The sequence below is a fragment of the Triticum aestivum genome, chromosome 7D (genome assembly GCF_018294505.1).
Source record: "Triticum aestivum cultivar Chinese Spring chromosome 7D, IWGSC CS RefSeq v2.1, whole genome shotgun sequence".
NCBI lineage: Eukaryota > Viridiplantae > Streptophyta > Magnoliopsida > Poales > Poaceae > Triticum > Triticum aestivum.
Window position 1 is genome coordinate 506,164,525 of NC_057814.1, and position 72,089 is coordinate 506,236,613.

General features: G+C 45.5%; 2 long non-coding RNA genes across 7 annotated transcripts in view; both read right to left on the bottom strand.

The window, feature by feature from the left end:
* Positions 1-29,471: 29,471 nt before the first annotated feature.
* Positions 29,472-33,373, bottom strand: LOC123166870 (uncharacterized). 4 transcript variants are annotated; one of them, XR_006483718.1, is made up of 4 exons: positions 32,859-33,373; positions 31,740-32,656; positions 31,507-31,644; positions 29,472-30,864 (listed from the first exon to the last, which is right to left on the bottom strand). It is a non-coding gene; the product is annotated as an uncharacterized lncRNA (long non-coding RNA). The 4 variants fall into 4 exon arrangements; XR_006483720.1 differs by having other exon boundaries at positions 31,740-32,250; positions 32,538-33,373; XR_006483719.1 differs by having other exon boundaries at positions 29,472-30,334; positions 30,421-30,864; positions 31,740-33,356.
* Positions 33,374-71,177: 37,804 nt separating this feature from the next.
* Positions 71,178-72,089, bottom strand: part of LOC123166315 (uncharacterized) — a 3,302-nt gene continuing 2,390 nt past the window's right edge. For 2 of the 3 annotated variants that reach the window (XR_006483438.1, XR_006483436.1), the window contains 2 exons: positions 71,652-71,741; positions 71,178-71,408 (listed from right to left, as the gene is read on the bottom strand). This is a non-coding gene — a long non-coding RNA (uncharacterized lncRNA). The remainder of the gene's footprint in view (positions 71,409-71,651; positions 71,742-72,089) is intronic. The other variant, XR_006483437.1, reaches the window with a different exon arrangement.

Genomic DNA, 72,089 nt, shown 5'->3' on the forward strand with positions numbered 1-72,089 from the left:
AACAACACCAAATTGTATTAGACAACCATGCTTTCGTAACATCAATACAAACATTTGTCACACACAGAGTATGTACAGTATGAATTCACACCTGTCAAAATGGTTTTTGGTGCACTTCCGCCCATCATCCTAACAAATTCTGTGAAAACCCACTCAAATGTCTCAACTTTCTCATCACGGACCAAAACCCCAGCTAGGATGATGCTCTGGAAATGATTATTGACACCTACAAACAGACCAAATGGCATGTTGTACAAGTTTGCTCTATATGTCGTATCGAAGGTAACAACATCTCCGAAGAATGTGTACTGCAGCCTGCTACTCCCATTTTCCCACATAAGAGTCGTTTTCCACCCATCCTGGTCCGCCTGGACACGATACGTGAAGTGTGGATCTCTTGAACCCAGATCTACAAAAACCTCCATCGTTTTCCTCACATCATCCTCTGCTTGCTCTCTGCTGATTTTACCACACAAATTTTTCAGAGCCCTTTTTGTGAAAGGAACCTTTTCCATTGAACCAAAAAAGCTCCCAATTATACTGTGTACTTTGCCTAAATTCACATTGTTCTACCGTAATTGCTCCACCAAGTCTCTTCTATAGGCATCAATGTGCTTGTGGGACGGCCAGTGAATCGTCTGCCCATATGTTGGAGATAGCGAATGATTGTGTTATTCATGATGTTCATATAGTATCAACCATTGTCCTTCGAACAAAGCAACCTTATTAATGCTGGGCATTCGCATCGGCACGGTCTAGTGTTCTCCACCCCTGCTTTGCCCTGCAAAACACCAATCATCAAGAACATGCAAAAATCAGGTTTCACAGACTCAAGAAGCAGACCAAATTTATGAAATAATCCAGGAGGGTACAAATACATACCGCACATCCACAAACGATTTCCTGCATGCATTTTTTTCTCTCCACATCCAGCCTACTCTTCCCGTACCTTAGTCCAAATCCCTTCTCCCATGAGTAGAGATTGTAAAAATCATAGGCCTCCCCAAGTGTATCGAAGCTTGTCCCCAGTGCTGGCACGATTACAATGCTGCCTGGCTTGTCAGCAAAACCCCTTATTGCCTTCTCAAGGGCGCTGGGTTGCCGAGGGCAAGGCGCCCTCCTAGGAGCAGCAGCTCCAATTCTAACCCTGCATTTTTCATAGATCAATATGTCACAGCTTGTATGTGTACTGGAATGAAATCACTAATATCCTGCTTATGCCTAGATCCAGAGTTTTCAACATTTCGATCTCATACTAATTCGCTTTATCCATAATCCACAACCCCTAGCATTTTTGTGTCCCCCTCAAGCTGCATATCAGAAACCTTCCCAACGAAATTGTGGTATCCTGATCCAGGACTGCTTAGCCTTTTTGTTATCCTAGTACACCTACTGGTAGGCACTCATGTTAAGGCTGCCATCATGACATGTTTACCAAATTCAAATTATATTTGTGTTTCATGAATGACCAATTTTTATTTATCATGTCAAACAAGCCTGCCTTTTAGTCCACGCTCTAATTTATATTCTTACTTTCCCTGTATTCCATGATCCAATTTTTGAACTGCTAGTTCCCAGCTCAATTCCGCTATCTATCCCCTACTATCAGAATCCAGTATCCATAAACAAATACCAACACTGCTATGCTTTATATTAACCATCTGTGCCTGCTAGTTTGCAAAGTACTGCCTATGAGGGAAGAACACAAGCATTTTCCATAATGTTGTATACAGCTATTCCAATTTTCAGAGAATCTTCTTTATACAAAAAATTCATATACAGCCTACTGCTAAACCGGTCTGACTACACACAAGTCAGAATGTGGCATTTGCATAGTATACTTCAAAGTGGACAAACACCATTAGCCAATAGATTACCTGCGAGTCCAGCCAGGAGTTTTTGGATCAATTTGACCTATGGATTGCTCAGATGCTTGCGGTTCATCACCCCCCTCTGCCACGACTGTCACATCCGCCGCACAAATCTACCCGTCAATGCTACCTATGGCCATTGGGGGCAGCTCTTCGGCTCCTGCCGCCACAGCTGGGTAGAGCAGATGCTCCATTGGTAGCTCGTTGTCGTTCACCTCCTCCATCACCGCGGTCTTGCAGTCCACCAAATCCATGGATGAGAGGCACATATCCACCAACAGGAACTCTCTTGAGACGGGGAGGGGCGGGGGTGTGATGACCCACAAGTATAGGGGATCAATTGTAGCTCTTTTCGATAAGTAAGAGTGTCGAACCCAACGAGGAGCAGAAGGAATGACAAGTAGTTTTCAGTAAGGTAATGTCTGCAAGTGCTGAAATTGTAAGTAGCGGAGTAGTTTGATAGCAAAATAATTTGTAACGAGCAAGTAACGATAGTAGTAAAAAATATGCAGCAAGGTAGCCCAATCCTTTTGAGGCAAAGGACAGGCCAAAACGATCTCTTATGATAAGCAAAGTGTTCTTGAGGGTACACGGGATTTTCATCTAGTGCACTTTCATCATGTTGGTTTAATTCGTGTTCGCTACTTTGATAATTTGATATGTGGGTGGACCGGTGCTTAGGTCCTGTTCTTACTTGAACAAACCTCCTACTTATGATTAACCCTCCCGCAAGCATCCGCAACTACGAAAAAATTATTAAGAATAAATTCTAACCATAGCATTAAACTTTTGGATCCAATCGCTCCCTTACGGAATAGCGCATAAATTGGGGTTAAGCTTCTGTCACTCTCGCAACCCATCATCTAATTGCTACTCCACAATGCATTCCCTAAGGCCCAAATATGGTGAAGTTTCATGTAGTCGTCGTTCACATGACACCACTAAGGGAATCACAACATACATACTATCAAAATATCGAACACATATCAAATTCACATGATTACTTGCAAAATGATTTCTCCCATGACCTCAAGAACAAAAGTAACTACTCACAAATAATAAACATGTTCATGATCAGAGGAGTATTAAATAGCATAATGGATCTGAACATATAATCTTCCACCAAATAAACCATATAGTAATTAACTACAAGATGTAATCAACACTAAGCACCAATCTATAGTTCTGTTAACAAGATTGAACACAACAGATGAACTAGGGTTTGAGATGAGATGGTGCTGTTGAAGATGTTGATGGAGATTGCCCTCCCCAAGATGGGAGAGTTGTTGGTGATGATGAGGACGATGATTTCCCCCTTCGGGGGGGAAGTTCCCCCGGCGGAATCGCTCCGCCGGAGGGCAAAAGTGCTCCAGCCCAAGTTCCGCCTCGAGACGGCGGCGCTCCGTCCCGAAAGTCCTCTCCTTATTTTTTCTAGGTCAAAATGTCCTATATACCAGAAGTTGGGCACCGGAGGTGGGCCGAGGAGGGCACAACCCACCAGGGCGCCCATGGCCTCCCTGGCGCGCCCAGGTGGGTTGTGCCCACCTGGTGGCCCCCCTCTGGTAGTTATTTGCTCCAATAATTCTTATATATTTCATAAAAAATCTCCGTCAAGTTACAGCTTATTTGGAGTTGTGCGAAATAGGTGGTCTGGCATAGCTTTTCTAGGTCTAGGTTTTCAGCTGTCGGAATTCTCCCTCTTTGTGTGTAACTTGTAAATTATGAGAGAAAAGGCATTACAATTACTCCAAAAAACATTATTATGAATAAAAACATTATAAATAACAGTAAGAAAACATGATGCAAAATGGACGTATCAGGGTGGTGGTGGGGGGTGGAACGGGGCTGAGGGATTTCGTTTACCTTCTAATCGATTGCATGAGGAACTCCATCCGGGAATCGCCGCCGAGTTTTCCTTCGGCCACAGACCTCGGCGGGCATCAATGGCGCTGCAGGATAACGTTGCCACGGGTGGGAGAGAGCTCCTTCCATCTGACTTGTCAATTACTACGCTGCCCACCGCCCCCTACCGGAGATCCATTATCTGAGCCACAGATCGGGAGTAGAACATAGACCCGAGCCACGGCTCAGGGAATCTCCCGTCACGGCCCCAACCACAACCTCCGTCACCAGCGGTTCGTACGCCGCAGACCCATTCGGTATTCTTTCCTCCCATGAATTAAAAAGGAAGGAACAGCTGGTGAGAGACAAATCTTGAAGCCCTATCGAGTCGTCCTGATAACACGAGCACATGTGCTCGTGACTAGAACAACCGCGTCCCACATATTTCCAATAAGTTTCTCACTACTAGACATCTGAACACCATTGACACTGACCAGTGGAAGCACATTAGTGATGAGGGTCAATGCTGATCGGCCAGTGGAAGCACATTAGTGATATGTATCCCTGGTCTTGGTTTGAAAGTTATCATTGACTGATATAAAAATGACCGGTATGTGATATGTTGTACCGATGAGCACAAATGAGCAATTATAATCACTGAATGGCGTCTCCACCTCACCCATCTGTATAGTCAACTTAAATCTGACCCTTTTGTTTTTCCACTGGTCAATGTTGTTCTGTAGATAGCATGTTATAATCATCAGGCACTCCCTGTTTCCATTCCTTACCTTCATCGCCACCGTCCAGTCCCTTCCTCCCATTGGCTTCCCTATTACCCCTCCTCTCCGTCTGGCCGCTTATTGGTGGAGGGCTCTCCAACGGCCCTGCGGCCTTCCTTCAAGGCCACATCGTCATGACGCAGGCACTGCAAGTCCTCTGAGCCTCGTGGCAGCGCTCTCTCGTTGGATCGTTGCCGCATTCTCGGACACCCCTTGCTTTGCCCCTGCGATCTTCCTTGCTGCTAGCTATGTCTCCCGCGCCTCGATGCATGGTGGTAGACCCGACATGTACTGCACTATTCTTCGGTTGCGGCGCCGGCCACGATGGTGAACTCCATCCCTTCACAACTATGTTGCAATTCAATTATGCTATGGATGTCATGGATGTGCTACAATTCTATGATGCATGTAATTGTCTTGTTATGAATCCTACAATTTCTATGTGTTTCACGTACCTACGAATATGTCAGAAATATAATCTGCCATATATATGTTAGGAAATGATCTTGCCGGGGTTGCTCTGCCCTGGAGTATATATTATGCATGTTATATGTGACAATATAGTGATGAATATTTCATTGAAAATAGTACAAATGCAACCAACTCTCTCATTAGGAGATATAGTGCAATATTGTTCAATGACATACTTGGTGCATATTATTTGACTCATCCATGTCTAATGAAACTCAACTAGGTCTAAATAAAATAATACTATTGCAGCTGCCATATATTTTAGTTGCACTGCACAAATTGAAAGAAGAGATGAGAAAGTCTTAGGGGTAGTAGGCCCGAGCAACTTCGGAATCCTCACTTTGGATACGGGTGTGCACAAGTGGTAGAAGAGGTAAATAGTTTCTAAGGATCTGAAACAAGTGTCGGAAGATTCTGCCATCTCCAGACACACAACAAATATCCACTTGCTGCTTCTTGGAGAAACCGAGGGAGTCCTCGAGTGGAGTCTATTAAACTTAGATATTATATTCTTAACTACATCTGTATTAAATGAACCAATGAATATTTTAATTTAATTGCCTTGGAAATTTCGTGTGCGTGGACTTGCATTTTAGTGGCACTGCACAATAGAAGATGACCGAGGGGTTTATGAAGTAGGAGAGAGATCGGTGAGAAAATATATGACCTCCCTCTAGTTTGTTAAGAGGCTCAAAGTGCGTAACTTTGGCTAGTATTCTTGATTTGTTGGTTCACAATCTTGTATGTTAAGAGGCTCAACAATGAAGCGTGTATCTTTGGCTAGTATTCTTGAATTGTTGGATGTAAGCCGTGTAAATGTACATGTGAATTTTGTTACAAAAGAAAAACAATGTGCAAATGAATGATTATGCCTATGTATTATGTTCCTATCTTTCTGTAAATTTTGTTTGCATTGCTAGTCACATAGATAAATAAAATGCACACATGAAAATGGTTAACAATATCAGTATCACTGACCAGCTCGCGTTCAGAACTAGTACCACGTCACTGACCGGCCGTTGGCCGGTCTCTAATGAGCAAGTTATCACTGACCCCAAGGCACTAACTGTCGGATTCTGGGTTCCGGCAAACCCTTGAGGTTTGAACTCTGGGGTGCGCACGAAGAACTCTCTCTCCCTAGATCGCTCTCGCAACGATCTCAAGGCCTAGCTCGCCAAACCCAAGGAACAAGAGATATGAGAGTTTATACTGGTTCGGGCCACCACTGTGGTGTAATACCCTCACTACAAAAAAAAGACACATCCATGACATTTTGGGCCGAACGAATTTTTTTCTATCATACTTATGAGACTTCTATGACGATAATTGTGACAAAACCCGGTATCATCATAGATGTGGTGGGGTCCTACTTCTATGACAAAAAATCATGACAGAAAATGGGCTTTTCGTCCTGGGCGGGCCAGAGACGCAGCTGCATGACATTCTTTGGGCCGTCCATGACGGAAAAAACAGTGGTAGAAGCGAAGGCGAGGAAAATATCAGGGAGTTCCCATTTACGGTGCTGGTCAGGGGCTGAGCGATGTGCGTTTCTCTCGTACGTACGCGCGTGTGTGCGAGGCGTTGCACTCTAACTGAACCCGAGCGAGGCGTTGGGCTCTAACTGAACCGGAGCGATTGCACTGCAGGCTACACGTTACTGAACCCGAGCGATCGATCGATGGCTGTTTACTGAACTCGATCGAGCGATTCCTTCGTTCGCTACTGCTGCTAACTGAAGCCGATCGAACCTGCTGCCTCCTTCCCTTGATGAACAATGAGCGTTGTTGGGGGGTTTGGATGAATACTTCCCGGTGGGGGGTTGGATGAACAGGAGCCCGTGGTAGTAGAGGTCATTGCCGCTGGATGAACAGGACCCCAATCGATCGAGCCGGTGGAGGGGTGGATGAACAGGACCCCGTGGAGGGCTGGATGAACAGGACGACCCTGTGGAGGGCTGGTTGAACAATAGCCGGTGGAGGGCTGGATGAACAGTAGCCCGTGGAGGGGTGGTTGAACTGGACCCCGTGGAGAGGGCTGGTTGAACAATAGCCGGTGGAGGAGCGCGCGGTGGAGGCTGGATGAACAGGAGCCCGTGGATGAACAGTCGCAGGTGGAGGCTGGAGGAGCTCGACGGTGGATGAATAGTAACCCGTGGAGGCTGGAGGAGGTCAACGGTGGAGATGAACAGTATCCCGTGGAGTCCCGTTATGCGGTACGCCACACCCCTCCCGATGAGCAGGACCCCCGTTTCGACCGTAGCGCTCCAACACAAGTCCGTTTCCTCCGTTTTGCGGTACGCCACACCCCTCCCGATCAACAGGACCCCGTTTCCACCGTAGGAGGTCCAACAGAAGTCCGTTTCCTCCGTTTTGCGGTACGCCAGACCCCTCCCAATGAACAGGATCCCGTTTTGTCCGTGGCCGTTCGAACACAAGGCCGTTTCCTCCGTTCTGCGGTATGCTAGGCCTTGTTTCCATCGGCTGTTCCGTCCAAGCCAGGTGGCTCCCGATGAACAGCACGCGTTCCGTTGCCTCCCGATGAACACGACGCATTCCGTTGCCTCCCCATGAACACGACGACGATGCAGTTTCTCCGTTCCGACCCAGCCATGTACACGAGCCCTAGCCGTACGTATGCGCGAGTAGGCGTTCGAGCCCCCGCCCGTATGTACGTACGTGTCCGTATTTACTTTCTTGTACCCTGGCCACTGTACGTACGTGTACACGCTACGTGCGTGCCTCTACTACGACACGTGTGCGCCTCTACTTCGACCAGTATGTACATACACGATCGCGACTAGAATGACAACGCTACGTACGCTTCGACCAGGTGGGTCCAGACTGTTAGGCACTTCCTTGCGTGCGAAGATGTAGCTGGTGGGTCCCAGCAGTCAGGGGATGAATCATTTTTTTCCGTAATATGGATGCACTTCCTTGTGTGTGAAGATGTAGCTTGTGGGTCCCAGCAGTCAGGGGGGAAACATTTTTTTCATGAAATATGATGGCCCGTCCGGTGGGTCCCTGCTGTCAGGTGGAGGAATCATTATTTTCCGCATAATAAGGAGGCACTTCCTTGCTGCGGCTGTGGACCCAGCTGTCAGCGTCTCCACGTACAGCACTCTTCCGATGGAAGTCGATCATTGACCACATTGACCATGCCGCGCCGAGAGCACGAAGGCGGTGGACGACGGCGAGGCCTAGGAAGGGGACGACGCGGAGCTGGGGAAGACGCGACAGTGGATGCCCACGCGGAGAGGAGTACGAGGGTTCACTGGTTTGGCTGCGGTGTGAGGCTGCCGTCGCCGCATAATAGCAGGGGGTGTGGGTGAGTGGAGGGATGGCCTGGCCAACGGTGGGAGTAGTAGGGGGTGGTGAGGCCTCCGCGGCAGCACAGCTGGCCACGAGAGGCAGGAGCAGGCGATATGACCGGCGCTGCTTGGGGCGGCTAGAGCAAGAAGACCAGAGGTTGAAGAAGCACGACGGCCGTTGGATGGATATCATACTGTAACTGCAGCTAGAATCGTTTATATTGACTAAGTTGACAAAGCCCTTGATACACGTCAACTTAGTAGGCCCACAGGACAACTTCCGAAACGGTGCGCCCCAGATGTCAAGGGGAGGAATCATTTTTTGGGCGGGTGAAGCTAGAATATCCGAGATTGGAGAAGAAGCACGACATCCGTTGGATGGACATCCAACGGCCACTTCTGCTAGAACCGTATGTTGACTATAAGTTGACAAAGCCTTGCATACGTGTCAACTATTTTTTTAGGGGACGTGTCAACTTAGTAGGCCCACAAGTGTGTGTGGCAGATAACTTATAGCCCATTTTGAGATTTGTAAGAATGTACAACCCATTTATGAATTCTAATGGAATTTACTACAGCCCATTTACAGTTTGTTAAAAGTATAGCCCATTTTCTAGCTAGGACAACGATTAATAATTTCAACCAACCGTTCAAAACAGAATTCAATAAAATTTCCCACATTTTGATGGGATCCGAAATATTTTGATCCTGAAATTTCTAGTCAGATTAAATACAATTTCAATATAAATTTGTATTACGTAAAAATCCAACGAAACATTGCGCGCGCAACAATTAATGAAATTAAAATTTTCAAAATCCAGAAATAATTTTTTATAAAGTAATTACGTGTTTGGTGCATTTTTTATAGTTACTGCCCAGTTTTTATAATTACATCCCATTTATTATTTCTTAAAGCCCATTTTCTTGTTAAGCCTAATGCATCCCTCCTAGGAAAGATTTGCAGCCCAGCGGCGTGGAGAATAACAAGTTGACCTTGCCTGGGTATTCCTACAAAAAAAGTATAGCTGGGCTAGCCATTTTCAGCTTGAAAAAAATTAATATCTGGGCTGGATATCTGGCCTGGGCTAGACGGGCCATAGCCGGCCCAGTTAATACCCTTCTCTCCTCTAAACAACAACGAAAACATCGCTCAAGAACAACTCTGTAGTGCTCACACGTCAAAAAGACAAATAGTGCTCGAGCTGCTTGGTCCCAGCTGTCGGCCGCTCCTTGTGCAATTCTCTCGTTTATTGACTACATAGGTTGACAATGGTGTGGGACCGTGATGTCAGAAACCAGAAGGAAGCAAAAAATATTACAGTTGTATATAATAAGGAGGCACTTGCGTACGTGCGGCTATGGCCCTGGTGGGTCCCCACTGTCATCCTCTCCAAGTAAAGTCATCTCCTCATTCCTCATGCCGTTGACTATGTTGACAACACGAGACGGCGGTGCCACGGCGAGGGCCACAACTCGAAGGACGACAGAGAGGGCCTCGCGGGCCCTATGGATGGTCTGATACAGCGCCCGCTGCTCCTTCGGGAAGCCAGGATCATAGTGCCACATGTCCGCGACGACATTGTCGTTCGCTTGTTCACCGGTGCTCGTTGAGGAGTCGGAGGTTACAGCACCGGTCATCCTGCACTGGTAGCTCTTCCGCCATTAGGGCGTCGAAGTGGGCCACACCTGCTCTATGGTGAACACGTCATGAACTGGCTTGGACAGTGGCGCCGGCTCCTGGTCGGAAGCTACATCCATCGTCTGATTGTCGTCGCTCAGCTCGGTGAGCTAGTTGGCGAGCCAGCATGTCCGGCTGCTGGACCGACCCGCCGTCAAGCATGAGTCTGACTGCCCTGGCCCACCCAGACTGCCTCCCTCGCCCGCGCGCGCTTTCCGCCCGAAACGGTCAGCGCCGCCCGCCCCGCTTCCCGGTGCAGGCGATTGCTCCGCCTTCAAACGACACAAGTGTCATCCGTCCGCCCGTTTGCCGCCCACATTAATGATACGCAGTTGCCGAGGCGGCTACTCCGGCGCCACACGTCCGTCCCTCCGCCGCCCACCATTGCTATATAAACTGCTACGCCGGCCATAGCCGCAGTCATCCGCCTCCGTTCCCTTTCTCCTGTCCACACCACTACTGCCCACCATGGCTTCCTCGCGCTCCAGCGCTCTTCGGGACAGGCGGACGACAGACCACAAGGAGATGGCAGCCATTGCTACCGACTGCCTGGCCGGCAGGCAGCCGGAGGACGACGACGTCCCAATGGAGAACATGGTAGTCGACGATCCAGCGCCAACCCCCTCCTCTGCGCCATCCTCGCCGGTGCATTGCACCATGACCATCGGCGAGGCCCGTGCCCAATACATGGACACGGTGAGGCAGAAGCGTGAGGAGCAGTTCTGGGAGGCGCAGGCCGACGCTGCCTACAACCACCATCTCCTCCAGGAGCACCTGCAGGCGGAGTAGCAGATCACCGTTGAGCGGGGGGAGCAGGAGGTGCTGCTCGACTCGTACGGCTCCGCCCGCGCGGGCCACCTCGAGCGCTGGCGGTACCGCATGCGGGTGGCGGAGGTTGCGGCCACCTACAAAGAGGGCGATGAAGCGGGCGAGGCGCTGTTTGGCGAGACCGAGGACGAGGCAGAGGACAATGCCGGCTCCGACGAGTCCCCTTTCCACTGGTGTCGACGAGGCCCTGCTCTGCCGAGGCCCCGCAACACCAACAACGAGGCACAGGAAAATGCCGATTCCGCCGAGGCCCCGCCCCGCCGGCACCGAGGCGGAGGCCCTACTCCGCCCCATGGCGCCAACAACGGGGCAGAGGACACCGCCGGCTCCGCCGAGGCCCCGCCCCGCCGGCACCGAGGCGGAGGCCCTACTCCGCCGAGGCCCCGCCCGCCAACAACGAGGCAGAGGACATCGCTGGCTCAGCCGAGGCCCCACCCTGCCGGCAACAAGGGAGAGGATTTCCCCCGCTCCGCCGAGGCGCCGACCTGTCGGCAATAAGACAGAGGACATCGCCGGCTCCGTCGAGGCCCCGCCCCGCTGCCAACGAGGGCGCGCCACACAGAAAACGAGGAAGAGTAGAACACGGTAGGTCGCCGCCGCTTGGGTCCAAGTAAGGCCACCGCTGCTACCCTCTGGTTGAAGCCAAGCTAGGCGGGTTGACCATTGATGGCCGATTAGCTTCTTGGCGGCGACGTGGAGTCGGAGAGCTATGTTGGAGAAGGACGTTGCTTCAGTTACTTAACTGCAGGTGCAGTTGGGTCACTGGCATGTGGGCCCAAGAGGCATCTGGCCCACATGTAAGTGACGCAACTACACCTGCTGTTATGTCACTCAAGCTCAGTCCACTGGAGAAGAAGCTTCTGTTCGGCTCAGCCGGACACGGGTGCTACGGTTAATTAATTATACCTCCAGCGCACCCCTTTATAGTTGAAGAATGTATGAAATGTAATGAAATCCAGCATGTTTATATGAAATCCGGCAGTGTATGAATGAATTTAGTTCGATTTGTTCGAATTCTTGTATCACTGGCATTGGATGAACATGCAAAACAATACATACTAGCATTATTCCCAGGGTGATCACCTCATTTGCAGCAGTTTCACATGTACTCCCTCCGGTCCTTTTTAGTCTGCATATAAGTTTTGTCTGAAGTCAAAGTATCTCTACGTTGACCAATCTTCTAGAAAAAAGTATCAACATTCACAATGTAAAATCAACTGACTTGAAAGAAATCTAATATGCGAAGTAAAAAGGAACAGAGGGAGTACAAAATTTAGCGTTCCTGTACATTGCAATCAACACACAGGCCTGGCAATTCATAGAGAACATTCAAAACAATCGATGATTATGCATCTCAGCGATTCACATGTCAGAGCCAATATTTACTTCACAACTAAAGAATAAAGAAAAATCGATCGATGCTGCTAACAGCAAAGGGCGTCCCATTCGAAAATATCAAACGCATGTCTTCTTGCTAACATCAATGAGCAAAATTTGACAAGGTTGTCCCATTCCAAAATGTCAAATGCGTGTTGTTTTGCGTACATCAATGAGCAAACTTTGACAAGGTTTTCCCATTCCAAAATATCAAATGCCTACGATTGTGGAATGGGCAGGGTTTGCCATCAGTTCGGACATTGACATGGCACCTCGTGCTAAATAAACCAGCTGTTCTTTTTGTGCAGTTCCACCAAAATCAACCAAATTCGTGCGTAGCTTGTATGATTTCGCCTTTATATGTTGCAACGCCTTGAACATATCGGCACCTCCTTTCTTGTGGTGGAAATGAATGATTCGAGAATATTCGATGTATTCGTGAACATTTTGTGCAGTTCCCATTGAAATCAAGCTGAGCACCCCTGTTTGCATAAATACAAAAAAGTGATTAGTATAAAGCAAACTGTACTATGAATTGACAGTTTAAACAGTCAACCTACATGATCCATGCAGAGCACACATTTAAAAAATGGAACTCACCGGAAGGAATCGTAAAACAACATTGTACTGGCCATCACAGCAACAAAGATGGAGATCCGTGAGTCCTTCTGAGCTGAAGTTAGTTTGTTCTTGTGGGCAATAATGTAACCATCCTTCAACTGCTCCCTTCTTAAGAAGAGAGGCTTGGCTTCTTTATCCTGGCATAATCGGAACTAGGCACTTCACGTACTCCATATTCTTCTTCAGAGGAGGATGATCCTGTTGTGCAAAGACAAGAGGACAACTAAATGCTAGCATCCCTGTTTGCTCGAAAAAAAGGAAAGGAAATATTTAAAACAACACAGATGAAGCACTTCTCAAGGACAATACCACTTTCTCATGACAGTATCTAAACAGTAGCACAACACCAATAGAGATGACAAAGCTCAATCATATGGATGAAATCCGTGGGCGAGTACCAACCTTTGTCAGGAGGCTTATTGTGTAGAGCATACAGATCAAGCACTTCTCCGGAACCATCTGTTGTTATCTACTGTGGTTGCCATGCTTACTATATACTCCTCGATTAGTTTAATGTTTCCAACATCTTCTTGTGCAGTTCCACTAAAATATATGGTATCTTCAAAGAAGATCCCTGTTTGCACAAGTAGAGATAATTACATATTACATTAAGAGTGGCATCAAATCAGTGGCAAAACAATTGCTCGTTCCAGCCATAGCAATAAATTAAGATGCAAAACTATATCATTACTTGTGTCATCACAGTTCCAGTGCTTCATTACAGCACCGGGAGTTGATTTTTGTTTTTCTTCCGCTTGTTCTTCCCCTTCATCACTTGGTTCAATAACAGACAAGCTTCGCCTTCAATGTAAGATTTGGCATGTCAATTAGGGAGCACAAGTATAGCACTAAACAACGATGTTAATTTTCAGATGAAAGTGGCAAAATACAGGCCAACAGTTGTGAAATATCCTTATCTTACCTCAATGGGATATTACGGTGCACATACAGATTGGAAGTCTTGTCTCCATTTGTGCAGTTCCCTAAAATCAAGCAACATTAGCGTACAAGTAGCACAACATATGAAAGCACACTGCACAATCATGTGAAAGAAGGCTAGTACTGACCTCTCATGACGCGGAATTCAAACAACTCACAAGAAGAAGATCTGAACCAAATTTGCCAACACGGATAGGAAGTAAGATCTCCTCTTGTGCAGTTCCACTAAGATCAAGCAATCAAGCAACGTTGTCGGTGTGACATTTTGGTTGAACTGCACAAAACACTCTTAAAACAAAAGTGTTTTGTGCAGTGCAACAAAAGGTCACAATAGCAACGAGGTGAAGTAGATAACCCTGTTTACATAGAGGTGCAAAGGAAACAACTAGTGGTCAATAACGGTGGATGACACAGAAGCCATCAAAAAGAAGCATCGAACTTATCTAAATGGGAAAGAAAGCAAGACAGTAGCATTTCTCAAATGGTGGCATTGATTAATATTAACAGAGAGATTATATTGACAATAAAATTCGTTAAACATGTAATTTGCTTTTAACTATAGCATTGCATCAATTTTCCAGCGGCATTATTAGAGGGTGTTTGTTTACAGTGACATTTTTGTGTAGGGACTAAAAAAAGTCCGTGTCAGTTCCATCTAAACCAAACAGGAGGGACTTTTAGGGACTAAAGAAAGAAGACCCCGAGGGAGAGTCTTTTTGGGACTTTTTCCAACAGTTGCCCCTGCCCCGCATCGCAGCTTGTCTCTATTAGTTCATTACTAGGGGTAACATGGTCTTTTAGCATGTCATTTAATAACCTCTAGTCCATGTTTAGTCCCTGGAACCAAGCAGGTAGGGACTAGGGAGTTTTTAACCAAACATGGCCTTAGATTAACAACAGCTAAAGAGTTGCACCGGACAGTGGACGCACCAGCACCATGTGCATCTACCGATGTATGAAGGGGTGATGCATAGTCTTTTGCAACAAAGAACAAAAACAACCAAGGAGCATATTTGTGTTGGTCCCAGTTTTGTTATCTTTAGACACCTTTCCCTATGTGAGTGCAGCAAATCTAGTCCCGCTCAAACTCTATAGCCTTGTCCCCCAAAACAAAAGATCAGTTCGTTATAGATGTGCGTACTGCGTTTGTCATTGTTTCCCCTTTTCGACCAACGTAGGTGCTGGATAGCCAGTCTATACTAGTACTTTCCCCCCTTCCTTTCCTCTTTGAACCACGTCCTAGATTCATGCTATACAACTTTCCCCACTACTTTCCTGTTTGATCCAACACCTAGATTCGAGTGCAGAAGCGGAAAAAGCCCACATGCAGCTAGAGCAATGCATGTGGAATAAGTAAATTATACCTTAAGGTTCTTGGGGTGTGGTTCGGTGGGCGACCGGAGGCCGTTCGGCCCACACTATGTACGGCGGCGAGGAAGAAGGGGTCGGAGGCCCTCCCGCGCCGCCGCTGGGTGAAAGAGAACAGCTGCGCCGGTAGTGGATTCCCTCCCTCGCCGACGGCGACAGTGTTAAGCCTCCTTCCCTTCCCGGCGGACGGATCCTGCCAGCTCTTTGACCAGCAGTGAGGGGAGAGAGGCCAATGAAGTTTTGTTTAGATCTGGAGAGGGTGAGAGAGTGTGAAGAGAGCAACTACAAGCGCTGAGGCTCCATCGTGTATATATATACTGGAGAGAGAGTGTGAAGAGTGCAAACCCTAGAATACAAGCGCCGAGGCTGCAGCGTATACGTGATGAGGTGATTATATGGTCACTACGAGATCGTATAGCTCCGTATCCATCCATTTTGACCAATCAAAGAATCCTCCTGGCACCGCCCTAGATCACTTTCTCTCTCTGTCATGCGGGGCCTACCTGTCATTGGGTGGAAGAAAGAAGTCGAACAAAAACAAAATTATGCTCAAGTGTAGTTATCGAACCCGAGACCTCAAGTTTGATGAGCGAACAGGCTAACCAGCTACACCAACCCCACGTTATGTTTAACGAGAGGAAAATAACCTTTAATACATTCATGCATTCGTGTGACAAGCATGCCATGTTTTTTTGAGTGGGAGACATTGGGATTTAAATCATAATTGCGTCATGTGGCTTTGGTGGTAAGGTCTTTTGGGATTTAAAGCAGTGTTGGTAGTACAGAAATAATGCAGCCTTAGTCACCTTACTTTTCTCCACGTAGTACGTTGGGTTCCACCAGTCAGAGGGTGAAACAAACAAACTAATAAGAAAAATTAAAAGCGCCAGCGGTGTATCATACCTCACACATCTCGCTACTGCTTGTGAACACTGTCCAATTGATCCCTCTGTTCGCTCACGTACTATTTTAAGTGAATCCGTATTATAACATGCACACAATTTTGGGCACTTGTATTCGACCTAAGTCAGTGTGCCACCGTATCTCGTACTACTCCCTCCGTCTAGGTGTAATAAGTCACGTTAGAAGGTGCAGCGGGACCAAGGTGCAAGCAGATTTTTTTTCGAAACGAGGTGCAAGCAGATTGGAGGAGAAGGAGAAACTTGACCAGTCCTTCCTCCAATCAAAGCCCTGATTTCTGTCTCTAAACGCAACAATTAATCACAACAACTACCATGCAGGGCCACGTATTAACTCGCATGCAAGCCGAGTTTGATTTCTTGACTGATCAACGCGTAGTTGCGCTCCATGCATTGGGTTTTCGGGGGAGAGTAACAATGCAGAGTAAGGCTGGTCATACTGGTGAGTAACTTGGACTAGTAACATGCATATGTTACTAGTCTAGGTTACTACTAGTACCTTCGTCCTGGTTTATAGGTCCCCTTTGTAGTATGTGCCAAATTTTGACCAAAGATTTAACTAACAAAATGTTAATGCATGTCAACAAAAAATAGATCGTTGGATTCGTATTTGAACATAGTTTTCAATGATATAATTTTTTGTGACATGCATGAAAAAAAAATTTAGTTCAATCTATGGTCAAAATTTGACACGAAATACAATGGGGACCAATAAACCAGGACGGAGGTAGTACCGAAGTTTGCCGTCGGAAGCGAGCCGATCTGGCTCTCATGAGCTAGCAAGGTTTTTCTAGCCCACCCAAGCTAGCTGGCCCAAAAAAGCTAACATATTTTAACAGTTCCAAACGCCTAACCTTGCCCGGCTAGGCTTTAAACTGTTCTTGCTAAGGATCCAAACGCTCCCTAGTAACTCGCACGATATTCCTATTCTATGAACCTGTGTGTGTGTGTGTGCGTGTGTGTTTAACAGCATGTGTGTGTTAGAGAGAGCGACACATCGACCTACTCCTACAGAGAGATGGTGTGTAGTGTACGATTTAGCCGCGAGAGTCGGTGCATCCTCTTCCGGGCGTCCGGTCGGGACAGGCGGACCGCTGCCACGCCCGCTCTTGACCAGCCTGGCCCACCCAAAGCCCCTCCATCCACTACTAGGAAAAGGCCTACTAGTGGCGCACCAGTTTTGCCTACTAATGGCGCACTACTGGTGCGCCACTAGTACCACGCCACTAGTATTTTTTTACTAATGGCGCACCAGGCAGTGCGCCATTAGTATAGGCCATGGTGCGCCATTAGTATGCCTCCCAGGGGGCCATATTTACCCATGTGCTTTGCCATACTAATGGCGCACTGAGGGGTGATGCGCCATTAGTATCCTTTGGCATACTAATGGCGCACGTTGGGGTGATGCGCCATTAGTATGTATATTAGGGATTTTTTTTCTTTTCTGATATTTGCACAGATTACAAAATATATTATTGGACAGAATATAAACAGCACCACACAGCAACAGCAGATTCATTGAATACAATAGAAGATTAGTCTCCGAATACAATTCATCATATTAGTCTCCGAATTCAAAAGACCGAACAAAGATAGAACATTACAAGTCTCGAGACCGCGAGTAGCGAGTTTGTCGAAAGTAATACTAATCCTAACAAGTCCTACTAACCATCATCATACAACTTCTACTCGTTATTAATCCAGGCGGGTATCCTCGGGCCTGCATCCTTCATACAATGGAGTAACCGCGTCTATCTCCAGTTGATCCAGGCTTGGCTTTCTCTCGGGCGGCAGCTCTTGCGTTATCTGTCTGCTTGAGAAGCAGCTCTTGAATATGAGGGTCCTGCACCCAGCCCATCGATGGTCCATCGTCGTCTGCTCCGCCGGCATCTTCATCTTCATGATCATGCCCTTCGTCTGCTCCGGCATCTTCTACATGATGACTGTGTACAGCATCACCGTCGTGATCATGTCCTGGAGATTCTTCGTCTTCTCGCCCGCCCGAGCCGCGGTGGTTGTCTTGCTGCCCTTCCTCATTTCTTGCCCGGCCCCCATGGACGACTTCATAGTCATCTTCATCACCTTGCCACCGATAGCCATCCATGAAACCACGCAAGAGCAGGTCGTCCCGCACCTGCCCGGAATCCGGGTCCGCAATAAGGCTCTTCAGCTTGCATCTTCGACACGGACATCTTATCTCCGTCTCGTTCTTTTCAAGCATCTCGGCCTTCGCGGAGCTCAAAAACCTATTCACGATGCCTTCGGTCATCGTGCGGACCATGGTCGCCTGTGGGGTAGAGCAAAACGATATTTTAGAACCAAGAAAAAATTTGGCATGACTTTCCCTAAAAATAGGACCAAAAAGAATGCATAGTGCCAAAATTCTCACCAAAACGGAAATGAATCAACATTCCGGCAAAATATTGGCAACTATCGCATTTCAAATACCGGTACCTGCAAACACAAACATATATGCAACACCACAAACATACATAGATCTAGCTAGGCCATAAAAAGTGCATGTGCACGTTGTTGGAGGGAGAACAACATAAAGATAGCTTCCCCTTACTTACCTATCAAAAAAAGGTAATTTAACCACTTAATTTGGATGAATTTATGGTGCAAATGAGGTGAGGAGGAGGAGGCAGCCGAGACAAGCTTGGAGGAGGAGGTGGAGAGAATGAAGTGGGAAAAGTGAGTGGGTAGTGTGGCTGTCCAAAATATCTAGCTCGTCCCAGGTTACTAATGGCGCACCACCAACAAATGCGCCATTAGTAACCCTGGTTACTAATGGCGCACCTGCTGGTGGTGCGCCATTAGAAGTTTTGCAAAAAAACACACTAATGGCGCACCAGGGAACAGTGCGCCATTACTAGTTTAAACTAGTAATGGCGCACTGTTCCCTGGTGCGCCATTAGTAGTTTTGCAAAAAAATAAAAATAAAAAAAATATAGTAGTGGCGCACTATGAGGCTGGTGTGCCATTACTAGTTAGAACTAGTAATGGCGCACTATGCCCTGGTGCGCCATTAGTATGTTTGGAAAAAAAATTGTTACTAGTGGCGCACCAGCCCATGGTGCGCCACTGCTATATAGTAGTGGCGCACCACATGTCTGGTGCGCCATTAGTGGCCATTCCATCTATATCCCTTTTCCTAGTAGTGATCGCCCGCGCGCGCTTCCCGCCCGAAACGGGCAGCGCCGCTCCAAAGAATCGGTGCCGCATTCATGCCCGGGAAGAGCGGACGTGACCTCTCACTGGCGCCTACATTGAAGGGAGAAGCGGATTCAAGAGTGATGGTTGCTTTGTCCGGCCAACTTACTGCTGGGTCTATGTGATTTGACGGCTCATTGGTCATTATTACTGAGGTGGTAGGACTGCTGGATGTCCAACGCTTTCGGCGAAAGGAGGTACTACTAGATTACAATTTTCTCCATTCTCAATGGAGGAGTGCGAGAGCAGTGAAAACACACAGGCTCAGTGATTACATGGCCCACCTCACACTATCACCATATTTTCTGGACACCGTGCGACACCTAACTCTTTACGTACTACTAGTATAGTACATACTATAATTTATCAACGAGATAAATTTGTACAACGCTATGAAGCTTCCAGCTTCTATTTCATGTATCTTGCGTCCAAGGTTGCCCGTTGCAACATTTCATCAAATACAAAGGAGACTAACATGCATGCTATTGCATCTCAATGATTGACAGATCATAGCCAATATGTACTCCCTCCGTTCCAAAATAAGTGTCTCAACTTTATGCAAACTTTAGTACAAAGTTGTACTACTACTAAAGTTGACACTTATTTTGGAACAGAGACAGCTAAAGAAAAAAAGATCCATGCAGTCCCTAGCCCTTGAACCGTAAACCCTAACTAGGCTTTAATTTGCTGGCAACGTTGGAGCTTCCGAAGAAATGAAGTTTGCAACCCTTTGACCATCGGATCATTTTGTGCAGTTTCACCAAAATCGAGATGAGCATCCCTGTGGCAAAGAAATTGAAGAAGCGTGATTATAATAAGATTACTGGTACTAGTTGATGAGACATAAACTCATCACAAATACAGTACGTAGAAGCCAGTAGAGGTATGTGCGGGGCAAAGAAGTAGAGAAATATCCACATGGAGTGATGTGGGCAGCTGGAGCAGTGGTGCAAGCCGGCTGTAAAGGGAATTGTACCTGAGGGATATCGGGACGTAGCTCAATCTAGAGGAGGACGACGGGAGGAGGCAACTGCCCACGTCGCGGCAGTGAGCAATGGACGAAGCCAACCTCACCGACTTTGTGAGAGAGAACGGCGGGGACCCCTGATCGGGACGTGCTGCCAGTGGGTTTTCGCCGTCGGTGACGGTGACCGCATCTACACTAAAAGCATCAACCCCTTCCTCCGGCGGACATGATCCGCCGGGATGTTAGAGATGTGGCCACACTCGTTTTGTGCGAGAGAGTGTGAAGACTGAAGAGAGCAACCCCAGCAAGCAACCGTGTAGGCTCGTCCTGCCTATGTATATAGTGGAGCGGTTTCCTTTTCTCTCCATATGAACCTATTTATACTGCGTACGTGCCACTGAAGAAAAAAAAATTATTTATAAATGATGCGGCACCTACTACTCGTTCTCCTATAAACCTTGCGCTTGGCATCTCCAAAATATTAACCTTGCGATTGGCTCTTGGCCTCTTCGGAAAGTCGAGCAATAATGGTACTGCAGTATATATCATTCTGGCTATATGAGACCAAATGAATTGCTGCACGCCACCACGTGGTCGAGGGTCGAGGGCGAGGGAGAGTGCGTACTATTACGTCTGTTTCAATATGGACTACATACGGAGCAAAATGAGTGAATCTACACTCTAAAATACGTCTATATACATCAGTGTTTGGAGTACGTACTAGTAGTTCATATTGAAATCTACTAAACGACATATATTCTAAACAATATGATAATCTCTCTAACCAAGGTAGGGACGAGGAGTAAATGGAGGGAGTAGTAAAATTTTCTCCTCGTCCTGCGAGCCACCGCGCGCGTCGGCGAGGGAGTGGGCGTAAGGTGTACTAGTAAGCAAGCTTCACCTCATCCTGCGAGCCACCATGCCTGTGGGGGGGAGACGGCGTACTAAGCAAGCTTCTCCTTGTTCTGCGAGTTGACGGGACACATCAAAAGTACTCCACTGTATAGAGCCTTGCCTCTAAGGTAGGCCCCACATGGTTTGCCTCTTTTTTAACATAACGCGTCAAGTCGCAATTTGTTTGTTCACCCTTGGTAGACGATCCTCCATCAAGTGGACAACCAGTACACATGTCAAATTACCACGTGGGCTGCCTTTTCATACAGAAATGAGCTCCACCATGTACCCGCGCGGGTGTGGTTGGGCAAGAGACGGGAGTACGTGCGCCGTGCGTGCACCTCTTCTCTTCGTGCATGTCCCCCACCTACGTGGGTGTGTGCGAGAGAGATACAAACCTAGACAGATGGCGTGTGCGTTCATGAGTGTTTTTTGTTTTGGGGGAGGGGGGTGGTGATTTCGTGAATGTATTTGTGGGAATATGTGTCGATGACATCTCAAACAGAATTTTGCATGCAATGTGTGTGAAATAGAGGCATATCCATATCATATAGAGAGGGCCAGAGGGGGCGATCCACGAGAAGAGAGGGAGGGGTCATAGATATCGATAGAGTCGAAGAGAGGATCAAGTGGGTGGGTGCGAGATGGATGAAGAGAGCCATCGAAATTGTGTGTGTGCAAGTCAAAGATATAGGGCGACTGACCTCTACCAGAACGTCAGAGGGCACAAGGCAAGTTTGTGTGTGGCAGGGAGACATGACTATAGCGCTCGATGTATCAGTGTGTGGGGGGGTGGGGGGAGGGGGGAGGCAGAGGCCTAACTAGAGAGGTAGAACGACTCGTATATGTGTTGAGAAGGAGAGACCCAGCTATGTCTTGTGGGAGATGGGTCGACATCCATACATAACTGAAGGACGGGAAATAGGTTGGGACAGAGAGAGAGAGAGGAGAGAGAGGGAGGGAGAGGGGTAGAGTGCTGGATGGGTGATGGAGTTGCTTCTCGAAGATGGTGGGAGAGGCCTACTAGACAAACTGAGGGTAGAACTGCAATATTATCAATAAGAGTGGGGATGTGTTTCTATGTGTGCCTATGCGTGATAGATCTGTTGGGACGCATGCATGGATGATGAAGGGGAACCATGTGTTTGCTAAGCAAACCTAACTAGATCGGTAGATCAATTGTTGTTTGTCGGAGGAAGGGAGAGACATAACTAATGAGGTAGATCGATCGACGCGTGGGAAAAAACGAGTTATAAGGACATAGCTGGCTATATGTATAGCGGGAGATTGGTCAGTGTACATCCATTTGTTAGAGGCAAATAAGGCCCAGCGAGACGGATAGACAGAGAGAATGGAGCTAGGAGGTGGTGCGAGAGGCCGAGCTACTAGCTAGATAGGGGGAGGAGTGTGCGGTTGTGAGATCGATGAAAAGAGGGGACAGAGTTTAAACGTCTGTGGGACCGTATGAGAGACACGAGGCATGGACACAGAAAGGTGGAGATGGAAGGTGCGTGTGTACGTATGTTGTAGGCAGACGCTGGAGAGGTTTATCGATCGGTGTGTGTCGGAAAGGAGTTGTGGAGACTGTGGGAGAACGACCTAAAGAAAAAAAAATGAATGTGCGCGATGGATAGAATGCTGAGGAAGGGGGCGAGGAGGGTGTGTGCATGCACGAGAGAAAGTTAGTGCTAGCTACAAAGTTTAGAGGATTGTGCGGGTGTAAGAGACTAACAAAGATCATAATTTGATATGAAAGTGGATTCATATATTTGAATAGGAGATCGGTGTTCTAAACATATGCATGCATGAATATAGCGGTGATACGCGTGCTGTGGTTTTGCACATGTTATACCATAACGTGATAATGCATGGCATTTGCAACTCACAGCTAAATGTCGAACAATATAAACCATACTATATATCGAACAATCTCACATTTTATTTGAATTTGTGATAATGTGTGGCGTTTGCAGCTTGCAACTAAATATCGAACAATCTAAACAATACTATATATCGAACAATCTCACATTTTATTTGAATTTGTGGTAATGTGTGGTGTTTGCAACTCACATCTAAATACTTGTAGGCGTAGGGGGCGGGGCACCATACATTATGTGGTAAACACATTATACATATGAGACATGGTTTAGATTATGAAGATCTAGATAGAGCTTGAAATGTACCGTGATTTGAAATCAACATAAAGTGGATTCAAAAAATCGAGTTCGAGTTCATATAGTACACATAGTTCATATCTAACTCAAGAGTAATCATGTGGTGTGCTGTGAAGATAATACACAAACGATAGTTTAACTTGACAATAATGATGAGTATAGATCTTATTAAAATAGAGAAACGAATTCCAATGGTTTGACTTCGCAACAATCATTATTGCAGATCTTATTCAAATAGAGAAATGAATTCAAATTTAGTTCATATTGAAGCGGTAGTATATACGTTTGGAATGCACTAAAACGTTCATTTGAGTAGCAGGTTCCATGCATTATACACGTAGCGAAATATTTTAATTGAACATAACATGAATTCAAAGTTTTGAATGACATTTGTAGTGCGAATTGATTTGGTACAGTACACGAGACTAGACTCTCTTGTGTGCTACGAATTGATTTCTTTTTGTTTTTTCATCGATGGAAGTGCGAATTGATTTGGTACAGTACACGTTGGGCTTGTCCGAAAATTTCAACCCGCGCCTTGTTACCCCGAAATATTTAAGATATATCTTTTTCTCATTGTGCTCCGACAACTCCCTCCATCTCAACCCGTGCCTTGCTATTCCAAAATTACAACGCGCGCGAAAACTCCCACCTCCTGTGAAATCCCGACACGCGAAATGCCCGTGATACCCCTGAACCAAAAGAACCGCCTAGCTCAAATCGATGGGGGTACTTTCATAACTTACCCCACATTTCGGACAAGCGCGTCCCTAAGCCATGGTTCCCCACTCCCATCCCATACGCCCACCCATTCGTACACCGAGACCGCGAAAACCCGCGAAGCCCCACACCCTCCTCCGTCCGCCACCCAGCCGGAGCCTCTTCCCCGATGACGTTGTCCACAGCAACACCTCGGCGTCCCTCATCCACCGTACCGGATGAGGATCCGTCGTCGATCTCGTCGTCCCGCCAGTTCAGCCACCCCGTCCTCCACCTCCAAGGAGCTGCCCTGATGTTCCCCTCGTCTTTCGCACCACCTCCATTCCCATATCGCCGTCTTCACCTGCACCACCGGAAGAGCATCATCATCACCGTTTCCTCGGATGAAGCTAGCTGAGGCCTAATTGGCGCCACCAAAGAGGTTGTACACTAATCGCCGCATTTTCTTCTTGATTCGATCTCACGGTGCTGCCGGCGCTCGGTCCCGAGCCGACATGGCGCGGCTCCATCCACGGCGTCGCTCCCTCGGCGGCGACGCCCACATCTGTAGGAGCTTCTGCTGCTTTAGCTCTCGCTCGTGCTGCTGCTATGCTCTTGCTCTCGGTCCCCTGCTTGGTATGCTCTTGCTATTGCTCTTGCTCTTTCTCGCGCTGCTGCTCTCGCTCTTGCTCTTGCTTGCGATGCTGCTCCGATTTAGCTACACTTCAGTCGACTGAATCGACTTTTGGGTCAGTCGATTTTCAAGGGGTGGGGGCTCGCCGGAGTTAAGGAAGAACTAGCCGCAGCGGGGAGGGGGCTCGCCGGAGAGGTACCCCACTATCTATCTTAGGGTTCAGGGTGGCGGCGGTGGTCGCCGGCGGTGGTGGGGCGGTGGCGTGGGGATCGCCGGAGAAAAAGCTCTGCACGGGGGGCCTAGAGGGATGGCCGGGGCAGCGGCGGACCGGCGGGCGGGGTGGCGCACCGCCGGCCGCGGGCGACGGAGGGCGGTGGTTTGGTCGGTGGCGGCTGGCGGCTCACGGGGGTGGAAGTTGAAGTTGAATTGCATGCCCTTGATTTCGTATCCAACGGCTGGAAAATTGACTGACCAGAGATGAAAAATTCAGTCGACCGGCTCTCGCACGCGCTACTGCTACTGCTTTTCTGCTACTAGCTAGGGCATTCAGTTTCAACAATAAAATTCAGTTTCGATAGTAAAATTCAGTTTCGACAGCAAAATTCAGTTTCGACAGTTAAGTTCAGTTTCGACAGTTAAATTCTATTTCGACGGTTAAGTTCAGAACTGAGCGGCTGATGTATTTTACATCTAGCACTTTGTGGTTATGTATTTTACGTCATCTATTGGAGATGCTATTAGAATTCCACTCAGGTTAACGTTGTCTCTTCTGTCCTGCTTCAGCCTCGGCGTCGTACAACTTACCGGAGCTGGTCCAACGACGAAACCCTCCATCACAGCGGAGCAGTACCCCGGGCTCCATCTCAAGATGCCTAAGATCTTCTTCCCCTCCTCCGACAGCCAAGTCAGCCGGATCATCCTCACCGACCAACCCAATCATGCTGGGATCGACATGGCTTCGCCAAAGAGGTTGTACACTTGTTGCATCTCTTTTTTACTCTACATGTTATATATATTGTCCACTGAGCACACGCAGTAACGTGAAATACAATTAGTTTATCCTACTATATGACAAGCAGTGAGGTACCAGGCAACTTAGCTATCCGTGATGGACTCTCTTGAACGCCATCATTATTTATCTCTACGTGTTTGAGTTGTGCATTTGTCGATGGGCCTGGGAGTTGAGCTAGTAGGGCAGTGGCCTGGGTCCAAAGTAGTAGAAGTAGGCAAGTAGCACAAAAACATTTTTTGAGTGTAGCTTTTCCTTGCTCAAGCCTGCCTACTAGAATCCCCAGTGCTTGAAAGGAAAAGTGAAGGAAAAACATAGGAACTGGAAAGTTTCCTATGGTACTACTATTCATGCATTTGGTTCAAAGGAATGGAGCAAAGGAAAACTGTGGGATTTGTTCCTTTAGTGTCTCCTTGAAAGAAAAACCGTACGGATTTTAATTTCCACTTCTCCTCCTTTTCAAATTCCTATTCATGAAGCACAAGATTAAGAGATAGTAGCATAATAGCATTATAACCGTACATTTTCTTGTGGTTTGACTTAATCTCACCATGCTTCTTTGCATCCTGTGATCTTCCAATTCTTGTGAACCAAACACCCGGATTGGCAGAAATCCAGTGTTTTTAAATTCTCTGTTTTGCACGTGCATTCCTATCCAATTACTGTGTATTTCCTACCCCTGCGTTGTTAGAATCATCCAATTCAAACGAGCCCTTACAGAATTACTTCTCTTACAGATAGTTGTCAAAGAAAACCTTGTGTGGTTTGTCCCCCTCCTGCTGCACCGTCGTCCACCCAAGCTCAGCTGCTCCAACGATAGAAGGGTCCAGCACAACAGGGATTTGGCCTCCAGACTATCTTTCGCTGCCTCAGATCTTCTTCCCCACCGCCGGCAGCCATGACAACAGCATTACCATCATCAACCGAGCAGATGACCTTGAGGACTACACGGGTCCGCAAGAGAGGTTGCACTCTTTCGTGTCTGCTTACGTTATGCATCGCTTAATATTACATGCTACTTTTATCGTCCTGTTCACCGATTAGACTATGAGTCAGCTCCAAACTAATGGTCAAACTTGAGTTTTTAAATGGTTGTGGGGTACATATCAGGGCCACAATCAATAGTATCTATCTACTATCTGGTTAATCTCTGGTGTCTACTATGAGTTTCATGTTCGGTGGGAAACAAACAGTAAAGAAGCCATTATCTATATTTTTTAACTGAAGCCATTATCTGCCTGCTATCATTGGTTTTGGGTCTATCCACAGGTTGCTACCATCACTCTGGATTTCTGCATGCACTCCTTACATGCATAATCTCACTATGTTTTATTCCTATGCATGTCACTTATTGTACACAATGGAACTGAACATGTAGAGCAAAAGAGACGAGCCTTGCGTGGCAATAAAATTTCATGCAGACTTCGCTCCATGGTAGGCGCAAAGGCAGCCCCCCTCCACCCATTTTAGATTGTAATCGAGAGGAAGATATCTGTTCTGAGGGGGATTCAGAAGGAGAAGACCACTCCTATTTACCCCTGAGGTCTTCGCTCTAACATGACATGCTGATGTTGGTTATATCATGCATATGGTGCCTTGCATTGCTTACTTTATACATCAAATATGTCAACTGCTTAGTTTAGACATGCTTTGTGTGAATGCCATCTGTTTAGTTTATTCATCGTTTATGTGAATTATGCAACGCCATCTTGTTTAGCTAGGCATCATATATGTGAATTTTGCAATGCCATCCTGCTTAGCCAGTCATCTTATATGTGAATTATATCAGGCCATCCTATTTTTTCACTACTGCAGGATGCTGCTAACGCGACACTATGATCAGAGACCCTTCGAGAAACTGTGTGCGATGCAGTAATCGCAAACGGTGGTGTATGAAAACCGTCAAAAAAGGTGCAAAACGTTTGCAATGGAGGATGCATCAAACACGGTTCATATTTTAGTTGCGTGTGCGATTCAGGCCACACGGTTAACCCGTTCGAACTGTTTGCGATGAGGCAGAACAACAAAAATGGGCAGCCATATCAATGTGTGTGTGATATACGGCATACAGTTCGCTCCGATGAACCGTTTGCTATTAGGGAGTGCAACATAAACAGTTAGCCACATCAAGGTGTGTGTGATATAGGGCATACGGTTCACTCGGACGAACTGTTTTCGATTAGCGAACGCAACAGAAATGGTTCAACTTAACAAGATGTGTGTGATACGTGGCAAACAGCCGACTCGGATGAACTGTTTGCGATGAGAATTTACAACACAGACAGTTAATACAGTTAGTTCGTGTGCGATTCTGTGTGTACAAAAAACTTTGAAAAATGCAAACTAGTTGCTTGCGGTAGCTAGGAGTATCGCACACGATGCTTCTACGAGTACTCGTGTGCGATGATTAGTAAGTTACACATGCATTTCCTTATGTTAACACTTGTGTGATAAATAACACGTGGCACCAGCTACAGTATTCGGGTTGTGTGTGTGCTCCACTTAGTCTTCCCACGCTCCAGCGAATGCTTCCCGCTCTCCACATGGGTGAATTGTAAAATCCACGCCTATTCCTTCACCTGTTTCCCGCCACCAGCTAATGGCTTGCTGCATATAACCCAGGCGGCAACGCACCGCCGCGACACTCTGCGAAGACCTAGTCCTCACCCATCTACCATTAGTTATTCCAAGCATGCCAGGCAACGAGCAAAGGTTCGACATCGGCGCCTACCTGCGTTACATCTTCAGCGAGGAGAACGAGCCAGAGCAGGTCGGGGAGCAAGAGCTTCATCAGTCGGTGCAGGCACCATGGCCCATCGGCAGGATATCGGCGTCACAGTCCTTGGGAGCACAATCGACATATTGTAGAGGAGGTGTGATGAGCAGTTTGCCATCCATCGTGCAAAAGATCCAGAGCTGCTCGGCGGCATGATCGACGACCCACCCAAAGAACCGCCGTCACCAGTGCTCACCGAGAGCCTGATGCCCAGCAAGGAATGGGCTAAGGACCTCTACGATTCCGTCAATACAAAGGCAGCCTACGGCTTCATCATTGCCCGCGGCGGCCGTGTCAACCTCGATCCCGATGATGTGGTGGCCAGGCTCAAGCGCATCCTTGGCGGAGGTGACGCCCCCGACGAAGTAGAACATTGCCAACATGATATCTTGAGGATGCGGGTGATCGTCGGAATTTGCTACCAGGCCAGAGACATGGAAATGGACCGGTTCCGCGGAGTTGTCATGCACGCTATTGCACGCTGTCAAGCTCTTCTAGAAGAGGCCCAGCAGCCCCAAGAGCCTCACATCAGCGCCAGCAGCTCCGTAGGCGGAGGCGGGTCGGGACACTCGGAGTGAATGGCCGCAAGGGTGCTATGCTGATCATGGAGTCTGAGAAGACCATCCTCGGAAGGCCGCCAGCTCAACCTTTTAGCTTATATTTTATTATAACTAGTGGACCCGTTGCGCCAAATGGCGCAGAGGCACGCTAAAGCCATGTTCGCGATGAAAAGAAATTCCATGGTTTAATCCCCTCTAATGGAAAACATGGTGAAATGTTATGTATAATGATACCAATATACACGGCTTGACTTAGTAGTATAGAGTCTAATTTAAAACAAAAAAACACACCTTGGTATGAAAAATTAAGATAGAATTGTCTTTCAAACTCTATACAATGAGTGTTTTGAAAAGGTTTGTCTTTCTCGATAAAAATAGGTTTTAGCAATCACTTAGACTTACAGTCCCATTTTAAACTATGAACGCTTTGAAAATTGTTTTCCAATGATATATACCAGGCCCAAGGCTGCATCCCTTTTTTCAGCATGTTTATTTTACAATATGAGCCCACTTTCACAGCCACGTGAGCACACTCACAGCCGCGTGGAAACAAGTCATTTTATATCAGTGATTTAGCCACGTTGTTTACAGAAACAAGAATTTAGAAGCAATAGGGTCATATTTCACCAAACATTTATATTGTTTGATCATCTATTTGGTCAAACATTGGAAACGATCCCAAATTTCATGGGCACAATATACAAATAAACATAGGGTATACTGCTGTAACATCTTGCATGTGCTTTGAGAGCAGCTGCACTTTCTGTGCCCATATCATTCATCTCTTGGACATTCTACAAAAGATCACAAGAAATCAGTATTTGGGAACAATAATAAAGTGCTGAAGCACATAATCATGAAAGCAAGAGCATCGCAATTCATGTACAATTTGCATCTTTATCAGTTAAAGCAATTAAATAATATGTTTCGAGGACTCGGGCAATAATATCATTCCTGCACCGGAAAAGAAATGTCCAGCATATCTGCCACTACTTTTACTTGAAGATGCCACTACCTATTGCGAGGTTTAATACCAATGGACCAATAATTATTTCAAACTGCAAAAACAGAATGCCACAGAAACCAATGATATTCAACTATCTAACAATCATGAGTTACAAAGAGAAAGGAATGAATATGGAAACATCTGCGCAATTTGAGTACAGTTCACAGAACCTACATATGTATACATAGGTCATATTGAGCTATAAACCAAGGCAGAGGACACCCAAGGCAGAATATCATTACAACAACCTTGCAGCAGTTAATAGATGGCCAAAAGAGCCAACCCATAAATAGTCTAAATAGTTTTCTACTGGTAAAAAATACATGATAGAAGACTTTGCTGGTAGCTTTTAGACAAGTGGTAGCTGAACTACAACACCCTTTCCTCTGGACGGAAATGTTCTGTGCAGAACCAACATATATATTATTTGCAGTAGTGTAGGAGGCAGCAACTGCTTATGGAAAAAGTGAACGAAATAGAAACATACCTTCTAGTGTTGCAACACATACGCGAGTTCAACCAGTACTGATCCGTGGCGTGGCATGAAAGTTTGACAAGTATATATGAATCACATGGTTAGGTATATAGACAGTTATTGTGAATTTCAGCAACGACACACATGGGTGCAACAGGTGATCTACTGTTTTGAATGTCCAAAGATGCAAAGGCAATGCTCTTAACCCAACCAGAACGTGTGATGCTCCATGATGGTCATACGAATCATGACATGGTGTTCCATAAAAGTTTGGACTGTCGTTTGCACTCAAGACAGTGAAATAGCTGTTCCCTCTTCCAAAATGTAAAATCACCAGTTAACCAACAAGCATCACATGAGTATAAAAAACAAAGCCAATTCATTAACATCAACAAAGGAAGGGGGCAAACCTTGATGAACAGAACAAAGAAGAAGCAGCCTTTGAGCTCGTACAGACTGTGAAACAAACAACAAAGTTCCTGGTCAGAACTAAAAAAATCATAGCCTACCCCAACATGACTGAATAGATTGATTCCAAGCAAAAAATTACAAAACTATACCAAGACAACTGGATATCAAGATTCTTAGGACGAATGAGTAAACTAAAATACCCCAACAAAACCATATCCAATTTCGAAACGATTGGATACACATATATAAATGTTCTTAACAAATGTGTATACCAAAATACCAAACAAGCAATCTGAACTATGAAAAATAAAGCACATCACTAATATGGCCATTACAAATACTTCCTAGACACTAACAAGGCCCCTGATTATTTCTCTAGAAACTATCAAAGATTCCTTATGATGCATACGTAAGCTTGAACTGAAATTGGTGAGCAATGTTAGTGCACTTATTAAGGAATCTCATGTTCTTGCAGAGGAACACAATGGTGATGTATGAAACATCAGCCCCCCCCCCCCCCCCGGTTCATTATTTCTCCTGAAACTGACCAAGATTGCCCTCAGTTAGCATCCCATGATCCTAAGTTCTATAAAGGTCACATCAAAGAGAATTTATAAGAACAACCACAATTAATGATGTTCTAATCACCAAATCATCCATCTATAAAAGAGGTACAAATTTTTTTACCTGAGCACACCTTTATCTTCGAGAGAAAACGCGGGAGATGATAATTCATTATTTTACCGAGATCGTGCATGCCCTCCAACTGCGCGATTGTGGGGGCTAACATATCGGGATCCTCCTTCGCCATGTCATGCTTCACATCTGCATCACACAACACATCCACGCAAAACAACTCAGAATTACATCGCACCAATCTGGAGATGGAACCCCCAAAAAACCAAACAGGAAGGTAATACCATTGAATAGGCTCTTCATGGTCTCGGAGCATCCGCCAACCCCTATTGCTACCACCTGCCGCCGTCTGCAATATATCCATTGGCTTGGCTGCAAGGAACAGATCATAGTTGCACACACAAAAACATTTGGAGAAAAAACTTTGAATGCTAAATATTTTTCATCTAATAACATTTTCTCAACAGAGCAACATCTTTCTCTGAACACAAATTAAGAAGGTGTGCATAAAAAATACGGTAGAAAAGTGGAGTTTACTTGCAATGCTTTTATCCTCGATCTCTTTATAAGATTTTCAACAATCAAATTCTCTATTGTTATAGCCGTAAAAAAGAACAAATAAGCAAATTAATTTTGTGAGCACAAACAGTCCAAGATAATATAAGCTAAATGAGGCATCATGCCTTACTTTTATGAATACAAACACAATGAAACAAGATAATATAAATGAGGCATCATGCCTTAAGGAACCGAGCGATGGAAACTTTCGGGCAAGGATTAGAAACATGCTTGATTCTGCAAAAAAATGTAGGAGATTACACCTTCCTTTCAAGAGAAAAAAATGTGAGAGATGATGATTCTTGATGTCACTGAGTTTGTGCAAGATGTACATAGAAATTCCACATAAAACTTGTAGTCAAGTAGTTGCAGTGCAACCTTCAGTGTTTGTCCGGCAGCTAGAATATTAAATGAGAAGACGATGATCTTTTTGATTATTTGTCACAGTACTACAACTAATCACCCTAAGAGGTCTTTCTTTAGTAGGTTAAACAATGCTCAAACATCCACAATAAGAATCTCACCGGAATATGATTTTGGACGAAGAGCGCAAGACTAGCTTGGCAATGTTGAATTTGTCGATTTCCTAGCTTATAGCTGCAGGAACGTCATCAGATTCAAGTAAAACAACTTCGGCTTCTACCTGTTTGATCAAACAGGAGTAAATCGTGCCACTATCAGGATCAGATTTCATGACTTTACGCGAACCGCAAATCACATGGTAGATCAGACAGTGACCTAGCATGTTGTAGGCATCTATAAGAATATATGCACAAGGGGTTAAATCAAATGAGAAAGTGGAAGAGGCAAATCAGGAGAGAGAGGGAGGAGATGGGAGCCTATACAGAATGCATGGATGTAGCCTTGCCATGGTAGCCTATGCCTCAGGCCTGCTGCACGGGGAGAGCTTGAGAGAGGCGGGGAGATTGGGCCAGATTGAGGCAAAGCCTGCATATTCCCAAGCTCCTCGCTGGTGCTGCCCTCGCCATTGAGCCTCCCTCAGCCGCCTACGCCTCCCACATCCGTCACTCCACCGACCCCTGCTGCGCCCATAGGTGTTGGACTCTCCATGGCCTTTTGCCTCCACCCCGATCCGGCGGCCGCCATGAGGCCTAAGTGGCAGGAGACGGTTGGCCGTGGTGACGAGGGAGGGAGGATAGAGGAGGAAGGGCGCGACTGCACGGGGAAGAGAGGAGGCGACTGAGACGAACAAGGAGAGGGGGCGGCGGCGTGGGAGAGGAGAGGATGAGCGGGGAGGAGACAAGGCGAAGGGGCGCGGGGCTCGGGACGAGAAGGGTTGGCGGCTAGGGTTTGACCTTTTTGTTTGTATTGCAGGTCGAGCGTGGGGCGCAGGCGGAGGGGATTGGTGAATCCCTGGCGGACATGGGAAAGTCTCACCCAGCCAACGAGAGCACGAGACGAGCCCACCCGTCACTAGCTAGTGAAAACGACTGCGAGGTGAAAATTGGGTTTAAGCACAAGGTGAAGATTTGACGGCCCAAATGCGCTAGATGACTGATCTGACCGTCAGAAGTGAACCAAATCGGGGGAGCTCCCTGAAGCCAAGTTGGCTAGGGTCCTTATAGGTTAGAATTGTATGCATATGTAGGTCGTGAGTGTTCTGGGCCTTGCCGCATTTGGCATTTTAAATTATCCTGAATATGTAAGACAATTATTAAGAATTATTAACAGTTGCCATTGTAACTTTGCCTCAACAGCGAGCAGAGCGCGCGCAGGGATGCCAGAGCGGAGCGCGCTGCGGCCGCCTCAACAGCGAGCAACCGCGTGGTCAACCTTCTGCCATCAATAAATTTTGACCTTGTTTCTCGTCACATTGCTGATTACAACGCAATAAGTAATTGCAAATCTATTCACACCTCTCAAACTAATATGTGTTCACACTTAGCACCGGGCTATAAAAACTACCCACTCAAAAATTACTTCACAGTTCCTCTCCTCATCACCCACAAAACTGGTTTTCTCTGTCAAGTCATTCCCCCATGGCCGGTAGGAGGAGTTTAGGGTGGACATATAACCAGGCAGCAAAGACCAAGGCCGCGGAAGCACTAGAGAGGTCCCGCCGCGAAGCCGCAGTCGCAGTAGAGATGTCCGGGCACGCCGCGGAGCCCTCGAACAAGCTCTCACGGGCACACGAGGGCTCTCACAAGCGCATTCGCGGCGTCGGCCATCGCGACAAGCCGGCGTTCCTGAAGTCCTTCGCCGGCGATGATGACATTCTCGTTGGCGTCACTACGCAGCAGGAGCTGGTCAACGGCTTGATGAAGCTGCTCAAGATCAGCAATGCCTCGGTTGACAAGGCGACCGGCCTCGTCGAGCAACTCATGGATGACAATGCGAAGCTCCTCAAGTTGGTCGCCGAGAAGGAGGAGGAGGCCGCCGGATGGAAGATGCTGCATGAGCAGAGCAGTGCCTCGGAGAGGACGCTTAAAGCGGTCGTCGAGGAACTGATGGGTGGCTTGAGGAAGCTCCGGATCGAGCCCGAGCAGGAGGTGGAGGAATCCATGATTGCTTTCAAGCAAAGTCGTGAGGAATTGAAGAAGGAGCTGGAGGATTTCGCCGCCCGGCGATCCATCGATGAGTAGAGACAGTAGCGACCCAGATCATTGTCTGCAATTTCCTTCTTCTCTTGCCCCCGTGTCTTCCGGGCTTTGCCGCATGTGACATTTTTAATTATCCGGAATATGTAAGACAATTATTATGTGCGCCATTGTAAATTTGTCATCGTATTATCCGTTGCCATTTTATTTGTGGTTGTATTATCCGTTGCCCTATGTGGCAATTTAAATTAGGGCGGAATACTAGTTGAAAACACGAACAAAGCAAATGCTGCCATGGGATCACAAGCAAACACCCTCCGTCCAGGTGCTTTAATTAACCCATTAATGGAGAAGTTGTGAGCGAGGCGGACTGCGGGTGGTGCATGGAGGTCAAAGAGCTCGCTTCCCGGTGAGCATGGGCGGCCTTGCTTCTCGCACGTGTCCCGTCGAGCCTGCGAGGTGGACAGGATGCACGCGTGCCGTCGAGCCTGCGCGACGGACTGCTTGTTGGGGAACGTAGCAGAAATTCAAAATTTTCTACGCATCACCAAGATCAATCTATGGAGTACTCTAGCAACGAGGGGAAGGGGAGTGCATCTACATACCCTTGTAGATCGCGATGCAGAAGCGTTGCAAGAACGCGGATGAGGGAGTCGTACTCGTAGCGATTTAGATCGCGGTTGATTCCGATCTAAGCGCCGAACCACGGCGCCTCCGCGTTCAACACACGTGCAGCCCGGTGACATCTCCCACGCCTTGATCCAGCAAGGTGAGAGGGAGAGGTTGGGGAAGACTCCATCCAGCAGCAGCACGACGGCGTGGTGGTGATGGAGGAGCATGGCAATCCCGCAGGGCTTCGCCAAGCACCGCGGGAGAGGAGGAGGAGGGAGAGGGGTAGGGCTGCGCCGAAAGAGAGACGTTCTCATGTCTATGGTAGCCCCAAAACCCCAATATATATAGGGGAGGGGGAGGGCTGCGCCCCCATCTAGGGTTCCCCCCCCAAGGGGTGCGGCCAGCCCTAGATGGGGCTTGGGGGGCGGCCAAGGGGGGGAGAGAAGGGGGGGCGCCCCACTAGATGGGCCTTAGGCCCATCTGTGCCTAGGGTTTCCCCCTTCCCCCCTTTCCCGCGCCCTGGGCCTCTTGTGGGGGGCGCACCAGCCCACCTGGGGCTGGTCCCCTCCCACACTTGGCCCACGCAGCCCTCTGGGGCCCGTGGCCCCACCCGGTGGACCCCCGGGACCCTCCCGGTGGTCCCGGTACATTACCGATAGCACCCGAAACTTTTCCGGTGACCAAAACAGGACTTCCGATATATAAATCTTTACCTCCGGACCATTCCGGAACTCCTCGTGATGTCCGGGATCTCATCCGGTACTCCGAACAACATTCGGTAACCACGTACATACTTTCCCTATAACCCTAGCGTCATCGAACCTTAAGTGTGTAGACCCTACGGGTTCGGGAACCATGCAGACATGACCGAGACGTTCTCCGGTCAATAACCAACAGCGGGATCTGGATACCCATGTTGGCTCCCACATGTTCCACGATGATCTCATCGGATGAACCACGATGTCGGGGATTCAATCAATCCCGTATTCAATTCCCTTTGTCTATCGGTATGTTACTTGCCCGAGATTCGATCGTTGGTATCCCGATACCTTGTTCAATCTCGTTACCGGCAAGTCTCTTTACTCGTTCCGTAACTCACATCATCCCGTGATCAACTCCTTGGTCACATTGTGCACATTATGATGATGTCCTACCGAGTGGGCCCAGAGATACCTCTCCGTTTACACGGAGTGACAAATCCCAGTCTCGATTCGTGCCAACCCAACAGACACTTTCGGAGATACCTGTAGTGCACCTTTATAGCCACCCAGTTACGTTGTGACGTTTGGTACACCCAAAGCATTCCTACGGTATCCGGGAGTTGCACAATCTCATGGTCTAAGGAAATGATACTTGACATTAGAAAAGCTCTGATCAAACGAACTACACGATCTTGTGCTAGGCTTAGGATTGGGTCTCGTCCATCACATCATTCTCCTAATGATGTGATCCCGTTATCAACGACATCCAATGTCCATGGTCAGGAAACCGTAACCATCTATTGATCAACGAGCTAGTCAACTAGAGGCTTACTAGGGACATGGTGTTGTCTATGTATCCACACATGTATCTGAGTTTCCTATCAATACAATTCTAGCATGGATAATAAACGATTATCATGAACAAGGAAATATAATAATAACCTATTTATTATTGCCTCTAGGGCATATTTCCAACAGTCTCCCACTTGCACTAGCGTCAATAATCTAGTCCACATCACCATGTGATTAACACTCATAGGTCACATCACCATGTGACCAACATCCAAAGAGTTTACTAGAGTCAACAATCTAGTTCACATCACTATGTGATTAACACTCAATGAGTTCTGGTTTGATCATGTTATGCTTGTGAGAGAGGTTATTAGTCGACGGGTCTGAACCTTTCAGATCTGTGTGTGCTTTACGAATATCTATGTCATCTTGTGGATGCTACCACGCGCTATTTGGAGCCATTTCAAATAATTGCTCTACTATACGAATCCGGTTTACTACTCGGAGTCATCCGGATTAGTGTCAAAGTTCGCATCGACGTAACCCTTTACGACGAACTCCCTTTCACCTCCATAATCGAGAAAATTCCTTAGTCCACTAGGTACTAAGGATAAGTTCGACCGCTGTCATGAGATCCTTTCCCGGATCACTATTTTACCCTCTTGACCAACTCATGGCAAGGAACACTACATGTGCGGTACACAGCATAGCATACTATAGAGCCTACGTCTAAAGCATAGGGGACGACCTTCGTCCTTTCTCTATCTTCTACTGTGGTCAGGTCTTGAGTCTTACTCAATACTCACACCTTGTAACACAGCCAAGAACTCCTTCTTTGCTGATCTATTTTGAACTCTTTCAAAATCATGTCAAGGTGTGCGTTCTTTGAAAGTATCATCGGGCGTCTTGATCTATCTCTATAGATCTTGATGCCCAATATGTAAGCAGCTTTTATCCAGGTCTTCCTTTGAAAAACTCCTTTCAAACAACCCTTTATGCTTTCCAGAAATATTACATCATTTCGGATCAACAATATGTCATTCACATATACTTATCAGAAATGTTGTAGCGCTCCCACTCACTTTATTGTAAATACAAGTTTCTAACAAACTTTGTATAAACCCAAAAACTTTGATCACTCTATCAAAGCGTATATTCTGACTCCGAGATGCTTGCTCTAATCCATGGAAGGATCGCTGGAGCTAGCATACCTTTTAGCATCCTTAGGATCGACAAAACCTTTCTGATTGTATCACATACAACCTTTCCTTACGAAAACTGGTAAGGAAACTTGTTTTGACATCCATCTGCCAGATTTCATAAATGCAGCTAATGCTAACATGATTCCGATGGACTTAAGCATCGCTACGGATGAGAAAATCTCATCGTAGTCAACTCCTTGAACTTGTGGAAATACTCTTTGCCACAAGTCGAGCTTCATAGACGATAACATTACCATCCACGTCCGTCTTCTTCATAAAGATCCATTTATCTCGGATTTCATGGCTTCTAACCATTTGTCGGAATATGGGCCCACCATCGCTTCTCCACAGCTCATAGGTTCATCGTTGTCCAACAACATGACTCCCAAGACAGGATTACGCATTACTCTGAAGTAGTACGCATCCTCATCGTCCTACGAGGTTTGGTAGTGACTTGATCCGAAGTTTCATGATCACTATCATAAGCTTCCACTTCAATTGGTGTAGGTGCCACAGGAACAACTTCCTGTGCGCTGCTACACACTAGTTGAAGTGACGGTTTAATAACCCTATCAAGTCTCCACCATCCTCCCACTCAATTCTTTCGAGAGAAACTTTTCCTCGAGAAAGGACTCGTTTCTAGAAGCAATTACTTTTGCTTCCAGATCTGAAATAGGAGGTATACCCAACTGTTTTGGGTTTTCTATGAAGATGCATTTATCCGCTTTGGGTTCGAGCTTATCAGCCTGAAACTTTTTCACATAAGCATCGCAGCCCCAACCTTTTAAGAAACGACAACTCAGGTTTCTCTAAACGGTGTCGTCTCAACGGAATTGCGTGGTGCCCTATTTAAAGTGAATGTGGTTGTCTCTAATGCCTAACCCATAAACGATAGTGGTAATTCGATAAGAGACATCATGGCATGCACCATATCCAATAGGGTGCAGTTATGATGTTCGGACACACCATCACACTATGGTGTTCCAGGCAGTATTAATTGTGAAACACTTTCCACAATGTCTTAATTGTGTGCCAAACTCGTAACTCAGATACTCATCTCTATGATCATATCACAGACATTTTATCCTCTTGTCACGACGATCTTCAACTTCACTCTAAAATTACTTGAACCTTTCAATAATTCAGACTTGTGTTTCATCAAGTAAATACACTCAGCATCTACTCAAACCATCTGTGAAGTAAGAACATAACGATATCCACTGCATGCCTCAGCACTCATTGTACTGCATACATCAAAATGTATTACTTCCAATAAGTTGCTCTCTTGTTCCATCTTACTGAAAACGAGGCATTTCAGTCATCTTGCCCATGTGGTATGATTTGCATGTCTCAAGTGATTCAAAATCAAGTGAGTCCAAACGATCCATCTGCATGGAGTTTCTTCATGCATATATACCAATAGACATGGTTCGCATGTCTCAATCTTTTCAAAAACGAGTGAGTCCAAAGATCCATCCACATGGAGCTTCTTCATGCGTTCTATACCAATATGACTCAAATGGCAGTGCCACAAGTATGTGGAACTATCATTACTATTTTATATCTTTTGGCACGAACATGTGTATCACTACGATCGAGATTCATTTTAGGTGAAAGACCATTGAAGGTATTATTCAAATAAACAGAGTAACCATTATTCTCCTTAAATGAATAACCGTATTGCGATAAACATAATCCAATCATGCTCAACGCAAACACCAAATCTCGATGGTAGAGGGAGCATGCGATGCTTGATCACATCAACCTTGGAAACACTTCCAACACACATCGTCATCTCACCTTTAGCCAGTCCCCATTTATTCCGCAGCTTTTATTTCGAGTTACTAACACTTAGCAACCGAACCGGTATCTAATACCCTGGTGCTGCTAGGAGTACTAGTAAAGTACACATTCATATAATGTATATCCAATATACTTCTGTCGACCTTGCCTGCCTTCTCATCTACCAAGTATTTGGGGTAGTTCTGCTTCAGTGACCGTTCCCCTCATCACAGAAGCACTTAGTCTCGGGTTTGGGTTCAACCTTGGGATTCTTCACTAGAGCAGCAAATGATTTGCTGTTTCATGAAGTATCCCCTTTGCCCTTGCCCTTCTAGAAACTAGTGGTTTTACTAACCATCAACAATTGATGCTCCTTCTTGAATTCTACTTTCGCGGTGTCAAACATCGCGAGTTGCTCAAGGATCATCATCTATCCTTGATATGTTATAGTTCATCATGAAGCTCTACTAGCTTGGTGGCAGTGACTATGGAGAACCATCGCTATCTCATCTGGAAGATTAACTCCCACTCGATTCAAGCGATTGTGGTACTCAGACAATCTGAGCACATGCTCAACGATTGAGCTTTTCTCCCTTAGTTTGCAGGTTTAAGAAACTTGTCAGAGGTCTCATACCTCTTGACGTGGGCACTAGTCCGAAATCCCAATTTTAGTCTTCGGAACATCTCATATGTTCTGCGACGTTTCAAAAAACGTCTCTTGTGCCACAATTCTAAACCGTTAGCATTACACATTGAACTATCACGTAGTCATCAAAACGTGCATGTCAGATGTTTCGTAACATCTACAGACGACGCTGAGGTTCAGCACACCGAGCGGTGCATTAAGGACATAAGCCCTCTGTGCAGCAATGAGGACAATCCTCAGTTTACGGACCCAGTCCGCATAATTGCTACTACCAACTTTCAACTAAATTTTCTCTAGGAACATATCTTAAACAGTAGAACTAAAGCGTATGACATAATTTGCAAAGACCTTTTGACTATGTTCATGATAATGAAGTTCATCTGATTATGAACTCCCACTCAGATAGACATCCCTCTAGTCATCTAAGTGATACATGATCCGAGTCAAACTAGGCCGTGTCCGATCATCACGTGAGACGGACTAGTCATCATCGGTGAACATCTCCATGTTGATCGCATCTACTATACGACTCATGTTCGACCTTTCGGTCTCTTGTGTTCCGAGGCCATGTCTGTACATGCTAGGCTCGTCAAGTCAACCTAAGTGTTTCGCATGTGTTCCGAGGCCATGTCTGTACATGCTAGGCTCGTTAACACCCGTTGTATTCGAACGTTAGAATCTATCACACCCGATCATCACGTGGTGCTTCGAAACAACGAACCTTCGCAACAGTGCACAGTTAGGGGGAACACGTCTCTTGAAATTTTAGTGAGGGATCATCTTATTTAAGCTACCGTCGTTCTAAGCAAATAAGATGCATAACATGATAAACATCACATGCAATCAAATAGTGACATGATATGGCCAATATCATTTTGCTCCTTTGATCTCCATCTTCGGGGCACCATGATCATCTTTGTCACCGGCATGACACCATGATCTCCATCATTGTGTCTTCATGAAGTTGTCACACCAACGATTACTTCTACTTCTATGGCTAACGCGCTTAGCAATAAAGTAAAGTAATTTACATGGCGTTATTCAATGACACGCAGGTCATACAAAAAAATAAAGACAACTCCTATGGCTCCTGCCGGTTGTCATACTCATCGACATGCAAGTCGTGATTCCTATTACAAGAATATGATCAATCTCATACATCACATATATCATTCATCACATCTTCTGGCCATATCACATCACATAGCACATGCTGCAAAAACAAGTTAGACGTCCTCTAATTGTTGTTGCAAGTTTTTACGTGGCTTGTATAGGTTTCTAGCAAGAACGTTTCTTACCTACGTAAAACCACAACGTGATATGCCAATTTCTATTTACCCTTCATAAGGACCATTTTCATCGAATCCGTTCCGACTAAAGTGGGAGAGACAGACACCCGCTAGCCACCTTATGCAACTAGTGCATGTCAGTCGGTGGAACCTGTCTCGCGTAAGCGTACGTGTAAGGTCGGTCCGGGCCGCTTCATCCCACAATGCCGCCGAAACAAGATAAGACTAGTAGCGGCAAGAAGAATTGTCAACATCTACGCCCACAACTAATTTGTGTTCTACTCGTGCATAGAAACTACGCATAAACCTGGCTCTGATACCACTGTTGGGGAACGTAGCAGAAATTCAAAAAATTTCTACGCATCACCAAGATCAATCTATGGAGTACTCTAGCAACGAGGGGAAGGGGAGTGCATCTACATACCCTTGTAGATCGCGATGCGGAAGCGTTGCAAGAACGCGGATGAGGGAGTCGTACTCGTAGCGATTCAGATCGCGGTTGATTCCGATCTAAGCGCCGAACCACGGCGCCTCCGCGTTCAACACACGTGCAGCCCGGTGACGTCTCCCACGCCTTGATCCAGCAAGGTGAGAGGGAGAGGTTGGGGAAGACTCCATCCAGCAGCAGCACGACGGCGTGGTGGTGATGGAGGAGCGTGGCAATCCCGCAGGGCTTTGCCAAGCACCGCGGGAGAGGAGGAGGAGGGAGAGGGGTAGGGCTGCGCCGAAAGAGAGACGTTCTCATGTCTATGGCAGCCCTAAAACCCCAATATATATAGGGGAGGGGGAGGGCTGCGCCCCCATCTAGGGTTCCCCCCCCCCCAAGGGGTGCGGCCAGCCCTAGATGGGGCTTGGGGGGCGGCCAAGGGGGGGAGAGAAGGGGGGTGCCCCACTAGATGGGCCTTAGGCCCATCTGTGCCTAGGGTTTCCCCCTTCCCCCCTTTCCTGCGCCCTGGGCCTCTTGTGGGGGGGCGCACCAGCCCACCTGGGGCTGGTCCCCTCACACACTTGGCCCACGCAGCCCTCTGGGGCCCGTGGCCCCACCTGGTGGACCCCTGGGACCCTCCCGGTGGTCCCGGTACATTACCGATAGCACCCGAAACTTTTCCGGTGACCAAAACAGGACTTCCCATATATAAATCTTTACCTCCGGACCATTCCGGAACTCCTCGTGACGTCCGGGATCTCATCCGGGACTCCGAACAACATTCGGTAACCACGTACATACTTTCCCTATAACCCTAGCGTCATCGAACCTTAAGTGTGTAGACCCTACGGGTTCGGGAACCATGCAGACATGACCGAGACGTTCTCCGGTCAATAACCAACAGCGGGATCTGGATACCCATGTTGGCTCCCACATGTTCCACGATGATCTCATCGGATGAACCACGATGTCGGGGATTCAATCAATCCCGTATTCAATTCCCTTTGTCTATCGGTATGTTACTTGCCCGAGATTCGATCGTCGGTATCCCGATACCTTGTTCAATCTCGTTACCGGCAAGTCTCTTTACTCGTTCCGTAACTCACATCATCCCGTGATCAACTCCTTGGTCACATTGTGCACATTATGATGATGTCCTACCGAGTGGGCCCAGAGATACCTCTCCGTTTACGCGGAGTGACAAATCCCAGTCTCGATTCGTGCCAACCCAACAGACATTTTCGGAGATACCTGTAGTGCACCTTTATAGCCACCCAGTTACGTTGTGATATTTAGTACACCCAAAGCATTCCTACGGTATCCGGGAGTTGCACAATATCATGGTCTAAGGAAATGATACTTGACATTAGAAAAGCTCTGAGCAAACGAACTACACGATCTTGTGCAGGCTTAGGATTGGGTCTCGTCCATCACATCATTCTCCTAATGATGTGATCCCGTTATCAACGACATCCAATGTCCATGGTCAGGAAACCGTAACCATCTATTGATCAATGAGCTAGTCAACTAGAGGCTTACTAGGGACATGGTGTTGTCTATGTATCCACACATGTATCTGAGTTTCCTATCAATACAATTCTAGCATGGATAATAAACGATTATCATGAACAAGGAAATATAATAATAACCTATTTATTATTGCCTCTAGGGCATATTTCCAACACTGCTCGCACGCGTCCCGTCGAAGCTGCACGGCGGAATTCTCGCGCTCATCCCGTCTAATCAAACAGCTGCACGCATGCCACCGAGTATGGTTAAATTTCGACACGGTAAATATAATACAACCCTTTGCGATATTAATGTGTCAGGTTTTTTTTCAAAAAGGACTTCGTTGGCTACTAATGTGTGCGCCTCTTCTCAAACTGGATGATTTTTCTTACCACGACATATATGTGCCATGTCATGAAACCATGCCAAGTTTCATGTTTTTTGGGTGACTTTTTTATTTGCTGGGATTTAAAAACCGAGATTCTCATTGTTTCAGGACGATGACAAGTTTGTGATTCATTCTCATTCCTTAAATGATACCTAACCATGCACCCAATGACACATGTATGATTTCCCACCCATTTTGCTTCACTGGAGCATGTGGTTGTAGTTCAAATTTGAATTATGGACTACATTAAATGCATAGAAAACTTAGTAATTAGTAATATATATACAATGGCCAAACGAACCCTGAACAGTTTCAAATTTCAGCCCGACACTCCTGTTATTCTATGTTGCCTGTAGAAAACAAAGTTCAAGGCGAGAAGAGGCATCGATTATCGTTTCGCACACAAGAGGGGCATGTTTCCCTACCGGAACCACGAGGGTTGCGACAGGCTCCGGTTTGTAAAAGGCTTGTAATATAGCTTCGCCCAAATTGCACAATTATATATACCATGTAGTGACACCATACCAAGTTTCATGATTTCCTGGTGAGTTTTGTATTTATAGACATTTAAAAACCGAGATTCGCAATGTTTGTGGCCAGGCTAGGACGGCGAGATGGTTGCATTCGTTCCCATTCGTTCCATGGGACCTAAACATGCACCCCAAGGAAACATGTACATTTTTTCTAGCCATTTTGGTGCACTGGAGCATGTATTTGTAGTTCGGATTTGAATGATGGACATTAAATGCCTAGAAAACTCAATTAATGAATAAAAAAGGTCAAATGAACCCTGAATAATTTCAAAGTTCAGCCTGAATCTCCAGTTGTTCCGTGTCACCTGTAGAAGAAAATACGAGGCTAGAAGAGGGAGTGATTATCGTTTGGCCCACAAGGGGACACGTTTCCCTATCGAAACCACGAGGGTTCTTGCGACAGGCTCCGGTTTGTAAGAGGTTTGTAATAAAGCTTGGCCCAAATTGGCAATGTTTTTAGCACGACATATATGTGCCATGACATAACACCTTGCCACCTTTGATGACTTCCTGGTGAGTTTAGGATTTATGGGGACTTAAAAACCGAGATTCGAAATGTTTGAGGAAGAGCCAGGACACCGGTACGGTTGTAATTCGTTCCCATTCCTGGCATGAGACCTAAACATGCACCCAAGGACACATGTATAATTTTTCTAGCCATTTTGGTGAACTGGAGCATGTATTTGTAGTTCAGATTTGAATTATGGACATTAAATGCCTAGGAAACTCAATTAGTGTATAAAAAGGCCAAACAAACCATGAATAAGTTTAAATTTCAGCACGGATATCATGTGGTTCTATGTTGCCCGTGGAAGAAAATACAAGGCGAAAAGAGGCAGTGATTATTTCGCCCACAAGGGGAACACGTTTCCCTATCAGAACCACGAGGCATCTTTGAGAGAAGCTCCAGTCTTTTGTAAGAGGTTTGTAATAAAGCTTGGCCCAAATTGGACAATGTTCTTACCACGACATATATGTGCCATGACGTGACACCATGCCACCTTTGATGACTTTCTGGTGAGTTTAGGATTTATGGGGACTTAAAAACCGAGATTCGAAATGTTTGAGTACGAGCCATGACACCAGTACGGTTGTAATTCATTCCCATTCCTGGCATGGGACCTAAACATGCACCCAAGGACACATGTATAATCTTTCTAGCCATTTTGGTGATCTGGAGCATGTATTTGTAGTTCAGATTTGAATTGTGGACATTAAATGCCTAGGAAACTCAATTAGTGTATAAAAAGGCCAAACGAACCCTGAATAAGTTTAAATTTCAGCACGGATATCCTGTCGTTCCATGTTGCCCATAGTAGAAAATACAAGGTGAAAAGAGGCAGTGATTACGTTTCGCCCACAAGGGGGACACGTTTCCCTATCGGAACCACGAGGCTTCTTTGAGAGAAGCTCCGGTTTGTAAGAGGCTTGTAATAAAACTTGCGCCACAATGGACGAAAAAAAATCCTCGACATATAAGTGCGATGTCGTGACACCATGGCATGTTTCATGATTTTCAGCTTAGTTTTGGATTTATGGGGATTTAAAAACCGAGATTCTTCTCACGAAATGTTTTCAAATAGCACACTGTTCACTCACGAAAGCCAATATTCAATGAAAACTTCGTGGAAACCATATTTTAAAGTTTCATAAAAATCTGAAAAAAATGTGGGATGTTAAGAAGGTGATGTTTTATTGCGACACAATATTTCAAGTTGAAAAACATTACGAGATGTGAGCCATGAAAAAGACAAATTCTGCCCCGAATAGTGACATTACTATTCGGCACTATTCAACACTGATTTTGTCTTCTTCATAGCTCACATCTCTTAATGTGTTTGAACTTGAAATTTTGTGTGCCAATAAAACATCATCGCCTTAACATCTCGCATTTTTTTGAATTTTTTTAAACTTCAAAACATCTTTTTCTCGTGGTTTTCACCGGTTTCCACCGAATGTTGGTTTCCGTATGATATTCCCCCACCCCCGCTGTGCGCGCGATCTGAGTCCTGCGTTCTGACTGGCCAGAACCCAAACCCCACGGATCGTACGTGTGCACCGTTGGATGCTCCCAGATCGAACGGCAACCCTGAGCCCTTTCGACAGCACATGCAGTACATGGGTAAGCATTGTGTGCATGCGTCGAGTAGCTCATGCTTCCTTCTCTACTAGGTTTTCACTCAAAACAGGCTACCGTTTCTCGCCACTCTCATCGGTTTCCCGCCTCTTCTCCCAGATATGCATGATGTAGATGGTCGTTTAATTCTTATACTTCATCTCATCCAAAATCAATTAGTTTTGTAAAAAAAACTATTTTAAGATTCATGGAATTGTGCATTGTAAAGGTAAAAACAAATAGTGACAATTCATTTAGAAAAAAAGGTTTGGGCAATTAAGATATGGAAGATTCTAGAGAACAAAGGAGAAGTGCTTGTGTTTAGAGGTTTGTGCATTATGCTTAAGTTCAACCATGGAGTCTTCTAGATTGTACATGTGGTAGAATCTGGTGGAATGTAGATGATATCCAACGGCCAGTAGTGCTCGGATTTGCCGTCTATGTACTGTCGGATTGGCTTCATCCAACAAGCAACTTTCATAGTTATCCGCACACTATATATGTGTATAGATGTATAGATGTATAGATGTACATATAGATAGATGTGTCCCATGCTAGACAAAATAAAGTTTGAGCGCATGCGTGGGACGACCCCCTCCCCCATTTCTCGACGTAAGAAAAAAATCTTTTTTATTTTAATTTAAGAAACTAGGAATTAATACAATGAATTCAGAAGCATCAAACCTCTCTTTTTCGATAAAATGAGAAATTGAAAGATTTCGTTGAAATTATTCGTTTGGAAATTTCCCGAAAAGCTAATTCTTGAAATAGACAACTCGCACACACTCCCTTTCCAAAAAAAATCAAAACACCAACCACCAAGAAACATGACCGGTATAGGGATTACTAAGGGGACTAAAGAAACAAGAACAACAACGACTAATTCATCCCCCCCCTGCTGCCACCTCGAAGTTGGGAAACTGACATCATAGGTATTGAACCAGGCTTGGAGTCGGGTACGGTGTTCGGTTTGTAATGTACTTGGCGTGGCCCATCGAAGTTGTGCATTTGGGATTTAAACAAATCATACACCATCGTACCCATACATATTTTCGGGCCGCATGCAGTGTATGCGGGGTCTTCTGATCGACCACGTCTCCCTTGTGCGATTTTTTGTGACGACAGAATATATGTCGGCTCCCCGAGTGTATATATATCATCCCTTTGACCAATAATGAGGGGTATGTGTTTGCCATGAATGGATTCCTCCTAGTTCATGTTAGGGCCGATCACCGTCAAATGTCGGTCAACCAAAACTCGAGCTCATGTGTTGTTAGGATTCCCTCCCAGATGCTCGGATTGCTGGGTTCGACCTACATCAAACCCTGCGTACGTATCTCGTCCTTAACTACCTTGCCTTCATGGTTGTTGTCTGTATCGAGAGGTAGGCACCACATGTAAATTGTATATTATTCTATATTGAAAACACACATCACCCCTTCCCAACGTACATCATTTTGGGCCGCATGCAAGAGGTGCTGGTTTTGTGGTCCCTCTCGTGCGATGTTTATGATGGTTCAATCTATTGGCCCAAGCGTTTTATCGACAACAACAACTGTCATTTGACCAAACGAAAGATTCATTGGTCTGTCTTATGGTAGGTCATGTCGACATGCATGTATGACCAAAGTATCGACCATTACGTGCATCCGCCCCGCTGACACGAAATGGGAGGTGGTGGGCCAAGCATCCTAGCTAGGTACGACATTATGTCATTACATATATCCTAGCTAGGTGGTTGTTAGGGTGCTTTCGGGTTTGCGAGGCAGGTGCCACCAAAGTTATGCATTGTGTATTTAAAGTTTTAAACATCCCCAATATTCGTACATATATTTGGCCACTTCCAGGTGGTTCTTGACTTCTGGCCCCTCTCATCGATCTTCAATGACGCGCCCAACCGTGGGCCCGCCGGGTCAAAGTTGTGCATTGGAATTTTGAACATCACATACCACCCTTTTCACTCATATATATTTGGGCCACGTGCTAGTGTGGCTGTCTTTTGACCCTCCCTAACGTTATATTTTGCTGCAAAGACTCTGAGGATCCTCAACGGACACGGGGTATAATATCCAAACCGTGTGCGATACAAGTGCGATGTGAATCACCACGACCGTGCAAGCGCGAGCAAATTAAGGTGGAGGTACTGGCTCAACCGTGTGCGCTGAAATCACCACGACCGCGCAAGCGCAAGCAAAGGGTGGAGGTACTGGCTTAACCGTGTGCGATGCAAGTGCGCTATAAAACCACCACCTGTGGAAGCTAAAGGCGGGTAAGTTTATTTGGACATTAGGACGAACTATGTGCGATAGACCAGCTAGCTAGAAATATAAAAAACAAACTACCCGCCTTGAGCGTTGCAAAAATCGGCGGATCCGCGCCACTTTTTCTTATTATCATACACGCATATTGTTATTGGACCGTGCACAATCTTGGGCACTCCCTCCCCGCATCAATTCCTTTACCCAAATTTTAGTAGCCGCCATACTTCAACCGTCGCCCACACTCCTCCAGCACCAACCTTATAGTAAAATTTTAGCAGCTGAGGCATTTGAACCGTCGCCCTCCCTCGTCCACCACCATCTCCACCCACCATTACTAAAAATTTCAGTAGCCGTGGCATATCCTCAAACACCACCCCCTCCACAATCCCCCACCCGCCCCCCTCCCCCCTTCAAACCCTAGCTCGCGACCGCCGTCGGCGCCGCCGCCAACCCTGCCGGTCTGCCCGTTCCTGCTAGCTTAGATAATAAAGTTCAGGTTATCCAGCAATTCCCATACCGTCGTCCCACTCCCTTGAGTTTTTAAATGAGGCCAGCGGTGTCCCTCCCCGCCAGATACACATCCCCTGCTCTAGAATGTCGCAGCTTAAGCTCGACCACGTATCCCGGGGAGCCCGACGAGCGTTCGGCCAAGAAGAGGTTTATCATGGCCTCTCCGGCGCACGTTGGCGAGGTGGCCGCCGTTCGCCCGGACCTGTCGATCCCGGAGCAACACGTCGCCGCGGAAGCCGGCGAAGACGTTGACTACGTTGCCATGCCGAAGGCTTCATGTCAGCGGGCTAGCGTATTACTGTATCTCGGGAAAGCTGGCTACGACATCAAGCTCGTCCACACCGATGGCTTCACACGGGCCATGTCACAGGTTAAGTGGTCCATCCCCAACCCCTCTGGTTCAACCGCCGTCGATCTCTTCGACGGCCCTGCCGCTGATCTCCTCCGCCAAGCGGTCAAGGATTTGCGAGCTTTATACGCCATCGAGCCCATTTTGTCACTTCTGAAGGACACGTTGTGCGGCGGCGGCTTGGGATCCTCAATTGCCAAGTCAGATCTCATCGACCACGACCATGAGGAGGGCACCCACGAAGGTTCTTCCAAGGTGAAACAACCCATCTGTGACATCAGAGAGCGCACCATGGGTCTGTGCTCTTCCAACTGGAAGGATCCCGTCCATGAAATGTGAGGCAACATTCTATCAACAAATATTACCTTTTCTAGCTTGCCAATCTGTACCCTTTGTTGTAGTAGCATTTGCCATGCGGTGCTTTAACTATGCCGTGTTTAATTATTTTAGTTATGCAAAAATGTATTGTTCAATAGGTCTATGGGATGTTTAAGTATGAATTGTCCACTTTAGTTTCAGGAATGGCTATATTTGGTTGTTTATAGTGAGTAGATGCCTTGTTTATCTGTATTTGGTTGGTTGGAGTGAGCATTTTTTCAGTTATCGAGCAGATGCCTTGTTTATTTATATTTGGTTCTTAGTTTGGTTGCAGTGAGTATTTGTCCAGTTATCAAGCAGAGGCCTTGTTTATCTGTATTTGGTTGATAGGTTGCTTTTTTAGCATTTGTCCAGTTATCAAGAAGATGCCTTGTTTATGTGTATTTGGTTGTTAGGTTGCTTTTTTAGCATTTCTCCATTTATCAAGTAGATGCCTTGTTCTTTATCTGCTTGTTAGGTTGGTTGAAGTGAGCATTTGTCCAGTTTTCAAGCATACGCCCTGTTTATCTGTATTTGCTTGTTAGGTTGGTTGCAGTGAGACTCTGTCCAGTTTTCAATGGCTATATTTGGTTGTTATACTGGTCATTTATGCCTTGTTTATTTCAGTCATTCACAATGTGTGGTTCATTATGTGCAAGTCGGAACTGTGCCGCTCGACTACATCAACACCAGTTTGAACGGCTATATTTGGTTCCAGTTATTAATGGTGTAGTTAACACATGCCCTTTATTTTCAGTTTTACACATTTATCCAGTGTGATGTTTAAGCATTACCTACGTTCTATTCATTTTCAACAATACCAGTTTGAATTGCAATATTTGGTGGCTGTTAAGCCTGCTGTCGGTAACATTGCCTTCCATTTTATATCTGCTTTAATAGCATGCTGAAACCAAAACATTCAAGCTATCATTTGGAGATGATGTTGTTTACCTTTGCTATATTTGTTTGATGTTAAGATTGCTGTACTTATCATGCCTTTCCACTACTTATGCAGGACAACCACGGGAGTGGCCACCATTTTCCGCTGAGGTTAGCTTCACCCCTCGGCTTGTACTCCCCCGTCGTTCCATAATGTAGTGCATATAGATCCAAGCCTGGACACTAGTTAGCTTCTAATATTGACTTGTTGCTTGTAGGTACATATGCCCTTGGCAAGGATCCATGCATCGACCCTTTTTGCATATGGGGCAATGAGATATTGGTGAACAAGCATCAAGTGAGGAAACTGATAAGGATTATTAGCAAAAAGATACGAATGGTGGCAAGCAAATTATTTGTTTATGCTCTATCCAACACAACAGTGAGCTGTAGGATGGTAACTACAAACTCTGCAACCTTCTCTTTTTACTACCCATAATGAGTTGTTAGACAACAATGTCTAAATCTTTTTCGTTCCCAGTGGTTCCCGAAGCAGTTCACTCAAGATTACCTCACAAAGTACATGATTGGTGGACATGCAATGAAGGTTAAAGTATTCATCTAGACTACAATGAGCATTGAGAAGTCCTAATGAAGACAGTGAAGGATGGACGGGCAGCCATCACAAGGGGTTGGCCTAGAGTCGTGCGCGCCTTACGCATGGAGGAGGACACAATATGGGCATTCCGCTTCACCTTCTCCAGCAACCAGAATGTCTTTCGCCTCTCTCTTTATAGTCTTTAGTACAACCGTGGTTCATCATTCTTTACTTGGTGCTTCTGTAGTTCTACAGTATATGTACCTGTGCATTGAATTATGGATTCGTGGTTGAACCTATATTTGTAATAAACATGGTTGGATATGAAATAACTGATTGCCTACTTTCAAATTCATAACATGTGATTTTTAAATTAGGGATTAATTGATTAATTATGGATTAAATAGGGATTACACTGCACACGGTTTGCGAAAGCGAAACGTCTACGATATACGTGGAGATCAGAAACGTTTCTAGGATCCACTACGTGTGCGATCAATCTCCACTGCACACACGATTTTCTCTTAAAAACTGTTTGCGTTAGGCCACCTTGCACAAACGTTTATCACATAAAAAGTGTGTGTGATGGACAACCTTTGCCACACAATTTCTTTCTATGCACCGTGTGTGATGCATTCAATAACGCAAACGATAAAATTATTAATATCGTGTGCAATGGCAACGCTATCATAAACGATTTAATGGGAAAAATTATGTGTGATGTACCTGTGAACGGAAATGTTTTCCTTGGAGCGACTGTGTGGGATGTACATACGAACGGAAACATTTAGCGTGGACTGACTGTGTGGGATGTACTTGTGATCGGAAACAATTTCGCCGTATAATTGTATTTTTTTAGTTGTATTGTACGTATTTCCGTATTTGAGTGCTCGCCGGTCGCACACGCCTCATTTTGCCGAACGTGTGTGCCAGGAGGGAAAATCCCCGATGGTTTCTGGGTCGTGTGGGAAGGACCCCCTATCGCCCACACTCACTTGGCGACGGTTCCAGATGTCGTCGCGGAAAGGGGTTTTAAACCGTTTGTTTAGGATCGACGCGCACCTGTGTTCGTTACGTATTACATTTGTCAACAATGTTAGTACATTCAACTACTCTTCGTGTGCACCAGCCATTTGACATGGTGATGGAAAATTCTGGAGTGAAAACAAGGTCTTCAGAGCAGACTATGCTATGTGACGAAGCGCATATCTCGCTGGTTACGGATAGCTCCTCAGAGGAGGATTCAGAGACAGATGACCAATCCTACCCCCCCTGAGGTGTATGCTCTAACTTGGCAGGGTTATGTTGCTCATATCGTGCGTATGGTGTCTTGCATTGCTATGTCATTTGATTAGTTTAGACATGATTTGTGTGAATGCCACCTGTTTAGTGTCTAATTACCATATATGTGAATTATGCATTGCCATCTTGTTGCAAGACATTATATATGTGAATTATGCAATGCTATCTTGTTGCAAAGGCATTATATATGTGAATTATGCAATGCCATGCTGTTGAGCCAATCATCATGTATGTGAATATCATGCTATCATTTTTTGTATTACGTGTTCCATTTGTCGAAAACGTTTGTATATTCAACTACTCTTCCTGTGCATCAGCCATTTGAAGCGGTGATGGAAGTATGTGGAGTGAAAACAAGGTATTCAGAGCAGACAATGCTACCTACTGAAGCAGACATCTTGCTGGATACAGAGAGCTCCTCAGAGGAGTATTCAGAGACTGATGACCAGTCCTATTTCCCCCCTGAGGTCTATGATCAAACTTGGCAGGGTTATATTACCCATGTTGTCTTGCATTGCTTAGTTTTTACATCATATATGGATTGCCATCTGCTTGCTTGCTTACTATATAAATCATATATTTGAATTATATCATGCCATCATGTTTACATACACAACATCTATCTGAAGTATGGCATGGCAACCCATTTAATAAATACATCATATAGTTATATCATCTCATCCTGTTTAGTGTTTACAGCCATCATATATGTGAAATTGTGTCATGCTATCCTTTTTGGTTAGACAACATAAATGTGAATTATTTCATGCCTTCTTTTATTCCCCACTATCCATTGCACCTGTCTATCATACAATGTTTGTACATTCAATTACTTTTCTTGTTTATCAGCCATTTGAATTGGAGAGGGTGATGGCAGTATCTAAGGGAGTAACAACACGGTCTTCAGAAAAGATAGTGCTACCAGTTGATGCAGATAGAACCACGGTTGTACTTGCCCAAGAACCATCCCCACCACACATAACCCAGACTCTCGCAGATTGTACCCCTACCCAGTTGGACAGAGAACCAGCAACACCCCTTCTAACCCCAACCCCAGCAGATAGTAACCTAGTTCCAGTTGACATAGCACCGTCTCCACCACAGAGCACCCAAACACGAGCAGTTAGTAAGGGAACTGCAGTGCCCAAAGCACGAGGACCACCACTCCGAATCCCAACTCAACGCTTAAAGGAGAAGAAGAATTGTTCTCAGGTCAGGTTCTGTAGCTATGGTTCATACTCCTTTGCTCTTGCATCATTGTACTTACTCATACCAACTATTTTCAAATTTGAAGGATGGAATTGAAACTCCAATGGCGCAACATGTATGTTTTAAACCTGTTTATTTAACTGGTTTGCTGTTGTAACTTTCTCTATGTTGATTTCAGTTTCAATTGAATAAACAGTTATGTTCTCATGTCATGCACATTACAAGTGTTGTTATTGCTCTATAGTTTCCCACACTTATATTCTGTTTATTCTGCTTTGTCTTGAACAAATATTATTTGAACTGTGTCTCTATCTTGATTTGGCAACACAAACTAGAATGATATAGACCATAAAGTGACCATGGTACATAGATATATGTTTGTTTCATGTTCTTATCTTGTGCACTTTACTACTGAACTGATTTACCAAAATGAGTTTCATATACAACATGGTAAACCTGTGATGTGTCTGCTTGTTTCTCTTTTAGAATGAGGACAAAATATTGGAGAACAGTACCCCGTTATGCAATGGTAAAGGAAGTAATGCAAATAAGGTTCAAGATAGTGAGACATCCCTGTTGGTCTCCAAGAAAGCTGATAAAAACTACCTTGACGACAGTGAGAGAACCCAAAGGTCTTGTCTTGATGTAGTGTTCGAGTTACTGGCCACTACTACTGGCACAAGCTCTTCGAACTCGCTGCCTGAATCAGTTCATCTTCTTGAGTCTCAGCTTCTGTTGGGGATCGTAGCAGAAATTTAAAATTTTCTATGCATCACCAAGATCAATCTATGGAGTCATATAGCAACGAGAGAGAGGAGTTCATCTACATACCCTTGTAGATCGCGAGTGGAAGCGTTCAAGAGAACGGGGTTGATGGAGTCGTACTCGTCGTGATCCAAATCACCGATGATCCTAGCGCCGAACGGACGGCACCTCTGCGTTCAACACACGTACGGTTGGGAGAGGCGTCTCCTCCTTCTTGATCCAGCAAGGGGGGAGGAGAGGTTGATGGAGATCCAGCAGCACGACGACGTGGTGGTGGAAGCAGCGGGGATCTCGGCAGGGCTTCGCCAAGCTCAGCGAGAGGGAGAGGTGTTACGGGGGAGAGGGAGGCGCCAGGGGCTTGGGTTCCGCAGCCCTCCCTCCCCCCTCTTTATATAGGGGCCCTGGGGGGCGCCGGCCCCTAGAGATCCAATCTCAAGGGGGGGGGCGGCCAAGGGGGGAACTTGCCCCCCGAGTCAGGTGGGGCGCCCCCCACCCCCAGGGTTTCCTACCCTAGGCGCAGGGGGAGGCCCATGGGGGGCGCACCAGCCCACCAGGGGCTGGTTCCCTTCCCACTTCATCCCATGGGGCCCTCCGAGATAGGTCGCCCCACCCGGTGGACCCCCGGGACCCTTCCGGTGGTCCCGGTACAATACCGGTGACCCCCGAAACTTTCCCGGTGGCCGAAACTGGACTTCCTATATACAAATCTTTACCTCCGGACCATTCCGGAACTCCTCGTGATGTCCGGGATCTCATCCGGGACTCCGAACAACTTTCGGGTTACCGCATACTAATATCTCTACAACCCTAGCATCACCGAACCTTAAGTGTGTAGACCCTACGGGTTCGGGAGACACGCAGACATGACCGAGACGACTCTCCGGTCAATAACCAACAACGGATCTAGATACCCATGTTGGTTCCCACATGCTCCTCGATGATCTCATCGGATGAACCACGATGTCGAGGATTCAATCAATCCCGTATACAATTCCCTTTGTCTATCGGTATGTTACTTGCCCGAGATTCGATCGTCGGTATCCCCATACCTCGTTCAATCTCGTTACTGGCAAGTCTCTTTTACTCGTTCCGTAACGCATGATCCCGTGACTAACTCATTAGTCACATTGAGCTCATTATGATGATGCATTACCGAGTGGGCCCAGAGATACCTCTCCGTCATACGGAGTGACAAATCCCAGTCTCGATTCGTGCCAACCCAACAGACACTTTCGGAGATACCTGTAGTGCACCTTTATAGCCACCCAGTTATGTTGTGACATTTGGTACACCCAAAGCATTCCTACGGTATCCGGGAGTTGCACAATCTCACGGTCTAAGGAAACGATACTTGACATTAGAAAAGCTCTTAGCAAACGAACTACACGATCTTGTGCTATGCTTAGGATTGGGTCTTGTCCATCACATCATTCTCCTAATGATGTGATCCCGTTATCAATGACATCCAATGTCCATGGTCAGGAAACCATAACCATCTAGTGATCAATGAGCTATTCAACTAGAGGCTTACTAGGGACATGTTGTGGTCTATGTATTCACACATGTATTACGGTTTCCAGTTAATACAATTATAGCATGAACAATAGACAATTATCATGAACAAGGAAATACAATAATAACCATTTTATTATTGCCTCTTGGGCATATTTCCAACAGCTTGAAGTTGAAAGACATCGATCAGATGTGCTGCGACAGGAAGCTGAAGGACTGAGGAAGTCCCTGCAGAATTCAGATGCATACTTTCTGGTGCAACAGCAAGCGCTGGAGGATTTAAGCGCCAAACAAGAGAAAGTTAATAAGCTTGCTAAGCATCTTGCCAGCATTATGGGTACCCAGGATATTGTTTCCTAAGATCTTCTAAAGTGGTTTCAGTTCTGGACTTGTTTTGCTGCGGCGTTTATTTGCACTGGTCGCCAACTTTGACAACCAGTGTATATGATATGCTGCTTTATTCCCTATATTTGCACTGGTGGCGAACTTTGATGCCAGTGGATGTAATATGTGTAATAGCCGTGATAGCCTAGCGTAAGTTGCTTTCTTATTTATTTCCTTGTTGTCTTGTTTATTTGTTTGCTTGTAGTCAGTGTTGTTCTTTTTCCGCGGTTTGCTAGTGGCCGCAATAACCTATTTTTTAAAAGTAGGCCACAATAACCATGGGCTACATATTTACTGTAGTGACACTGGGCCTTCTACGGGCGGTAGAAACAATGGGCCTTCTATGGGGCGTAGAAACAATGGGCCTTCTACGGGCCGTATCATCAATGGGCCTTCTACGGGCCGTATCATCAATGGGCCTTCTACGGGTCGTATGATCGATTGCCCAAACATGGGCCAATAACATACTGCATTATGGCCATAAACGGGCTAGAGTTGGAATCGTCCGTTCATGGGTCGTCATTAATCGGCCGTATTTGATGATGCTATGGAAACGACCCAACGTATTAACGGGCCACAAATGGGCCGACTGTAACCACGGGCTGAATTTGGCCCACAAGCAGAAAATGACAGTAACGGGCCATAAGTAACCGAATGCTGGAAATGAGCCCAAGAATAAATGGGCCCTGAGAAGGCCGAAAGATAACATGGGCTGGAAACAGCCCAACGGTATAATGGGCCATTAATGGGTATAAAGTGATACACTGTTCATTACGGGCCAGTTTCACCATGGGCCGTTAATGGGCCAAGAGTTACAAAGGGCCTCATATGGGCCAAAAGACTTCGTGGGCTATACATGGGTCGGAAGTTAAAACAAGCTGGAATCATATTAGACGGCCCAGATGACGCTACTGGGCCTAATTCGGATAGGTCGTAACGGGCCCTGGGTTAGCGGGCTGTAAATGGGCTATATGCGAACAGGCCGTTAACAGGCTTTCCGTGGGCCGGCCCGCCACCTTTTGACCAAGTCAAACGGGCTGGCCTTTTCATAGGAATGGGCCTCTGTTGGGCCGTGCCACGTGTCGATGTATCATAGGTGCCTTCGGTCCAATGAGTGGATGACATCTGTCCCAACGGTGAGTCGACACGTGTTTCCTCCAGCCAATGATGATTTTACACGTGGAAAATCCCCATTGGTCGGGGCTGTTAATGGGTTATTGGATCCAAAACCGGACCCGATAGTGTAACGGCGAGCCGTTACGATGGATGCCACGTGTCGGTCACCCTTGACGAAAGCACTTCTATGACGCGGGATTTATTGTCATGGAAGTGGACACTTCCGTGATGATATTTTTGGTAATTTCATGAAACACTTCTACGACAGCACAGGTATGACTATCTGGATTCTATCATAAAATCGTCATGGATGTACATGCATGACAGAAAACGTGACCTACTGTGACAAACACGTATCATCATGGAAGTGTGTGTTTTTTTGTAGTGCCTACTCCAGTGTGGTGTGGTGGATTGCCTTTTAGACTGAGGATGAACAAGTACAAGGTATGAACAGCCTCCTGAGGAGAGGTGTTCTCGAGCTCAGTGAGCTGGTGTGTGTGAGGATGGTCTGAATGATCCGTCCCAGATCCGTTCAGTTCAGTTCAGCTCCCTTCCGTTTTATTGCCTCCTATGGTGGAGGCTAGTCCTACTTATAGAGGCCCTAGTCCTCTTCCCGGATGTTAGGCAGGAAGGGATCCCACAACGGCCAATTTTGAAGGGAGACAACTAGTACAGGTTATCCTGACAAAAGGTGGTCTTCGCTTGCCCAAGGCTCTGGTGGTGACGCCGCTGTGGGCTCCGTGGTGACCTCCGTCCTGCCGTCCTGCTGGTCTCGGTCTCGTTGCACCGATATGGAAACATTTGCCTGATGCCTCGGGACTCCTCGCCTGCGCCTGCCTCTTTAGCACCAAAGAGGAAACTGGTACGCTGCGCCCGCTGGCGCCCGCCTGGCCTTGGTCTTCATGGCACACGTCACGCGGACCTCGCGAGGTGCCTTGCATAGATATCTCCGCTCCTCGGGAGCCAGCCCAGTGAGGCTGCCCCTGAGGAGGTCTTGTGCCGTCTGCCTCGCGAGGCTTGGCCCCTCGCGAGGGTCTTGAGTGGTTGCTGCTGAAGATGGGTCGTACCAGGCCGTTGGTGGAGCCACGCCACGGGCCGCAGGCAGGCAGGTCTGCGTACCCCCATTCCCAGGACGCCGATAGTAGCCCCCGGGCCCAAGGCGCACTCGGACTTGGCTTCGAGGCGAAGCCAAAGGGCAAGTGCGGAGAGCCGCGGGCCCCAACCACCTGCGGCCTTGAATGACGCGTGGCGACTGACGGGACGTGGGCGTCTCCGCTTCCCCATGCTGCCTCGGCAACCGCTCGACTTGACGAGTCCCTGCTGCATGCAGAAGAAAACCATCATTACCTGCGATCCTGGAGGCCGGCGGTTGGCCTCCTTCTGGCTATAAATGAGGAGAGGGGCGGAGGCCCCGTCACTCATCTCTTTCTCCATTCCGACTGCTTCTTCTTCTTCCTCCTTGCTCCACCGCTTGCAGTGACACCCATGGCACCGATAAGGAGATTCTCTGCCGCTGAAGAGGGAAAAACCGTGCGCGAAGAGCTAGGGCTTCTTCCACCGAAGAAGAGGTTGGCCCGCTGATAACCCACAAGTATATGGGATCGCAACAGTTTTCAAGGGTAGAGTATTCAACCCAAATTTATTCATTCGACACAAGGGGAGCCAAAGAATATTCTCAAGTATTAGCAGTTGAATTGTCAATTCAACCATGCCTGGAAAACTTAATATCTGCAGCAAAGTATTTAGTAGCAAAGTAGTATGGAATTAACGGTAACGGTGGCAAAAGTAACAGTAGCAGTTTTGCAGTAATCGTAACAGTGGCAACGGGAAAGTAACTAAGCAAAGTTCAATGTGTGAAAAGCTCGTAGGCATTGGATCAGTGATGGATAATTATGTCGGATGCGATTCCTCATGCAATAGTTATAACATAGGGTGACACAGAACTAGCTCTAGTTCATCAATGTAATGTAGGCATGTATTCCGAATATAGTCATACGTGCTTATGGAAAAGAACTTGCATGACATATTTTATCCTACCCTCCCATGGCAGCGGGGTCCTATCGGAAACTAAGGGATATTAAGGCCTCCTTTTAATAGAGTACCGGACCAAAGCATTAACACTTAGTGAATACATGAACTCCTTAAACTACGGTTATCACCGGGAGTGGTCCCGATTATTGTCACTTCGGGGTTGCCGGATCATAACACATAGTAGGTGACTATTGACTTGCAAGATAGGATCAAGAGCTCACATATATTCATGAAAACATAATAGGTTCAGATCTGAACTCATGGCACTTGGGCCCTAGTGACAAGCATTAAGCATAGCAAAGTCATAGCAACATCAATCTCAGAACATAATGGATACTAGGGATTAAACCCTAACAAAACTAACTCGATTACATGATAAATCTCATCCAACCCATCACCATCCAGCAAGCCTACGATGGAATTACTCAAGCACGGCGGTGAGCATCATGAAATTGGTGAGGGAGGAAGGTTGATGATGACAACGGCGACGGATTCCCCTCTTCGGAGCCCCGAACGGACTCCGGATCAGCCCTCTCGAGAGATATTAGGGCTTGGCGGCGGCTCCGTATCGTAAAACGCGATGAATCCTTCTCTCTGATTTTTTCTCCCCGAACGTGAATATATAGAGTTGGAGTTGACGTCGGTGGAGCCTCAGGGGGCCCACGAGGCAGGGGGCGCGCCACAGGGGGGTGGGCGCGCCCTCCACCCTCGCGGATAGGGTGGGGGCCCCCTGGTGTTGATTCTTTCGCCAGTATTTTTTATTTATTCCAAAAATATTATCCGTGAAGTTTCAGGTCATTCCGAGAACTTTTATTTCTGCACAAAAATAACACCATGGCAATTCTGTTGAAAACAGCGTCAGTCCAGGTTAGTTCCATTCAAATCATGCAAGTTAGAGTCCAAAACAAGGGCAAAAGTGTTTGGAAAAGTAGATACGACGGAGACGTATCAACTCCCCCAAGTTTAAACCTTTGCTTGTCCTCAAGCAATTGAGTTGACAAACTGAAAGTGATAAAGAAAAAAACTTTTACAAACTCTGTTTGCTCTTGTTATTGTAAATATGTGAAGCTAGCATTCATGTTTGCAGCAAAGATTATGAACTAACCATATTCACAATAACAATTAGATCTCATGTTTACTCGTATCAATGGCATAATCAACTAGCGAGCAATAATAATAAATCTCGGATGACAACACTTTCTCAAAACAATCATAATATGATATAACAAAATGGTATCTCGCTAGCCCTTTCTGAGACCGCAAAACATAAACGCAGAGCACCTCTGAAGATCAAGGACTGACTAAACATTGTAATTCATGGTAAAAGAGATCCAGTCATAGTCATACTCAATGTAAATTAATAGTAATGCATGCAAATGACAGCGGTGCTCTCCAACTGGTGCTTTTTAATAAGAGGATGATGACTCAACATAAAAGTAAATAGATAAGCCCTTCGTAGAGGGAAGCATGGATTTGTAGAGGTGCCAGAGCTCGAGTTTTGAAACAGAGATAAATAATAATTTGAGTGGCATACTTTCATTGTCAACATAACAACCGAGAGATCTCGATATCTTCCATGCTACACACATTATAGGCGGTTCCCAAAAAGAATGGTAAAGTTTATACTCCCCCACCACCAACAAGCATCAATCCATGGCTTGCCCGAAACAACGGGTGCCTCCAACTAACAACAGTCCTGGGGGAGTTTTGTTTGCAATTATTTTGATTTGGTTTGAGCATGGGACTAGGCATCCCGGTTACCGGCCATTTTCTCGTGAGTGAGGAGCGGAGTCCACTCCTCGTGAGAATAACCCACCTAGCATGGAAGATACAGACAACCCTAGTTGATACATGAGCTATTCGAGCATACAAAACAGAATTTCATTTGAAGGTTTAGAGTTTGGCACATATAAATTTACTTGGAACGGCAGGTAGATACCGCAGATAGGAAGGTATGGTGGACTCATATGGAATAACTTTGGGGTTTATGGAAGTGGATGCACAAGCAGTATTCCCGCTTAGTACAAGTGAAGGCTAGAAAGAGACTAGAAAGCGACCAACTAGAGAGCGACAACAGTCATGAACATGCATTAAAATTAATCAACACCGAGTGCAAGCATGAGTAGGATATAATTCACCATGAACATAAATATCGTGGAGGCTATGTTGATTTTGTTTCAACTACATGCGTGAACATGTGCCAAGTCAAGCCACTCGAATCGTTAAAAGGAGGATACCACCCTATCATACCACATCACAACCATTTTAATAGCATGTTGGCATGCAAGGTAAACCATTATAAAATCCTAGCTAATTAAGCATGGTATGAGCAACTATAATCTCGTGTCATTGCAAACATGTTTCATTCCTAATAGGCTGAATCAGGAACGATGAACTAATCATATTTACAAAAACAAGATAGGTCGAGTTCATACCAGCTTCTCTCGTCTCAATCACTCCATCATATATCGTCATTATTGCCTTTCACTTGCATGACCGAACGGTGTGGATAATAATAATAGTGCATGTGCAATTGGACTAAGCTGGAATCTGCAAGCATTTAATACACAGGAGAAGACAAGGTAATATGGGCTCTTGGTTAAATCAACAATAATGCATATGAGAGCCACTTCAACATTTCATCATGGTCTTCTCCTCTCGACCGCCAAAGAAAAGAAAAGAAATAAAACTATTTACACAGGAAAGCTCCCAACAAGCAAAAGAAGAACGAGAAATATTTTTGGGTTTTCTTTTAATTACTACTACTACAAGCATGGAAAGTAAACTAGCTAAAAGCTACAACTAATTTTTTTGGTTTTTCTTAAGGTTTTTCAAACACACAAGAAGAAGGCTTAAAACAGAAAATAAACTAGCATGGATAGTACAATGAAAAAGTATGAGCACCGACAACTGGCATGAGTGTGTGAACATGAATGTAATGTCGGTGAGAAATACGTACTCCCCCAAGCTTAGGCTTTTGGCCTAAGTTGGTCTATGGCCACTGCTGGCCTGGCGGATATCCAAAGTTGTAACTGGGGTCGTACTGAGATGCAGCGGCTACTGCCTAACGAGCTGTAGCTTGGAGGCGAGCTGCCTCTGTCCTCCTTTCATACTTGTTCGCCTCCTCCCTGGTTATAACATATCTCCTTTTTGCCTGAAAGTCAAGAAAATAGGAGCAGGGAGAGCAACATGGACAGTGCGACGTCTATCGAAGATTAGTCGGTACTGAAGGAACTGTTCATTCCTCTCAACAAACTGGTGGCGAACCATAGCATTATAATCTAGATAAGCAGGAGGCAATTCCATATCATTTTCATGTATGGGTATATCAAGATAATTAGCTACACGAGTTGCATAAATTCCACCAAATAAGTCTCCACTTAAACCGTTAAGATGCAACCTTCATGCAACAATGGCCCCCAAGTTATATTGTTTATCACCTAATACCGCACTTTTGAGGACACAAAGATCTGGAACGCACATGTGACAAGCTTCATCTTTACCGTTAATGCATCTACCTATAAAGAGAGCGAAATAATGTATGGAAGGGAAATGAATGCTCCCTATGGTAGCTTGTGTGATTTCTCTAGATTCCCCCACAGTGATACTAGCAAGAAAGTCTTTATATTTAGCTTTGCGAGGTTCACTAGCATTGCCCCACTGCGGGAGTTTACAAGCAGTATTAAAACCTTCTAAATCCATGGTATATGATTTATCATAAAGATAAAATAAAACAGTGTGAGAATTGCGCGAGGATGTAAATTTAAACCTACTCATAAAGGAATCAGTTAGGTAGTGGTATTGCGGGCACTTATCTGACACGAAGCCCTCAAGATCAGCATTACGCACATACGCGTCAAATTCATCCTTGATGCCTGCCCGGACCATAAACTCCTCTAACGGCCATTCACAAGGCCGCACTTGAGCTTCCCTTGGTAGTTCATTTTCTGGCTCACGTATCGCGGGCCTTGGACCTTGCTTCCTTGAGGAACCACCTTGGTACATTTTCCTAAATATTTTTCTTCCTCTGAAAAATTTCTGAAATTTTTAGTGACTCAAAATAAAAGTGAACCAAACTCAACAAGATTAATAGCAACTACTCCCACAAGTGCCTAGAGACTATATCATGCATTAGAACTACTTGGGACCATATAAATTTGACATGCAAGCTCAAGAACAGGGTCACCTAAGTAGCAAAAATTTGCAATAAATAAGGCACAAAAACAAAAACTAATTGGACCATTGGAGGAGTCACATACGGAAGAACAATCCCCCAAAACAGTTTTGTGAATGAAGCTTTGAGCAAGGAGATCGAAATGACAGCAAGATGAGCTAGAACACGGGTTTGAGCTATGGGAGGATTTTTTCTGGAGGAAGACGAAGTGAGTGGGTGCAGGAATAAGTGGAGGGGCTCCACGTGGGGTCCACGAGGTAGGGGGCGTGCCCCAGGGGGGGTGGACGTGCCCTGCACCCTCGTGGCCAGATGGTGGGGCCCCCTGGTGTGTTCTCAGTGCCAGATATTCTTAAATATTCCACAAAAAATCATATTTCAATTTCGGGACATTTGGAGAACTTTTATTTTCGGGGTATTTTTTATTGCAAGGATAATTTAGAAAACAAACAGAAAATACTATTTTTGCTTTATTTAATCTAAATAACAGAGAGTAAGAAGAGGGTACAGAGAGTTGCGCTTTCTAACTTCATCCATCTCATGCTCATCAAAAGGAATCCACTAACAAGGTTGATCAAGTCTTGTTAACAAACTCTTTCCAAATAACATGAAACTGGAGAATTTTTGAATAACACTAGGTTACCTCAACGGGGATATGCACGTCCCCAACAATAAGAATATCATATTTCTTCTTGACAGTAGGAAGAGGAAATTCAAAACCTCCAATAATAATCGTTGAAGTTTTTCCAATACAATTGATACTGTGGACTTGGGGTTGTTTCCTTGGAAAGTGTACCGTATGCCCATTACCATTAACATGAAAAGTGACATTGCCTTTATTGCAATCAATAACAGCCCCTGCAGTATTCAAAAAGGGTCTACCAAGGATAATCGACATACTATCGTCCTCGGGAATGTCAAGAATAACAAAGTCCGTTAAAATAGTAACGTTTGCAACCACAACAGGCACATCCTCACAAATACCGACAGGTACAGCAGTTGATTTATCGGCCATTTGCAAAGATATTTTAGTAGGTGTCAACTTATTCAAATCAAGTCTACGATATAAAGAGAGAGGCATAACACTAACACCGGCTCCAAGATCACATAAAGCAGTTTTAGCATAGTTTCCTTTAATGGAGCATGGTATAGTTGGTACTCCTGGATCTCCTAGTTTCTTAGGTATTCCACCTTTAAAAGTATAATTGGCAAGCATGGTGGAAATTTTAGCTTCCGGTATCTTTCTTTTATTTGTAACAATATCTTTCATGTACTTAGCATAAGGATTCATTTTAAGCATGTCAGTCAAACGCATACGCGAAAAGATAGGTCTAATCATTTCAGTAAAGCCCTCAAAATCCTCATCATCCTTTTTCTTCGATGGTTTAGGAGGAAAAGGCATGGGTTTCTGAACCCATGGTTCTCTTTCTTTACCGTGCTTCCTAGTAACAAAGTCTCTCTTATCATAACGTTGATTCTTTGATTGTGGGTTATCAAGATCAACAGCAGGTTCAATCTTTACATCATTGTTATTACTAGGTTGAGCATCAACATGAACATCATCACTATCATTATCACTACGTTCATGTTCATTACCAGATTGTGTTTCAGCATCAGAAATAGAAATATCATTGGGATTCTCAGGTGTGTCAACAACAGGTTCACTAGAAGCATGCAAAGTCCCATCATTTTTCTTTTTCTTCTTAGAAGGACTAGGTGTATCAACATTAGTTCTCTGAGAATCTTGCTTAACTCTCTTAGGGTGGCCCTCAGGATACAAAGGTTCCTGAGTCATTCTACCCCCTCTAGTCACAACTAAAAGAACATGCGGTGCCCCCATGTTTGGTTTTGGTAATTGATGACAATCTCTATGGACTAATGGTTTCCTTGAGTTATATTTGAAGGTTGTCCATAGGCATTTCTTGAAGTTCATGTTGGTTTCAAGGAGTTTATGTGGTGACCAAGGTGTTATTAAGGAATTATCCAAAGATTGGTCATGTGAGAGTTGAGCTTATTGCAAGCATGTCTTGGAGAAGAAGATTGTGTGATCATTCATGCATATCTTCAAGACATCATCCAAATGAAGAGAGTTGAAAAGATTCATGGTTGATCAAGACTAAGTCAAGAGTGAATCAACTTGATCAACTCACAAAGCGTAGAAGATGTACCGAGAGGGATCAAGCGATCCCATGGTGTGGTAAGCATTGTCAATTACGCTTTGTGTACTAACCCATGATCTTCGTGAGAGTTCTTTGTGGGGTTAGGTTGCGGTGTGCAAGTTCAAGTGAAGCATCATGAAGAGATCAAATGCTTGAAGCTTGTCGTCCGTTGTGGTGACAATGGACTTGTGAAGATGTGCGGAAGAGTGGCTCACCCATAGTGGAGTATAGGGGAGCAATCAACTAGTCTTCATCGAGCCAACGCAACCAAGAAAGGTGGTCCAACTTGAGGGAGTCAAGATCGTCATCATCTAGCTCAAGTGGACCATGTGCAAGGCAAAGGTTTGCCCTTGATAGGTTTTCTATTTTACCGGTCTCATGATGGTGGTTGGGAGACCGGGTTATAGGATCGATTGCCGTACTATCAAGGGGGGCTCTCGATGAGTAGCTTGATCGTATCATTTGTAGAGAGCTCAAACCATTGCATCCTTGCATCATCTTTATTGGTTCTTGTTTGGTTCTTCTCTTTGTGAGTTTTGGAGCTTATGGTCATCTTGATGACAAGCTCGAGTTCATCGAAAACGGAGTTCACTCGCACCTTCTATGATGTTTCCGATGTTGGAGGTTATGCCGCCTCTTCTCGGTTGGAGGTTTCACTCCTCTATTTGCTGTTTTGATGCTACTCGTCTTCCTCTATCCAACAAGCTTGAGTTTGCTCAATTCGAAGCTCATTTGCAGAAGTTATGGCAGTTTTGGTTTCCTAGCGGTAGTACCGCGGGCCGGAGCGGTAGTACCGCTTGAGTGCTACAAGCGGTAGTACCGCTCCAGAGCGGTAGTACCGCTGGTAGCCCCCAGCCGTAGTACCGCTGCGGTCTCGTACTAGTACCGCCTCGATTCGAGGGGTCTGTTTTCGTGTCAGGTTTTACGGTACTAGCCGCGGCAGTGGGGGCCGTAGTACCGCTCGTTTGCGGTAGTACCGCCTTGCCACCGCGGTAGTACCGCTCTGGGCCCAGCGGCAGTACCGTGAGGGGGAGCGGTAGTACCGCTTATAGGGGCAAGCGGTAGTACCTCTGGCCAAGCGGTAGTACCGCTCTCTGCGGGGCTGAAGTGGGGGTAACGGTTGGATTGTTCCCCCCACTATATAAGGAGGTCTTCTTCCCCAATGAACTTTATCCTTTGAGCTCGTGTTCTTCCCCCATTGTTGACCTTCTTCGAGCTTGCTAACTCTCAATCCCTCCATGGATTCTTGCTAGTTTTTGAGGGAAAAGAGAGAGGAGATCTAGATCCACATTTCCACCAATCACTTTCTCCTCTATGTGAGGGGAACCCCTTGGATCTAGATCTTGGAGTTCTTGGTGTTCTCCTTCTTGTTCTTCCTCTCTTTTTCTTCCCTAGCATTAGTTGCTTTGGTGGGATTTGAGAGAGAAGGACTTGGGCACTCCGTGTGCCCTTTCCATTGCATTTGGTGCATCGGTTTGAGTTCTCCACGGTGATACGTGGAAGTTACAAGTTGAGAAGCTTATTACTCTTGGGTGCTTGGTGCCCTTGAGCTTGTTCCTCTTGGGTGCTTGGGCGCCCTAGACGGTTGGTGGTGTTCGGAGCTCAATCATTGTGGTGTAAAGCTCCGGGCAAGCGTCGGGGTCTCCAATTAGGTTGTGGAGATCGCCCCGAGCAATTTGACGGGTACCGGTGACCGCCCCCAAGGGTTGCCAAAGTGTACGGGTTCGGTGACCGCCCCCAAGGGTTGCCATTTGTACGGGTTCGGTGACCGCCCTCAAGGGTCCCTTAGTGGAATCACGGCATCTTGCATTGTGCGAGGGCGTGAGGAGATTACGGTGGCCCTAGTGGCTTCTTGGGGAGCATTGTGCCTCCACACCGCTCCAAACAGAGATTAGCATCCGCAAGGGTGTGAACTTCAGGATACATCGTCGTCTCCGCGTGCCTCGGTTATCTCTTATCCGAGCTCTTTACTTATGCACTTTACTTTGTGATAGCCATATTGCTTCTTGTCATATATCTTGCTATCACCTAGTAGTTTATCTTGCTTAGCATAAGTTGTTGGTGCACATAGGTGAGCCTAGTTGTTGTAGGTTTTGTGCTTGACAAATTAACCGCTAGGTTTATTCCGCATTTGTTCAAGCCTAAACCGTAATTATTTTAAAGCGCCTATTCACCCCCCCTCTAGGCGACATCCACGATCTTTCAACAACTCTAACAACATTATCATTTTTCTTATTGTTTAATTCATTGAGGAAATCATTTTGAGCTTTAAGCACTTGTTCTACTTGAGTGGTAACCATAGAAGCATGTTTACTAATAAGTTTAAGTTCACCTTTAACTCTAGACATATAATCACTCAAGTGTTCAATCATATAAGTATTATGTTTCAATTGTCTACCAACATAAGAATTGAAGTTTTCTTGTTTAACAATAAAATTATCAAACTCATCTAAGCATTGGCTAGCAGACTTATAATGAGGAATATCACCTTCATCAAATCTATAGAGAGAATTTACGTCTACTACCTGTTCCGGGTTATCAAGACCATGTATTTCTTCAATAGGTGGTAAATTCTTAACATCTTCAGCTTTAATACCCTTTTCTTTCATAGATTTCTTTGCCTCTTGCATATCTTTAGGACTGAGAAATAGAATACCCCTTTTCTTCGGAGTTAGTTTAGGAGTTGGTTCAGGAAGTGTCCAATTATTATCATCACTCAACATATTGTTCAATAGCAATTTAGCTTGATCAACAGTTCTTTCCCTGAAAACACAACCAACACAACTATCCAGGTGGTCTCTGGAAGCATCGGTTAGTCCATTATAAAACATATCAAGTATTTCATTTTCTTGAGAGGATGATCAGGCAAAGCATTAAGTAATCGGAGAAGCCTCCCCCAAGCTTGTAGGAGACTCTCTTCTTCAATTTGCACAAAATTATATATTTCCCTTAAGCCAGCTTGTTTCTTATGAGCGGGAAAATATTTAGCAGAGAAGTAATAAATCATATCCTGGGGACTACGCACACAACCAAGAGTAAGAGAATTAAACCATACTTTAGCATCACCCTTTAATGAGAACGGAAATAACTTGAGGATATAGTAGTAACGAATTTTTTCCTCATGAGTGGGTGGCTATATCATTTAATTTAGTAAGATGTGCCACAACAGTTTCAGATTCATAGCCATAAAAAGAATCAGATTCAACCAAAGTAATTGACTCGGGATCGACAGAGAAATCATAATCCTTATCAGCGATACATATAGGTGAAGTAGCAAAAGTAGGGTCATATTTCATTCTAGCATTCAAAGACTTTTCTTTCAGCTTAGCTAATAGTTTCTTAAGATCGTATCTATCTTTGCAAGCAAAAAAGTCTCTAGCAGTTTCTTCATCCATAACATAACCCTCAGGCACATCAGGCAATTCATATCTAGGGGGAGAATCTTCATCATCACTTTCATCAATATTATCAATTTCAATAATTTCATTTTCTCTAGCCCTAGCAAGTTGTTCATCAAGAAATTCACCTAATGACACTGTATTATCAAGCATAGAAGTAGTTTCATCATAAGTATCATGCAAAGAAAAAGTGGCATCATCAATAACATGCGACATATCAGAATCAATAGCAGGAGTAGGTTTAGGTGTCGCGAGTTTACTCAAAACAGAAGGTGAATCAAGTGCAGAGCTAGATGGCAGTTCCTTACCTCCCCTTGTAGATGAGGGATAAATCTTGGTTTTTTCGTCTTTCAAGTTCCTCATAGTGATCAACAGATATAAATCCCAAGTGACTCAAAGAATAGAGCTATGCTCCCCGGCAACGGCGCCAGAAAATAGTCTTGATAACCCACAAGTACAGGGGATCGCAACAGTTTTCGAGGGTAGAGTATTCAACTCAAATTTATTGATTCGACACAAGGGGAGCCAAAGAATATTCTCAAGTATTATTAGTTGAGTTGTCAATTCAACCACACCTGGAAAACTTAATATCTGCAGCAAAGTATTTAGTAGCAAAGTAGTATGGAAGAAACGGTAACGGTGGCAAAAGTAACAGTAGCAGTTTTGCAATAATCGTAACAGTGGCAACGGGAAAGTAACTAAGCAAAGTTCAATATATGAAAAGCTCGTAGGCATTGGATCAATGATGGATAATTATGTCGGATGTGATTCCTCATGCAACAGTTATAACATAGGGTGACACAGAACTAGCTCCAGTTCATCAATATAATGTAAGCATGTATTCCGAATATAGTAATATGTGCTTATGGAAAAGAACTTGCATGACATATTTTATCCTACCCTCCCGTGGCAGCGGGGTCCTATCGAAAACTAAGGGATATTAAGGCCTCCTTTTAATAGAGTACCGGACCAAATTAACACTTAGTGAATACATGAACTCCTTAAACTACGGTTATCGCCGGGAGTGGTCCCGATTATTGTCAAGAGCTCACATATATTCATGAAAACATAATAGGTTCAGATCTGAACTCATGGCACTTGGGGCCTAGTGACTAGCATTAAGCATAGCAAAGTCATAGCAACATCAATCTCAGAACATAACACTATTAGGAAAAAGGCTACTAGCAGCGCGAGTAAAATGGCTATTAGCAGCGCGGGTACCCGCGCTACTAGTACCGCGCTACAGCTAATAGTTAGTAGTAGCGTGGGTTAAACCCGCGCTACTACTAACAAAGTTAGTAGTAGCGTGTGCCACCCACGCTACTGCTATTTCGTACCCGCGCCACTACTAACGAAATAGTAGTAGCGTGTCCATACTACCAACGCTACTAGTATCCTAAATACTAGTAGCGCGCAGTTTTTTCCCACGCCACTACTAACTAATTTATAATTAAAAAAATAAAATCCACCAATTCCATTTTATGCATACAATTCCGAGTAAACACAATAGTGAGCACTACTGGGCTCCTATTTCATGGTTAACCGGAAACCAAAGGAAATAAATCAGCCAAAAAACCTCATTATGCATTGCTACTCACAAATGACCACTTCAAAGAACATGCAAGTATCTATGTCATTAACAATTGCAAACATAAGTTTCTTTTTACTACAGTTGTTGTATGTACTATCACACAGTTCCTCATTCTGTTCTCACTCAATAATAAGAAAAATGAAAAGAAAAGATAGAGATAATCTGCCACAATTGCACTTCGGTGTCATGGATTCAGTCTGCCGCTTCAACATCTCATTATCCTGCAGCACTCTGTCGCTATCTTCTACCTATGAATAAAAACAGACCTTACTTGTCAGAGAAGCAAATGTGAAACCTTATTACAACATGTATGCTAAGTCGCTAACCCATAGAGACAGCTATAACAAATGTGAAAACTTTCCATGTTGCCGAGTAAGTATATGAGCACCCCTCAAAACATCAATTAGCAAGTACTTGACACATACAAACTTGTACGTAAAAAATAACACTTCCGAATTTAATTAGCTTCAAAGATTGCAAGGAAGGCATACTGATGAGCTGCAATGCAATCTTCAATGTTCAGTACTTGTACACGCTATGCTCCTGCGGTGCAACCCCTAGCTCATGTGGGTTCACAAAGTCTACATTGTATAGGACATTTTTTAGCAAAGGGTGAAACTGCATACATATACATCTCAAATCATATGTAGTATGTGTCTAGTCATCCTACGATTGCCCGAGCTCAGAACTGTATTTCTTATAAAAACTTTAGACATGTTCAGGAAACACATGCAGTTAACGACAAGTGTACATATCATCCATATTATAGGTTCAAAGACAGATAACAAAAATTAACTAGACAAAGTTAGATGGCAGTGAAGCTTAAAGCTGCAGTAAGAAATATTAGATATACACATTTTGAAAATCAACCTCGGTGGAACAACATAAGATTGCATTTAGATTTCCGAATTAAACATAGGCATATCTCA